This window comes from Tinamus guttatus, unplaced genomic scaffold (assembly GCF_059628265.1).
Source record: "Tinamus guttatus ecotype Peru unplaced genomic scaffold, ASM5962826v1 Tinamus_guttatus_pri_ptg000138l, whole genome shotgun sequence".
In the NCBI taxonomy this organism is placed as follows: domain Eukaryota; kingdom Metazoa; phylum Chordata; class Aves; order Tinamiformes; family Tinamidae; genus Tinamus; species Tinamus guttatus.
The window spans coordinates 2,107,340-2,179,428 of NW_028288672.1; positions in this window are offsets into that span (position 1 = coordinate 2,107,340).

Here is a 72,089-nt window from a genome sequence, read left to right on the forward strand (position 1 = left end):
ACTACCACCCATTAGGTACACACAGGGAAAGCCTGTCTCTCACAGAGCTACAACCCAAGCATGTACAGATTTCAATGAGCACGTTGAGCTGCATGTTGAAGTACTTGCAGAACTAACCTCTTTTAGTATCTACAAAAATAAAAATGCTACAGAAAGACATGGGTTTGACCTCAGATGACACTGGAAGAGCCAAGAACAATTAGCTACATGACACAGCTCTAAACTATGAGCTCCTTTGATAAGGTTGAGCATAGTGCTGGCTGCAGGAGCAAAAACAATTCCTGCCATTCCTTCTTACTGCCCCCTCTTCCCTCCGCCCTCTCCTTTCATAATCTCTCTTTTGTCTGCACTGAGTGCCAAATCGCAATCGCACCCAGACACTGTGAAGGCAGAGACATGGTGCCATCTGGGTTTGCTGGTTTGCTGAGAAAGAAACATTGATCTGTGTGCAGTGTCAGTGCCACACAGATTTTCATTCTAATTACCCAGGCATCCTCGTGTACCCATTACACAAGGCAGGTGACAGCAGAGATATCTGCATAACCTCACATAAGCTGGAGATCCCCACCCTGGGCCTTTGGGCTGCTGAGCAGTTGGCTGAGAGCAGCCAGTCTGACCTGTGCAGGATGAAAGAACAGGACTTCTTGAGCTTTGTGAGACATGGAATACACCAGAAAACATCCAGTAATGTCTGTGTAAAGATCTTACTTTGAGAGATAAGTGTTTAAAAATATGCAGTGAACATAACAATGTATTTTTGTAGCAGATTAAAAGCACAAGTAAATTGGATTGTGGCAAAAAAGCAAGCCACAAAAAAGCAAAACAAATGCACTAAGACATTTCTTTTTTTTTTCTTTTTAAATATATATATATTTCCGTAAGTGTTTTAATACTTCTGAGAGCAATGTAAAGTGAAATGTTCTATGTACCTCAGAAATAATTCATCAGAGGCAGCAGCTTTTAAAACTTCTCCGTCTTCCCTTATCCATATGTTTCATCTATCACATGAAAGACCATCTGTTAGCAAAAGACTTTTTAATTTTCAGGCTGGTCCCTCTCCGGGAGCATTCAGGTCTCAGTCTTTAAGCATGCTGTGGTTCTCTTCAACCCTGTGTAGTTGAGTTCCCCTCTGGGAAAAATAAAAACAAGATGAAAAGCCTGAAGACTGGGCAAGGAGCTTTCAGGCAGCCACTGAAATAGTATCAGAAGTCTTGTTAGATCCAGCCGTTTAGACCATAGTCTCTTAGAACTAAATAGAAGGATGCCAATAGGTGCCTATTCATGATACAAAACAAGTGCATGTCTCTGGAAAACTAAACTGAGATATGAGCATCTGGAGCTTTTTAAAAGGTAATAGTAGACAATATCTATAATGTCTGATGTAGGATGATAAAAATTGTTAGTCATTAGAAGATAGAATATTTAAATTGTGCTTATATCTAGGAACTTATTTTTAAACCTCCCACCATCCTTGTTTCCTTTTTATTCTTCTTGTTGTTACTATTGCTGATGCCCTTTTCAGCAATACATTGATTTAATTTTTTTAATCGGTTGTTGAGACAGTGAAATACAATTTGAAGAATGTAATTAGTATGGATTTGCAGATATGAAGTCAATGAGACCAGGTTTTAAAGTAATATACTTTCCCTTAAGTGATGAGGAGGAGACTTTGGAAGAAGCCTTAGAATCTGGGGATAAAACTAGGAAACAATCCATCTAAATTCTGTCTTTAAAAGAATGCCTGATTCACATTAGTTTTGGAGGCTTCTGAACAAATTTCAACTTCTTTATGATTTAAGGCTTAAGGAATGTGAAGGATTAGAAATAATTTTGAATTATAGGCTTTTTAATTTACAGGATACCCATTCTGTTATTAAATATATTCATATTTAAGTTGAAAAATATGTTTTATTGCATCTTTATTTTAAAATCAATAGACAGGAAGTGTTTGAAGCTCTTGCTCATCCTGTTTTGGTCCCTATTCCATCTGAAACATTACTCTTATGCCAGTCACTTAGACTGTGGCTTTCTGTGCTTTATTTCTCCAGCTACTACAGTAGCAGTAACACCTTTTAAGGACTGTTGTGAGGATAATTATATTAAATAATGTGAGGTTTGAGACCACATGCAAATAGCTGCATTTGAGAGAAAGAATTCAAACACTTTTCACTGGAAATAATTGACTATGCTATCAGCGTGCAAATCAGGTTTATGTATAAAAAATAGCTTATGCATGCACATATAAGTATATATTATGTTCATATGTATACACACATATGTATTATGGGAGGGAAAACAAATTTAAATTAGGCAGACAAAAAGTCTAGCATTTAAATGTGTTCTAGTCTTCCAAATGGCACTGGTATATATTACATCTCATTTTGTTTTCTTTTTTTTTCCAAAAACAAAGTATTTACTCCTATAGCAAAACTGATAAAAGAAATTTAGACAGATACACGAAAAAGACCGTCCAAAGTTATTAGCTTGTGAGAGCCCTGTCACCTGTATCTTCCCAGCTCTCCTTGATCTTTCATACTGTTTGATTTTCCACTCTCCTGAGCTGTTTTACATCCAGCTGTTAGAGTTTGACCAGGTCTCACAATTCAGGCCATGTCAAGGTTTGCATGGGAGCAGGAAAATGGAAAAAGTGTGCTGGCAAGGCAGTGTTTTGAAAAAAAAATTACAGGAGATAAAGCTTTAGTTCTATGGCACTACAAGCTGTGCTGGGATGAGGTACAAAAGGAAAAGTTGTACCCTGGTCTCTGGAAGGGATTTGAACTGCTATAGCTATGCTATTTATTAAATCCCTTTGCAGATAAGATCTTAGAAACCAGATTTTTGAAAGAGCTTCCAAAAGCATTTTGAGTTGTCTTTAAATATTTTAGAAGAAAAGTACAAAACAAAACAACAACAACAACAACAACAACAAAAACCTACCATACCATCCCCGTATATCACTAATACACAGGTTATTTGCATTTATCTGCCTAGGAGCTGAAGCTATTTTAAGCTCCAAGTGGAGAAGTCCATCAAAAGTATGTGTGAACTTGCTTATGTTAGAGAAATCAAGAATGCTGCTTCTCTTTTTTGGGGGTAGGTAGATGCATGGAAACTGACCCACACCTCTGTGTTCGATTCTGCATAGAGTGACCCTTTCTGTGGCTATACAGAGAGGCTAAGATTGCTGCTGAGTATCTCTACAGCTCTGCTTTCATTGACTGTGATTTTGTATGCAGGCCTTTTCTCCTTTATAACTTGAACTTAGGCACTGAGGGTTTTTTTTTTTTTTTTTTTTAATGGTTGTAAAAACTGGAAAGCCAAAGGCAGAAACAATTCCAAAACAGCTAAAACTACCTTCTAAGAAGACAGCACTCTAAATTAGTTGCAGTGTTAGAGATGGGAGTGGTAATAGCATCTTTTATTAGAGTCACACAGAGATTCTCCTTATAAGATACTGCATTCTGCCACCTATAAATTTGCCATATTTTAAATAATTGAGCTGACATTTCAAAAGCTGTTTGCCTTTCTTAGGTGAAATTATATTATTTTTATATACACTTTAATTTAAGTCAGAATGATTTCTAAGAATTAATCTTGAGAAAAAGACATTCCTTTGTTCATATTAAATAAGAGAATCCTTCCCTTTGAAAGAAGGAAAGTTATTTGAAGGGAAGAGGAAAAGCCTTTATGTCAGGGATGTGCCTCAGGAAAAACTACACAGATTTGTCTAGTTTTTAAGTCTGTCTAGAGTTAATAGATCAAACCTGAGAACTCAGAAAAAAGCATTAAGTGCAATAGTGATTTTTAATCGTGTATCTGAGCTTGGGCCTGTTGTTTGTTTAGCATTTGTTTGTTCAGCCGTTTTGTAGCTGTTGTAATCTTACAGACCTTGGAGCTGGCAAATCTGCTGTGCAGAGTCTCCAATACCATTTTCTCTCCAAGGATGACCATGAAAACAATCCAGCACTTACAGTATGGACCTAACACACTCTCGGTGTAATGGACAATCACTCATATGTATATGATTTTGCAATGCATTGGCACAATGTCATGAAGGATCTCCAAAGTCATTAAAACTTTGAAAGGTTTTTGACCCTTCATTTTTTATGGAGGTCAAAATAATTATATTTGCTATTATACCTGCTTCCCAATCTGGAGTTTTACATACTTTCCATATCATATAGCACAGGATCACCCAGAGTTCCATAAATATGTGTTCTTTAGCTCTCTTTTCCTGTGCCTCTGCTATTCAGGGGATAGCATTCATCGTGTACCAACCTCCTAACCTTATTGACATATTCTTGTGTGGATGTACGGTACCTCTGTCTGCTGTATCTTCTATGAGGTCTTCTTTGGCTAATTCTCTAGAAAACTTGTGTGTGATTATACATACAATGTCCTAGCAGAACCACAGGCAATGAACTTGCCTCTCTTCTAGTATGAATAAGCTGCCCCTGGCCTCTGTCAGGCAGCTCCCCAAACAGCATGAGGAAAAGTACAAGGCGAGGGAGGGAGAAGAGCATATTGAAGAAGAAACACAGGTGAAAAAAGGAGAAGAGGAGGTATGGGACTGACAGTTAGAAAATGGAAAATTAGGCTGATCAAACATGAGACTGGATGCCTGAGGGAAGCAAAGCTGCTTGAGGTTTGCTGTGGAGAACAAGACTAGAGTCTGGTGTGTGGGTGACTGGATCTGCAAGCTAATGGAGAGACAGAGCTCAGCCTGATCTGACAAGGAAAATAGAGCAGATCAAGGAAGCAGAGTAGGAAATGGCATCTGGTTTACTAGAAAAGAAGAGAATGAACGTAGAGATTAGATAAATTTCTGAGGAAATAAGACTGGAGCCTAATACATTCAGCAGACTTGAAGTATGACATTTGGAAAACTTTGTACAATGAAGCTGAGCAAGTGCGGGGGGAATAGGTCTGTGAAAAGGAGATGGTAGCAACACTAGAATAGAAGAGACTTTTTCTGATTTAACTTTTTGAAAACAATCAGTGATATAACAAACTAGCCAAATTGGAATTGAGTAATAAGGAAGAATACGTGTGGAAGAAGAGCCTGGGAGGGTGAAATGGCAGCTGGATGTTGAGAGGAACAATGCAAAATGAGTCCACGTTGGGGTGAACGGTAGCTCCTGTTATACTCTAGAATGGATCTCAAGATTTGAATTCCAAATGTGTTCTATTGGCAATTTTCTTGCTCTAGTTGCTGATAGAAATGTTTTATGTGGGAAAAATTTGCACTTAGTTCCTGTGCACAGAGGATAAAAGCCTGTAATTGTCATCATTTTCTCCTCTAGCTCATGACCCTCACCCTGCTCATGACCCATGGGGATGCACTGTGATGCCTTGTAATGGGATGTCTGTATTTTTAAATTGGGTCTAAAAGGAAATCAGAGACATTTACACAACATGTCCACAAATTCATACCTACATATAAGAAAAACAAAAACTAAGGTGGAAAAATAAAGTACTCAGAAGTTACAATATATCAGGCTAAAATTATCAGTGTAATATTAATTCAGCCTCCATATGTATATGCATCACCATATAGCCTTTAGATATGTGAACGTTTTCACAGGAATCCTGGTTCATTCAACACATAGGAGAGGCATATTTCAGTGATGAATCAGGTCTTATTATTAAAATAAGCTGTTTGTGATAAAAGGAGACTTGAAAAAGAAAAAGGAGGATTTCCGCCTAAGAGAAATGCTTTACTCTCTGGACTGCAACTGAGCTTAACCAGAACTCAACTTTAACAATTTGGTGAACGCTGTACCACTAACTTCTCTGAAAATTTAAGCAAATGTCCCAAATGGGCACTCAACCACAGTCCTCTGAACTTGCTAGTTCAGAAGGGTCAAGGGATGTCCTGACCTTAAAATATCTCACCTCTCCACTCTGTTCTCTCCCATTTGCAAAACAGAGGTTATAACTCTCTTGATGAAATGGAGAACATGGGGTTGTTGCAAAAACAAATTCATGAACATTTGTGAAGAAACCAACATAGCCTATACTATTGAACACCATAAGAAGAGGTAACCATAAAATTAATACTCTGCTTACATTTAGAATTCTTAGAAGCTGGCAAAGTCTGGGAGATCACACTGATGTATGAAAAATTTTAAACAGTTTCACAAAATGAGCAGTTATCTTCTATCCCTTTGCATCTTCTATCTATTAAGCAGCAAAAGGCCCTTAAAAACATCAGTACATGGTCATGTAATTAATGTCCTAATGTAAATATACAATAAGGCTGAACTAAATTTATATGGGTAATTTTAAAGGTGCTTTCTTAAAATATCTGAGCAATGGATGTTTCAATCTTAAAACTCTGACACAGCTTTGCATGTGAATTCAGAGACAGAAGAGGCACTTACAAGCTGCAGGAGTGTGTGCCCTGATAGCAATAATTCCTGTTTTTTTTTGTTGTTGTTGTTTGCTTTTTTTATTTGTTTTTATTGGTTCTTTCCCCACATTTCCTTATTGCCTCTTTCCATCATTTTGCCACTGAATTACGGGAATTCAGTAATGATTTAGCTGGATTTTGAAAAAGGAACCAAATTCCCTCTTGATCTAAACTGGAGTATCTTAACCAGCAAGTCTGAGTATGTGTGAAATGAGGTAAAGCAAGATTATGAATTTGCAACTGAAATGCAGTCTTCTAACACACATTCTGTGTGTGGGACCCAGTTCTGCACACTTACTGAATTGTTTCTTTTTTCAGCCTCTAGTCTCTAAAGAAGGCACATTATATGTGGCAGCAACCACAGACATATGTCTGCTGCTGAGAAAAGGTATTACTACAGTTGAGCAATTTAGCCTAATTGCTTTCCCTCTGGTCAGGTCACCCAGACACACTTGCTCTGCCACAGCTCTGTAGTAACAGTTATTTAGATGAAATGACCAGCCTTCAGGAGAAATGTAGACTTTTTCTGAGCTTCCCTTGCAGAAAAGGCTTCCTTCTTTGGGAAACTATGTATCTTCCCAGAGCTTGGTATTTTTACAAATAGAGATTTCTGTCTGGAACATTTCTCTCTCTTTTTTTTTTTTTTTTTTTTAACAGAGAAAAAAAAAAGGTTTTGCCTCATGGATAGGTACATATCATAATGTGTAGGATTACTGTGGGCCATGAAATGATTTGCAAGTTCTTAAGGCAATAACACGACAATGGAGAAAGAACAAAAATAACTATAGCATGTAGGACTAAAGCCTTACTGAGACATACAGGGGTGAGTGGATAGCAAAACTACCCTGAATTTTTGAACAACATAGTTAGTTTCTTTCCTTACCAGGAAACAACAAATACAAAAACAGCAAGAAGGGTCAATGATGACAGGAACTGCTCCATATTTCGATTTCACAGTTACACAGAGAAGATATTCTGTCTCCTCAAAAGGCTCTCAGTGCTGCAATTTCACTCAGCATAGGACTGTGTTTAAATGGTACAATTTAGGCATGTAGAAACTGTGAAGATGTTCTCAGCATACACAGAACTAAGTAAGTGAAACAAATTAGCCTATCAGTCTTTGGTGGAAAACTGCAGATTGTTTCCTCACTTATCTCTAAATAACCTACTATTAAGCTAAATTTGATAGGAAAATTCTGTCATCTGAGAAAAATTTTATAAAGCCTGTGAGTCAAGTACAATTTTGTATATTGAGTCTAATGAGCAGGAAATGACCATTCTTCAGTTAGTGTTGTAATTTAGAAGGTCTTGCTTTGCTGATTCTATATATGGAAACTGATATATCGATTAACTCAGCTAAACTAATTGAAAAAGCTAACAAAATAGACTCAAAGTTAAAGACCTCTGCAAGGTAAAGATAATAGAAATAAATTAAAATTTCTATATTGATTTAAAAGAAGTGCAATTAAAACTTTTGGTAGTTAATACTTTCTTCTCTCTACCAGGCCAAATAGTTTACACCTTGGTATAAATACATAGATACAAAGCAAAATTGTTTCACCATCTACTGGTGGCCTTTTCTAGGAGTTTAAACAGAGCCTAACTTTACATGAGTGTTTATGCTCCCAAGGAGGCTCTTTTGAGCAGGGGACCCATACACATTCAAAACCAGGTGGGAGGGAGAAGTTTGCATATAGGAGATGACTCTTCTGATAGCTGCCACTTATTCATTAGCAGGTTACATTGGGGAGGATTTTCCATCAACTTCCTTTTCACACCTTTCGTCAATTAAATATTTCACATCTACCCTTATTCTAAATTCAAAATGGACATTCTCTATATCCTGGGCATGATTCTCCCTTGTTTTGCACATTGTTATTAGGTATATAATTTCAAAGTATATATGAAAAGTAGAATACTTGTACGTTTATGCTTTTTTTTTTTTTACTTATATAAGAGAGTAAATTAGATGCATAAAGATTATGTATTTCTGTTGAGCACCCAACAATAGTAGCTATCCTTTTGTAATGCTAGAATTGTATCCACTATTGCAAATAATTCTTTTCTTTGACATTCTCTTATTTATTAAAACAAATAAGCCCAATATCATTGAAATTGGAAATGGAATTGCTTCTTGTTCTTTTAGTTCTTGTAGTAACTTATTTACTTACCATTTCTGCATGTAACGTAATCGTTCTATCTCCAGGATGCTGGCACACTTGACAACCATGCAGACCAGGTGTTGAGTTACAGTCAGCTCTATTGTTTTTTAAGTATTTAAATATATATACTATACATACATATATACTAAGGCTAGTAAGATACTTGTAAACAAATAAAGCATGTAAAGATTTAGAAAAGAAAATCAATGCCCATTCATCTCTAAAACCCAACAGTTACGAAAAAAATGCAACAAACCTCTGCAAAACATTTTGAGAAACTGAACCAACATTCCTTCCAGAGTTCAGGTATTAACTGAACAATGGAATAGTTTGGGTTTCACTGACTCTGCCTAGGAACTGAGGGCTAAGATCTTACACTTGCATTTTAAATACATCAGCTTAATACTTTTTTTTTGTATGAAGCAGCACAGGTCCATATTGACTTTTTTGAAGTTGTGTTCTGAAAGTTATAATTCCTCTAAATTATATAGTATTGTAAAGTGATAGAGTGTCCAGAGGTTCTGTGTTACATAAACATTTTGCCACATTTTTTAAACTTTGATTCACCTCTCCATGAAGTGGAACCCACTCTAGCACACTCTATAAACTCATTTGAGTAATAATGGCTCAGTTATTTTGATGTAGCTAAATATAATACTCTGATCTTTATTTAATAATTCTAACCATAACACAAGGTCAGTTTGACCATTAGATTCTCTTGGAGTTTTCCTCCTGAGTGTGATCCATTTGTTGTTGTTGTTGATGTTGATGTCCTATATAACACAACCTATTTCTATCTTTCCCTTTATTCATGCCACAAAGAGGTATTTTCTTGGTATTACACTGCAGACAATCAATCTACAAAACAGCAAAGAGCCAGGTATACTATCCCAAAAGAAATGACCTGAAGAGAAAATGCTAGTGTTCAAATCCTGAAAATGCAAATCAATGAAAAAGACCAGTGAAGAAGGCATGCCCTGTGACCGAAATGACAGTCGCGTTTAAGAAAGAGAGGCTGCTAATGGAAGATCTGTCATTTCAGGAAGGTTCACACCAAGGATTGTTAGCTGAGCACAGCAGAGTACTTTAGGCAGCACATGGAGGAGATGGGCAGCAGCTCTTGGTATTTCCACGTCATAGATTTGTACTTGCTCCTTCACTTTTCACTAAAGGAGATGTAGCTGCTTTCTGCTCTTATCAGACTCAGTAGGAGGAAGCAGTGGTTTCCACACAGGATGTCACAGCAGCTGCCCTTTAGGATTCCTCCTTCAGAGGCTGAGGCAGCACAAAAGCCTCTGTGAAGGGCACACACTGTTCCTTGGAAATGAGCTATTTGCCTATTCCTCTAGTCTGCAGGTATGTGTTACGACTTTGCTTAAAAAATTGCTTAAAAATCTTTCTGAAAAGTTTCTATCTCAGAAACAGTACAGAAAGGGGCTAATCTGAGCGCTTTTTTATTAATGATACATTCAAATGCATATCAATTGTTAGTAGCAAGTTCTTCAAGTTGCATAGGCTACAACTGTAAAAGACGGCCATAAACTTATTCTTGGATTATCTATTCTTCTTAACCTTAAGACAGAATCAATCAATTCTCCTTAATTCCTATAAATGCTTTTCTTTTTAAATTGTTGCTTCAGCTTTTCAAGTCTTCAGCTCACAAAGGAATTGGAATTAGTTCTGCAGACATAACAAATTAGTCATATTGATTCTGCCAAAGGCCCTAAATTATTAATAATCAGCCTCTCCCTCTATAGCCAGCTTTAAACTCATAAAAACCCTTTATGAAATCTCTTGTAAGACCATATGAGCAGTGTACAAAACCTTTATTTCTTTCCAATGTCTGTTACACAGTTTAATCTTCTTTACTGTTTTACATTGCTTGGGATATTATTGGAGGAAAATATAAAAATAGATTTTGCCAGTTTTGCTTTCACATCTTGGGAAGTGACTGGCATTCTTAAACGCACTAAAGTTCCATCAAAGGGATGAAGATTAAAAAAAAAAAAAAAAGGAGAGAGAAAGTCAATATTCTTTAATGGTGTTCCAGCTGTCTTAGTTCTCATAGCCTCGTTTGCAGACAGCCATGTCAGCACTCCAAGTGAAATAAACTTTATTGGCCTGAAGTGCCAATAGTGAATGAGTATATTACAATTGCTGATATGCATGCTTTGGTGCCAGGGACTGCTTAGACAGAATGAATATTGTTGTTATAAATTATTCCTCAGAGTAGAGAAAAAAAAAGTAAACACTTCTGCTTCATTCTCTGACAAGTGGCTATGTTGAGGCTTATGCCTCTTAGATTTGCATTTTGAATGAGTTGTGTTTTATTGTATAAATGTAAAAAATGTTGGAGCATTACTTAGAGAATGTCTTTCTTGATGCTGTGCTGTTTCTCCCACATGAGTGCAATCACTGTGTGTTCCATCCCCTGTCATCAACCCTATACCCTTGGGGAGAACCGAAGGATGAAAAGAGGCTATTCCTATAATCAGAGTCAGAGTCTACTCTCTTAATTCAGTAATACTTTTCCCCTGGAAATATCTCATCAGTTTAAAGAGGACACTCCAAGAGGACAAAACTTTGATATCTTTGTATTGGGCTACAATCTACAGAATCAATGAGCACACAACAAAAGTAGAGCTATTAAGCACGCTGATGATTTGATTGTGGTATAGTACAAAACCATTAAAGACTAGAATAGCCTCACTGACCTTAGCATTTATTCATTGAGTAAGCTGCTGTTAGGAGATAAAGATTAGTCTGGGTAAGTTGATACCTTCTTTATTAGAATCTAGTCTTTAACTTACAGTTCATATCCATATTACACATGCTATAAATAAAGCATATCAGGACACCCTCTAACTCATGAGTGTAAAGTAAAATTTTGCAACTTTCTATTTCATGCCTTTACAAACCACATTTCCTATTATATTTTCATAAAGATCTTTGCAGCAGCATTTTACTCATTCACTAAATTGCTTTTATGCAGGAAAGCATCTGTTCATGTGTTAACGGTTAGAGCTAGACAAGTGTACATAATGGATCACAGTTGTATTTCAGTTACCCTTATGTTCATCAGGACTTTAGAAGGGCATTTATGATTTTTTTTTTCATTCTTCCCATTCTGAAAGCTAATGGTAGTTGGTGATGTCATAATTATGCTAATAGGAAATATTTTAATATTAATTGGAAAAAAGTGAAAATGGAAGCACATTTTATAATAAGATCACATAAAAAAAGAAAAACAATATAAAAACAAACAATCTTTCTTTCAAAGAGAAAAATGTCTGGAAACTTATTAAATCCCCTGATTAAGCTTATCTAGCAACTTTAATTTGGGATCTTATAAATGCACATTCTTGTTTACGTTACATATTATTGTGACACACATATCACATTAAAACATTTCACAGACTCTCACTGTCTGCGAGATTAGTGAGATTTAGAAATTTCTGGTTCTATTCCAGAATCTGAATGGAAGCATCTGATTAGAAACACTCCTGATGAGTGTTTATCTCATTTTCCCTGTTTTTTACTGCCTATCCTTCACTACCTTACCTGCTTTAGTTTTTTGTCCCAAGCTTCATTCTTATCTCAGTGTCAAGGTCAGGCACAATATCATAACATCAAATCACTTTCTATTCTATTTGTCTAGACAGTCTCGTGTTTTCACAGAGATTGATTTTCAATTTTATTTTACTCTTTCTATTTTCATCTAGTTATCTAGTCAGTGGCTGTGTATTCACTGACATATCTAGCTACCCACATTTTCTTCCCTTTCCTTCTTCACTAATGCAAGATATAGAAGTTCCCTGAATCCTTGTCCAACTCACCACGATCTCCTCCATTCTTGCAGTGAGATTTTCGTAGGCAGGTCCATGGCCATATGTACAGAATCACTGAGTTATCTAAGACCGTAAAAATTCCGACTGAAAGTAAACATGGCCACCATGCAGATACACTTTGAGGTGATCTTAATCCAAACACAATTTATCTATTCATTTCATCATTTCATTATATCATACTGACACAAACAAACCCTTACAAACAAACTTCCATATGTGATTTGGTACATGCAAGTGCTTTACTGCATCATCTTGTCCAAGAAATGATGGCTTTCTACTGATTTTCACTCTCCTTTACTTTTCAGTCCCAAATGATACCCTCAAAAATATTGAGTCCATTTCTTGCTGTGTTTCTCTCCAGACAAAATATTTCCAATATCCTTATTCTCATTACACTCCTCTTTTTTCCCTCTGTGTAGGTCTTAATTTCATTGCATTCAAGTGAGGTAGCTTATCTATATAGAAGCTACTCAGGAAGAACACAGGAAAAGGCAAAAGCTAAACCTAAGGTTTATTTTTATCTTATTCAGAAATCTGTCTCTTTTCATTAGAAAGTAAATTTTTGTTCCTATCCTGTCCACAGTTGCTTCTTTCTTAGGTGCACCTCATTCTCAGGTGCACTTTTCTGTATTTCTCCTCTCATTAAAATGACCTTCTCTGTTAAAACGTGTGTATACACAGCCCTTGGCCAGCTGTACTGAGGTATAAAAGCCAATGTCATATGGCCTAGTTGCCTCCCTTCTGAAACTCAGCCTTAAAAAAAAAGAGGATTTATCCTGACCAGTTGCAAACTTTTTGTCCAGGAAATTTCTGTGCCATAGAGGATCATCCCCATTTACCAGTTTTCTCTTGTTAACTTTGTCACCAATCATATATCTTTTCAGTTCAAGATTAAGTTAAAGTGACAACAGAGGAAAAAGACCTCCCCAGTATTCAAAATGGAATTTACATCCTGAAACTAGTTCATACAAATCTAGTTTAAGACTCAAAAGAATAAAAAAAAATCCATCAGTTTTAAATAGACAGAGAATCATCAATAACACATATAAACCAGGACGATTCTACCATGCTGAGTGAAGCTTTGAAATAAGAGCTAGATCTCCAATGAACCTGAGAATCAGATCTCTGCTATTTATTAACAATGGTACAGCTATGTGACTGTACTTGACAACAACTTGAAGCGTGGGTGCTTCACTCTGGACTTCTATTTTGTTTATTCTTTTGTTTCTTATGCTATTTACAGACATAAACGTATGCAAAGACTTTAAAATGACATAAAATTGATAACTTCTGAACTCAGACATGGAAATGTCAACACAGTTTGGGTTTACTTCAAATGTAAAAGATCTTTGAAGTTTATATGTGCATAGATTTTTTTCCCAGCTTTTGACTCAGCCCTAAACTAAAATGATAAAAATAGCTTGGCAGCATCATGTAAACCCAAGCCATTTATGCACAACTTAAATTTTCTGCCTTTGCTGATTAGTATTTTTGGGCCGTTGCCGCTCTGTATGGTTAAAATGGCACAGTCTTGCCAATAAGATATTTTAAACAGTAGAACCAGCATCCGTATCCTTTAAAAAGTACATCTGCTCCTTGAGTCAAACAACCTATGCTTATTTTTTGTGGAAGCTGAAGTACAAAATTCAAAGCCTACATTTTCTTTCTAAAGTACTGTCTGGAAGCTTGAGGAAAGAGTCAGACTGTAAACGACAAATTGCATCCAAACTCCTGCATGTGAGATGCAAACACAACGTTCTCTCATTATTTGACTTCGGCATTAACAAATTAAGAGACAATTTCAAATTATGTCTTTTCAGTTAAAACTGTTCCATCAAAAAGCCTTAGGTCTGCAAGAGAGAAGCAAAGAATGTTGCAGATGATACAGGTGGTCTAACAATGGCCCTTTTTTAAATATATATACTTAAAGATTATAATTGTACTGTGATAATGTCCAAAGACCTTAGCCAGGATTATAAATTATTGTGCTAGGTGTAGACGCAAATATTATGATGCAGTTTCTTCTCCCCATAAATTTAAATTTCTTCTAAATCTGTAATTTATATCCACTGAGTTGCTTGCTTTTGTATATGAATGTGTACAAGAGGCCAAAAGTTATGTCTTAGGGTTGATTGTGGGGATTTTATGTTTAAGAAGTGAAAATTAGCCATTTGATTGCCTTGAAGGCTATGTAGGTCTTCCAAATTATAACAAAAAAAATGATATGAACTCTACCCAATTTATCTCTACATCACATTCCCATGAATGCTCCATTCTAAAGAAATTGAAGTGCTGGAAAATAATTAAAGTTGCAAATCTTCCTCCAGAAAAATGGACTGACTTTTCATTTGCAAGCTGACTTGTGGCAAAAAAAAATACAAGGTACACTTTTAAAATGGACATTTCAATTACAGCTACACAATAGTGCTAAATGGAGAGTATCAAGATAAGTCTACATCTTGACCTACTTTTCTTTTTATTCCTTTAGGCAGGATTCTTTTTATATGTTTTAAAATAAATGTACTGCTTGGGAAAAGAATTAGGATGGGGACAATGGAAACAGAGCCCCTAGATACATTACTGACTTAACCAGAGAATTCTAAGGGTTCTGTATGCTCCCAGCAGAAGAGTTCATCTGTGACACAGAGGGCACATTTCGGAGGGTGAGAGGTGGAGCTCCATGTTCAGGTACTTTCTGTCCTTGGCCTTTTCACTGAGACACCTGAAACAAGGTACAAAATTAATGATAGTTTTTGCCGTTTTGGCAGTTGCTAAACAGAAATCGAACCGAATACCTCCATTCCTGTTCTGCATCCCTCTAGAGGTTTCATACATTACTGTCTTCATTTGCCTATCTCTTTCAACCATCTATGTCATTTTAGTATTTACTTGTCTATGTTTCTTTTTTAAAAAACTTTTTAGGAGAACAGAGCCAGACGCCCACTTGCTTAAAATGAGTTCAATTTTCTAGGAGGATCCAATTTCAATTCCAGATCATGCAAATTTATAGATATGAAATGAGGATGCTAAATCCATTGAAAGAGAGCCAGGTCTTATCTCTCATGTACAGATCTTATTCACTTTCTGAAAAATAGATATATATGCAGAAGTTGTATAATCCTATCAGCAAAATACAGAGGTGCAGCATACAGGGAAGAGAGGCATCGTGGGTGGTGGGCTGGGCTTTCAGAAAGCATGCTGTATTGTTTCTCTGCCAATTGCTAAATTCAAAGCACTTGCTAATACTCATCCTTGCTTATTGACTCTGTCTGCACAGCCCTTCCAACTACAGCAATAGCTCACATGCAAACACTTAGGTATGCTGAAGTCAATCGAACTACACAAAAGGTAAATATTTCTTTGCATTTCTGCTTCAGGGCCTTTCATGGGAAAAAAAAGGTATCATATCTTTTCAGAGTAGAGAAGCAGTCATTTCCCAGTTTATTGAACATATCACTATGTGATGCAGACATTTTCTTCATCCACCTTCTACACTCTGTGCTGTATCTAACACGCTCTACTGTCTCAGGGATAAACAGATATTATGTTAATAGCATCACCTTTTTGTCCAGGAAAAAAAAAAAAAAAAAAAAAGAACACGTGTATCATCCACGTAGCAATGCACTTCTCTGGTAACACTGATTTGCTCTGCTTTATCATATGAGTAGTCAACAGCCTGCAACCCCTGTCACAGCTTGTATTCAAAAGGTAAAATCTCTGAGAGTCTGCTTTCTACCACATGACAAATACAGAATAAACTGATCCTTATACTCCTCTTCCTTGTGCTCCTGTAACCTACACTTAGCTGAAAGGTCAAGGTGGGAAGACATGACTATGTTCAGTGCATTAACAAATCATTTTTGATCATTCACTTCTCCCTTTGTGTTAGAGACTTATAACTTTTTTACCACTCTTTCTCAAGGTGTACCTGCTTCATTCTTAGTTCTGTAGCATCTGCTAGATCTTTTATTTTCCCAGTGTTTGGGCCCAAAAGAGGTGTAAGAATGGACATGGATATAATATAAAATTAGCAGAAATGTAGCAGGATGCATTTATCAGCTGAGTTTCAGGTCTTGATGTAACAACCATTTTCTACCCTTTAAGAATATAAAAAAGGCCATACAGGCCTTTATCCTACAGGCATCTATCCTTCCTGGTGTACTGTGTCCAAGAAAAGACAAAATTTGTTTTATCAGACAGTTGTAAGAAGGGGAGACATTTAAGACATCTTTTATTCTGACAGTCAGTAACTGGGGACTTTCTAAACCAGCCATGGTTCTCATGCATTTATTTACCCTTGGCATCCCATGAGGGACAAAAACTTCTGAACCAGTCCAAGTGGTTGATTTGGCTTGGTTTCGGTTATTGGTTGATTGAGTGATTTGATTGATGCCATTATGAGATAGAATTCAGAGGTCAGGAGAATGATATAAAGCTCAAGACATAATCACAGGGGAAAAAAAAAGACAAAAGGAAAGCCACATTTTTTCTTGTTGCTGTAGTAAGGATAGTTTACGGTACTTATCATTAACATGAATTAAAACAAAGACATTTTAAAACCTGTGAAAAATATCTCTATGGCATGCTGTAACAGGCATAGCAAAACTGTCCAATTTTGGCTTCATACTGTTGTGGGAGAGGTGTTAATGACCTATTGGAATTAAAGCTGATTACAGGCCTCATTAAACAAACAGGTGGAGTAAGCAGTCAAATACCTTGAGTAGTAAAAACAGCTGTAGAGGTAGGAGCCAAAACCCATTGCCACCTGACAAGACCATGGTGTCTAAAGAAAAGCATAAAACTGAGGAATGGGTGGAGAGTGTTCCTGTTATATAAATGATTGCGCAGGCAGCTGGCAGGGAGAGTGTGCTGCTGAGTCTAGTGGATCTCCTGAAGAGGAAAACACACAAGACAGCAGCTTCTTGAGCCAGATCTGAGCAGCCTGAGGCTTCATCAAAACAATTGTTCAAATGCAAATGAGTCCCACTGCTGCTCCTATATTTGACATATATATTCTCTCAAGAATAAATCAAGAAAAGAAAAAAAAAGAAACACAATATAATTTCTCATGCTAGAGGGTATCACTTTAGAAAGTCTCAGATTTCAGCTGTTAATCAATGGAATGATGAACAATACTTGTAGCGTGGATTCTTGATCAGCAATTTTTCTTCCTCTACTTACACTTAAGCTATATAGTATTCATTTATTCTTCTACATTTATTCTTCAGAAATATTTCATTTACCTCATCTGTAAAATGGGGACTACAGAAAATTTCTTTGGAAAGGGCTAAAGGAACTATTGATGGCAAGGGCTTTACACATACAAGGTGTTAGTTATCCCTCTTTTAATTGCCTATTTTCATAATGAGGGATGTCTGTCAGGAAAAAGAAATGTTTGAATACCATTCTCAATTAATAATAATTTAAAAAAATAACCAAACCATGGCATTAATTAAACTCATAAGACTTGTAGAAATAGATAAAGAAGGAAAATATGTAACAAGAACATAAGTATACACAGTTAGTCTGGGAGTGGAATTTTAATTATTCTTATTTCAGTGAGAGTGTAGTAACAGAATATGAAGGAGGTTCTACATTTTATATATTATTCCCAAATTGATTAGATAAAGTTGCTGAAGTTTTGGAACTCAGAAACATCTGTTATGGTCTGTACAGCTACGAGCTCTGTGAAGATTCTGGACACTATTTTACACCCTAGGGTAAGCTAGCAAGTTTACTAGTAGTGCACGCACGTACTCAATAATGTTACCAAGTGTGTATGTCTAATAATATACAACATATTTTAATACATACCAAATGCTTTTATAATATTACGTGTTCAGTGCACTTTGATATCAGGAATTCATTAGTTCTAATGACAGTTCTGTGAGGTTCTTTATCAGTGTTTCTATTTTACAGAGATAGGAAACTGAGATAGAGGTAAGGTGGCTTGCCTAAAGCGAGTGTGAATCAGCAGCAAAATCAGCACTGATGGTCTCTCTGCGTGTTTCCAGCTAACTAGGCTATGCAGCCCCTCTGGGAAGCTTGAATTCATAAGCAGCTTTGTGACACTTTCACATCAAAGGTTCCCTGAATGACACCTGGCCCACAGCTGGTGATTTGCTTTGTCTATGCACTTCACACCCTGTCAGGATAAAACAAAGATAAAGCTGCCCCACAGAGACAGGTAGGAAGGCTCTATCACCATACAGTAGGTTTAGTCACTGCTTTACAGATTCTGTAGCATGATTACAGGAGAAGCTGGGTTTTGCTTCTGACTCTATCCTAATGACTAAGTCTGCCTTTATAGAGACTGTGCTCAGAGCTTGCCCTTCAGCCAGAATCACAGAGTCAGAGAATCACAGAATGGTTGGAAGAGACCTCTAGAGATCATCTAGTCCAACCCCCTTGCTCCAACAGGGACACTTAGAGCATGTGGCACAGGGTGGCATCCAGGTGGGTTTTGAAGATCTCCAAATAAGGAGACTCCACAACCCCTCTGGGCAGCCTGTTCCAGTGCTCTGTCACCCTCACAGTAGACAGTAAGTTCTTCCTCATATGCAGATTAAACTTCCTACATTTCAACTTCTACCCGTTACCCCTTGTCCTGTCACCAGCCACCATGGAGAAGAGCCTGGCCCCATCCTCCTTACAATCACCCTTCAGGTACTTGAACGTGTTGATCAAATCTCCTCTCAGTCTTCTCTTCTTCAGGCTAAACAGGCCCAGCTCACTTAGTCTTTCCTCATATGATAGATGCTCCAGACCCTTAATTATCTTCATGGCCCTGTGCTGCACTGCCTCTGGAAGCTCAATGTCCTTCTTGACATTGTCCTCTGGGGAGCCCAGAACTGCACCCAATACTCCAGGCGCGGCCACACCAGAGCTGAGTAGCGGGGGAGGATCACGTCCCTCCACCTGCTGGCAATGCTCCTCCTGATGCAGGCCAGGATCCCATTGGCCTTCTTGGCCACGAGGCCGCATTGCTGCCTCATGGTTAACTTGTTGTCAAGCAGGACTCCCAAATCGCTCTCTGCGGAGCTGCTTTCCAGCAGGTCAACCCCTAATCTGTGCTGGTGCCTGGAGTTATTCCTCCCCAGGTGCAGGACCCTGCACTTGTCCTTGTTGAACCTCATGAGGTTCCTCTCTGTCCAACTCTCCATCCTGCCTAGGTCCCTCTGAATGGTAGTACAGGCCTCTGGAGTGTCCACCCAGTGTCCATTCCACCCAGTTTTGTATCATCTGCAAACTTGCTGAGGGTGCACTTTATGCCCTCGTTCAAGTCATCAATGAACCAGTTGAACAGCACTAGGCCCAGTACTGACCCCTGCGGGACACCAGTGGCCACAGGCGTCCAACCAGACTCGGACCCATTTATCAGGACCCTCTGAGCTCTGCCATCCAGCCAGTCCTCAATCCACTTCACTGTCCACTCATCCAGTCCACACTTCTGGAGTTTCCTATCAGGATGTTATGGGAGACTGCGTCGAAAGCCTTGCTGGAGTCAAGACAACAGCCACGACTCTCCCATCATCCATCCAGCTAGTCACCCCATCATAGAAGGCTATCAATCACATTCGTCATACATGACTTTCTCTTGGTGAATCCATGCTGACCACTCCTGATCACCTTGTTTTCCTTGACATACCTAGAGATGGTCTAGAACGAACCCTAGAAAGAGTTCAGACAGAATTATTCCCCAGTGTCTCCTGAGAAAGTTTGGAAGATGAACAGTTTATGTATCCTGGAAGTGTATATTTTATATCCTCACAATGTTTGTAGACACCAGGCTTTGCCCTCTAAAACTACTTTTCCAGTATTGGGTTGTCCAAATGAGTTTGTTTCAGTGTTTCATGTAGGTTGATGATCATGAGTCTTTCCTACAATCAAGTAACAGGACAGGACTTCTACAGTCATTGACAGATTGGTAGCTCTGTGAGTACCAGCAGTAATAAAACTTGGTTTTCTCTGAATCTGTAGTTTGTTGTTGACTACTAGCTTTGACAACCTCTAGTAGAACATTTCTGGAGACTTTACTGTACAAAGTACAAAGCACATTGCTTCTCACCTTATCCCTCAACTACAAATGATTTTTGGAAACACAGGTAAGTTTTTTCACCCCAATATCTATCTTCATAGCACTTGGAAGAAATTAATTGTTCTTCAGACCTTTACCTATCGACTCCACCACTAATTCTATCTTCCCTTTAGAAAGAAGAAACAGACACACACACACTGAACATGGTTACACAAACTTTATTTTCTTAGGCAGCAAGGCAAAAATTCCAAGAAAGACTTTATTGTCTAATCTGACTAGAGAACTTGCTGAGCTTCTCAAAGAGAACTTCTTTCTGTTATTTTGAGAGAGAGAAAGAAAGGTGGAAGGGTCAACTTAATGAAAAAGGCTGTGTACTTCCCTTTGGAGGAGTGCCACTGAATGGTCAATGAATACTTCTATGGAAGCAGAAAGTTCAGCTCATACATGACTAGATTTGATTATCCAGTTTCAAGTAAACATATGCAAAAGCAGTGAATCAAATCTAACAAGTCAAAATAAATTAGAGTACATGCTGTCCATTGATAACAAATAATTGCATACATGAATAAGTTTTTCCTGTGATAATCTCTTGTGGGAACTTCTTTCATTCATTGTATGCACGTCAGAGCTGTGAGAATTCTATTAAAATGCAATGACCTGCTATGCAAACACCATCCTTAATAATCCCTTGAAGAGAGCTTTGTTTGTCAGTTGCAGTTTCACGTGGCTCTTTGAGATGTATCAAGCTTTTGTATAGATTGGAAATATTTAAAACTTTTTTAAAAAACTTTTGCTGTTGTTTATTATAGAACTGAGTAATAGACCTGCAGAATACTTGGGAACAGGGGAGACACAGGCCATATGTGAGAGAGATATTTGTCAGGGCAGGATTCTGCTTAGGAACTTATTGGGATTTGTGAACAATCAGTAATGCTGTGGCTCTGCCTTTCTAATGATGTTGAAAAATATTTATCATTTTTGACCATTCTTTAGAAAGTCAAAATCACTTGGCCTTATTGCACATGATGGCTTTCTAAAATTTACATGGGACAAAAGTAAGGACACAACTGTGATAATATTGGTAGCATGCCAGTGCCTGTAAATATGATAAAAATTGTCCCTTATCCTGTGGAAGGCAAATATACTAATCATACGTGCATTAGTATGATGCAGCTTGACAAGAGATATGTCTGTAGCAGCTAATATCCAGCCACATTTGCAGTATCTCTGAACTAACAGCTATTCAGGGGTTTTGACTATATAAGAGATATCAGATAATTTGGCACATCTAGAGAAAAGCAGAAAAACAAGGTCAGAGAAGATTATTAACTCAATTTTCTCAGACAGAAAAAGAAGTGTCTCTGCACGATCTTTTGGTCGTATCATCATTTTTCTTAAGAGCATCTCATATTTTTCCACTTTTACCATTTGATTTTAAAAGGTCATTGCTAATGTATTTTTTTTTTGAGGTTGAGGATGAGAGTTTTGTTTTGCTCTTTTTCTGATTGTTAAAAGAGATTAAAAAGGTATCCTTAAATTCTTCATCAGATCTTCCTTTTCAGTTCTATTTTTAGAAAGGATCTGAAGTATCATCCCTGCTGTCCGTCATCCTGGACAGCTATATCTCTTGGCCGTATCAGAATCATTTGTATATAGAGTCATCTGCTCATTCCAGAATTAAACTCAGTGGTGGAAATTCTGACTTTTAGAAACATGTGTATTGCTTGAGATGCTCAGAGGTTCCTAGGACAGCAAAATGGGCAGATATCTCAGTGTAGGGGACCATGTGCCTTCCACAGTCTGAATGCTGCCTGTCATTTCTGGAGAAACCATGCAATACAGAAAGTCTGTGGGTTTATTGAACTGAATTCAAAGAATAAAAGAAAGTTACAATCAAAAACAAACAAACAAAAAAGCACACACACACAGAAATCATATTTTTTGGTGATATGTTCAGTCTGCAGTACACACTCTGTAGGCCATCCAAAAATGGCCAAATATAAGTCCTAGTATAATTAATGAAGTGGAAATCATTTACATCAAGATTGTTTGTCTTTTTCTATATTCATAGCTGGATAGAATAAGCCCTATAAAGGAAGACCTTGGAGCATCAGTGCAGCTGCAGGCATCTCTGTTAGCCATGCCATCATGACTTGATAAAAGCCTTGAAATTAACCATTAGAGAGGTTCCTGTAAAACATTTGAGATTGCAAGGGATTGTAGAATAATTTTTTTCAATGCTAAAAAAAATAATGAAATGATTACGAGTACAGACATTTAAACCATTATAGCTAAGTTCCAAAGTTAATTCTCAAACCAAAGTTCCCCAGAGCTTTCAATATAGTCTGTTTCCAAATTCAGGAAGACATCAGTGATCTAATTAAATTTGGATTGTCTATTTAGAATTCTCTTTTTAATTGCAAGGTCATAAACCTCATATTTTTATTCACTAAGATTACTTTTTTTAAATCAGGATTTTTGCTGGATTCCCAACAAAATGCCTGTAAAAGAGTAGGTGATGAAACATTTTTAGTAGGCTTGAAATCAAGGAACATATTTGTCTGTCAACAAGAATAGAAGAGATGATAGCCAAGGGTAAAAGTAGGTGAATGGAGCATTTTCATTTCTAATTTTGGGAATATAGTATTTACTTTTTATACACAGTCTGGCCAGGAATATTGAACAGATTGTCTTACAAATTTATAAGATTGGCTTGTAAAGTTTACCATATTCTTATTTACCAAATAAGTGATACACTTATCTGAGACACTCCGGCTAGGAGTTTTTTCCCATGGCACTGCTATAAGCTTCTGGAGATGCTGCACCTGTCATCTATTTCATTTCTGATGATGAATACAAGAATATAAGCATAAAATAAATGTTTGCTTTTTATTCATAACTATTTTCGGTTAAGTGTATTGCAAGTTTAACAGCAATCAGAAGCATAAATATGCAGGAAAGCAAACCCATAATTAGTCTTTAAAAAAATCATTGTTTTAATTTTTTACTCAACTGTTAAAATAATCCACTGTGAAATAAAAGGCTTATCTTCTTAGTATATTAAAATTCCAAATAAACAATTCTTTGTAGATGGCTCATTGCTCATTGCTCTTCAGAACAAGGTGAAAAGATATCTTTCTGAACATGTTATTTTAGTGAGTAGACCATACAGGCTATACGCAGCCTATAGTGGCTACCAGCAACACTTTTACAAAAAGGATTCATATTTGCTAGAAAAGAAAATGTTAAGTCAGTTTCAAGACGTTTCATAATACATATGACTATGCAGGCCAAAGCTCCTAAAAATTAATGAAGACAACAGCTCATCGTGTTCAAGGAGGACATCAAAAATGCAAGGCATCTGTCCATCTGTGATCACTCTGGAAGTTGAGACTTTGATCTCAAAACAGACAATTTTATTTTATCAGTGTTTTGTGAAGGTCTGAAACAGTACATTGTAGGTTAAATGTGTGCATGCATGCATGTAAGGTGAGACTGAAACAAAACTGTATGCATTTTTTTGGTTTTCCAGAAAACAGTAGAAAAATGCTGGCTCTACAAAATTGTGTTGTATTATACCTAAAAGAAATGATTTATTGCTTACTTCTTTTCTGCTATGTTTACATTCAAACTCCAGGGTTGATGTCTCAGTTTTATTCCTCTGAGGTGTCTGACGTTAAGTAAAAAGAATTGCATGTGGTGATGCCCTATTGGAACTCTCAGAACTCAATAATTTAGAAAAGAGCTTTCTTTATGTCTGAAGCATAATAATATGTTCTTAAAAAGACAGAGAAAGAAAATAAATCTTGGGCTTAGAACAGGAAATGTCCTGATCAAATTAAAACTGAAATAAATAAACCTGTATTTTTTCACTTGAGGCCAAAATCAGAATGTTCATGATGCAAACTTACCAGCTTTAAGAGTCCAACACCTTACTTACTTACAAAACCTGAAAATCCCTCTCTCCCTGACCTCTTGCTCCTCGCCTTTATATTTGACGAAATGTCTTAAAAGCAGAGGTTTCAACACATAAGAATGAAACCACCCTCTGAGGAGTCTGTCCTGAATTCAGGAACAGTAGGCAGGACCGAAGGCAGAACCGGCTATATTTTACGAAGCTTCTGAAGTGAAGAGCAGAGCTGCAACATTGTGAACGAACAAGGAAAATGCTGTAATTTATGGGGTGCTGAATTCTGTCAGTGGCTTCTTAAGTACCTTTAGGAGAGCCTTAGAATTAACTTTTTTTCTCTCTCCCTAATCGATATTTTGTTATTTGTTTCCTTTCTTTATAAAATAAAATCTTCTGTTTCTTATTGCTACTTCAAGGCACTAAGAGCAATACTAGATTCATCATATTAAATGTTTCTGTGGGCAGATAAATTCCTAAATTTCTTAGGTAAATGTCAGTGGAAATTTTTTTTTTTAAAAAAAAAAAAGAAGAAAATGGTTAAAAACCTAACTTAACCTTGAAACACATGCTCAGATGCAACAAGGATGACAGCAGTTATACTGTGAGCCTTAGCTTTTGAAGAGCAATACTTTGAAAAGGAGAATCTAAGAAAATTCAGGTAATAAATTTTCTACAAGAGGTAAAACAGAGGTCTAGCAGAGGCTTTATTTCAGAACACTTTTAGCTTTCCCTTTCACATATACTTTAGAACTTGCAGGCTAGTATGGGAGATCTTGAGATTGTCCCTTTTTATGCATCAAACACATGGCAGATACGGTGTCTCTGAGTATCATATTTTACCATGTTCATAGGGTGAGGCAAAGACATGTAGATATGCATATGTTTATGTAACCTGGTTTTAGTGTGGAAAACTAAGTAAAGCTATATATATATATATTACTAGTATTAAGTATATATTAACTATTACAAAGAAACTTTATAAATGAGTGTTTATCAGTATCAACAAAGCTGACAGGAAATGGTTCATAACTGAGTTTGCCAGATAAAGAAAATAACAAAATAAGTGAGTTAAAAATGAATGAGGAAATATATTAATTCATATTTTCTTTTTTAGAGTTGCTGGTCTCATCAAAACACTGCTATTTTGGATACTGGAAAAACTTCAGAAACTGAGTGGAACCACAGTGTCCAGCAGAGGCATGAATTGTGCAGTGAAAACTGGCAGGTATTTGACAACCTTTGCTTCTCTGCAAATGGTTAGAGGCAGTCAGTCTGATCTTTCTGAAAAACAGAGCCATATAAGCCACAAGCATCAACACAGATAGCGAAGTCTTTAAACTGGTCTTTGCATTCTCCAGGGATAGCTGCATTCTTTGGGGTTAGTGATAACAACTGTATAGTATTTACTTTGAGAACACATGCCAGCAAGATCAGAGGATTCTTCTAATTGACTTCAAATAGAATAATCTGAGCGAGTGCTTTCTGTAAACACCACAGCAGTATGTTTTAACTCTACCCTAATAGTATATCACTAACCTCACATGAGGTGTTTAGAGGGGCCGAGTTGATTCATAGTTTGCCAAAAATGACAGAGATCAGTGCAATCTGGTAGCGCTGCCAGTGTGGCACCACCCTGTTCTTTTGTTTTATCATTAGCTCAGAAAGAAATGTGTGGGTTTTGTTTGTTTTGTACTCGAATGTTATGTAGTGCAAAAGGCCATGCTTACAGTAAAAGAGTTATTGTTACTGGCTTCAAATACAGAGACAGATTTATTAAGGCAAAATTACTCAGAATGCCTGAATTTTCAGCCAAAACTTACTTCTATGAACAGTGCACTGTACTTGATTTTCCCTTCTGTGAAAAACTTCTATCAAGTTTCTGTACTTGATAGTTCAGCATGGCCAGGAATATGAAGAGTGAGCTATTCTCATTACACAAGTTCATTGTTGTGATTTTTTATCTTAATGTGCTTCCCTGCTCCCTACCTCCAAAACACAGACATGTAAATTTTATAATAACAAGTATCCCTAATACATTAGCCATAAAAGAGAGTGGAAGCATCCCAGAGACCAAGGTAAGACTGAACACGGGATAGGATTAGATGTTGCATCTTTTGTTAGTTTCTGTTGTACCCAGTTTTGGTCTCAACTTAGTCACAATCATGAATGACACAGGCAAAAAAAAAAAAAAAAGAGGAATCTTTCTGTTTCTACTCCTTAACATTTTGCATGGCAGTAAGAAAACATGCATCAATAGCAGGAATATAAACACTCTACCCAGCTCTTCTGTCACAGAGTAATTTACTTGTCTGTGCTTGTTAATGTGCTTCCCTGCTCCCTCCCCCCAAAACACAGACATGTAAACTCTTCTGTTACAGAGTAGTAGACATGTAAACTTAGAAACATGGATACCATGACATCTAGAATGAAAACAGAAAAATCTTGCTTTTCCAAAAAAAGTCCAGAGTGTAACTGTGTCCAGTTAACATGAGCTATAACATTGCTTATATTCTGCCTAACAATATTCAGCTTGATGAGGGTTCAGTAGAAATACAAAATTCTTTGTTAGAGTCCAGTCACTGTATATGAAGCATAAGTACTTGTACAAGATTTTGGACTTTAAAATATTTAGCTATTCCCTAAGATTTAGTTGTTACATCATTTTTAGTTGTGGAATGACTGAAACCTTAGAAGACTTATGGATTTATTTCATTTTACAATCAGTACAGAAAAATACATGCTTATTTGAACTCTGGGCGAAGAATACAAATCTTTTTGTGACAGCGGAGTTCACCACAATGCCAAAACATTTTTAATGGTGAGTTCCTGCCCTCTGAAGGTTTTCCAATTTTCAGCTATAAACTCCCTCCTCTATCACCCAAAAATACATCTTTGAAGTTGGCCATTGTGGCCAGTTTGGAAGAGACTAGCTGCCTTGTTAAGACAGGCATTCAGGGGCTGAGTTCATTGTACAGTCTATGCAAAGGTGAATTTTAGCCTATTGAAGCTGTAGGTTTTCCCTATAGTCTATGGAGAAAGATAAGTTCTTCTAGAAGCAATTCCAAAGCTCCTACTTTGATAAACTTTGTAGATAAGCTTTATATTCCCTATGGACTGTAAATAAAAGGAACCTAAAGAGATTAGTTTCACTAAGCTCATGTTTGCTTTTATAAGTGTCCCACTGAATCGTCCTCTCTTCCAGCTATTTATCTTTTTCAGTTATTTACTATCTTAGTGTCTTAGTGTTATAGAGTCATTCCAGAGAGGCAATTCTCCCTTGAGTGGTAAGTCAGCACAGAAATAAGTATCTGAAATAGAGTTGTTAAGGAAGTGCTGCTTGTGTTTTCCACTCTCTTCAGCAGCGGACCCTGGATGTCACTGGAGAAATTTTGAATATGCTCTTTGACAGTCAGTCTGAAAAGCACCTGTGTTCAAAATGGATTTTTTTTTTCCAGAATTAACAGAAGAAGAATTTTTCATTAAAAAGGTCATATATTTTATCAGAATTATTTTTATGGGAATTATCAGAATTATTCTTATTCTTATTTTTACTCTTAACAGAATATCAGAATTATTATCAGATAACTATTTTATCACAATTACCAGAATTATCCTTATCAGAATTATTACAAGGTGCATATGTTTACAGTATCCTCTACTTTGCTGCTTGCAATAGCAACATATTGGAAAAATACTGCATACATTTCTTTAACTTTTTTTTTTCTTTTTCTACGCAAAGTCTTACATATATTTTACACAACACAAATGTATCCAAATATCATCATCATGGCAACTTCCCATTTCAGATAACAGAAGTTACCTTCAAATATGAAACACAAACCATGACAAGAAATGTCTGTTGTCAGCTAATATTGATAGTGTTCTTAATTAATTCCCTGTGTTTAATTACTGCAGCACCTATAAGTCAGGATAATCCTATCCAGAGGGGAAAAATGCTGAAAAAAACAACAGCATTACAAATGGAGACTCCTGCAGAAGAGGAAGTTCTTATGGTTAAGTGAGAGGGAGTCCTGACCAACCTGTCCAATAACCTGCAAACATCTCGCAATTGATCTCTCAGATGAAGAAAAGGTGGGTAAATTCGAAAGTATAGCATGTACTCAGCTATTTCTGAGGCTTCTTTGATGATCTGTGAAGATATAACTGAAGTTTCAGAGAAGAAATTGTTCTGGAGTCAACAGCTATTAGAGAAAATTTTGCTTAATACAAATCTTGATGCCATTCTTCCCATAAATCCCAGACAATAGTGAAGCAAAAGAATAAAGCATGAAGCCTTAAAAGACACCTCAGAAGTCTTACATTTCTTAATTATCAATTCAGGAGAGAGAAAATCTATGTGCATAGATGCCTCTATTTGTGGCTATGGCTTGAATCCTCTGATTTTAAAGGATTTTAGAAGATTAAAAAAAGAAAACAATAGGTGCTACAATGACTAGTGATCTCACAATGAGCTAAGTATGATAAAAAATACTTAAGCCCTTGCTTAGTGCGCACATGATTCTTTAAATTCTTCCTCAGTGTGGCATATTTAAATGTAGCCAAATGAACTTTACAAAAGTTTCTCCCCGTATTTAACACACAGAATTATATACATATATAAAAATTACCATGAATTTGCTTCCTGAGAAAGACTATCATATTAGAAGCAACCTACAAAACAAGGAGAAATGGTATATTTTCTTCTGATTAATTATTGAGAAAAAAAAAAGTAAAAAAGAAAGTTAGCCTACATGTATATTTTTGAGATTGTACATTCTTTTGAAACAAAGCTTTTCTTCTAAATAGTTGTTTTCTTGTCCATCTAGTCAGGATGTCCAAAAGCCTTGAAATGCACATTCTATAACTAATTATCAGAGTTGTAAATCAATAATCAGATTAGGAGCTTCTTACCAAAAGCGGGGGATTTGCTCTCCCTGACTGGCAGCAATCATACACTTCATAATTAGGATTAGTCCCTTCAGAAAACTGAAGATTACAACGATATGTATACTACAACATTTTCTTCTCCTTAGATATCTCTCCCCACTCTTGATTCCAGCTTTGGCGGCAGTATATTACTTATATGTCTGCTCACCAGATCATTGGACAAAGTAAAGGGAGCATGACGTTTGCTTTTTAAATTGATAGAATTTGGCATTTTGAAAGAAGCTCCCAGCAGGATGGTCTCCCCTGCTGAAATATGTCAGTAGCCATCTCTCCTCATTACCCAAATGGCCTTTTTGATGAATGGCAGCAGCAGTCTTTCCTTGTTAGAGTTAGTTAGCTGAATGCTCACCACCATTGTTTTAGCATAATTATCTTCAGGGTTAGGTGCAGGCCAGACTGTTCCCCATTAATGCTACAATACTGGAGTTGATTTTTATTCACAACTGTTAGCACTAAGGCATGAAAACAGATTGTGAATGCTGAAGAAAACAATGCACCACTTAGTCATGCGGAATAGACAAGAACTTGCAGGTTGGGGGGTTTTTTTATTATTATTATTCCTTCTTTTTTTAGAAGGTATCACTTCTGAAATTCTTTGAGGTGTGTAAATCTATAGTCACGTCAAATCAAATACGATTTATCTGCTGAACAGGAAGGAATGAATATATTTTCAGGAATGCATGTATCTCCCTGACTTGATTAAACTAAACATAATCTCCTTAAGCCACTGAGTGTCTGAGAAGGGGCAGAGAAAAGGAGAGCACTGGTACAGTTCATTGATTAAGAAATGTGAAGTGATTGCACTGATTATAGGTATAACAATGGAAAGGTTTCGATAGTTGGAGGCTTTATGTCAAATAAGGGAGGAAGGAGGAATACTTGTAGTAATCTCTTGATAGGATGTTACATGTCCCCTCATTGTAGGACCTCAGTCCACCACCACCAACTTCATGGGTGTTATGTATTTGTATTACAAAACTGAGATCTGGTTGTAATTCTCTCACACAGCTAGTTCTTTACAGGGGTTATTCTAATTTTCTGAGAAAGCACCTGTTTGTAGTATTCCTCTTTCCTGTTACATTTTCCATTTAAGTCAATTACATCAGTTGAAGGAGAGGGAGGTCCCAAAGTGCTGCATCCCTCTGGGAAGAGGGAAGATGGGAGGAGGCAGCTGTGCCTGAGAGGTTGCCTCGTTCTGGTTCTGGTTCTGCTGTGTGTGATAAGAAGTAAGGTTTGCAAAAGGGGATTTTGTTTCTTTTTTTATTTCTTTCTGTAGTACTAAAACATGAGATTATGTTTTCTAAGCCATCGATCTGAAACTATATCATATGTTACCAGTCTCTGCTGTCACAACACATAGTTGCAATTTCCTGTAGGTGAGCATCCCCTGGTAGAAGTTCATTGTTTTTGTTTCCATTTGCCCTCTTGCTCCTGTCAGGGCCAAGAGATTTAAATTGAACAAGTGTAAAGCTCATCTCCTTTATCTCTTGCTGCTCCTACTCACTGCCTGTCTAGCCTAAGGTTTGGGGATGACTGAGACCATGAGAATTATGTTGTTATGTACAGTTATTTTTTTCTTTGTTTCAGTAAATGAGATGGGCACCTAAGGCATCATCAAGCTGTAAGTAGCCTTGTGAAAAACAAACAAAATCCTGTTCTCATGAGAGTGAGTTGGAGAAGGAATTGCACACAGAATTACACTCCCTGAGCAGAGCAATTTTTGCAAAGAGCGAGTGGCCCCACTGTAGAGGGGGCCAGCTTGAGCTGAGGTGCATATATAGTGCTGCCAACTGAAAGTACTGACCAGACTATTGCAAACACAATACAGGGATAGAAATTTGAGCAATTTGTAGGACAGCAAACCTCCACCCAGTTTAAACCTTTTTTTTTTTTTTTTTTTTTTTTGACTACACTATTTAAATTATTATTTTTAGCTTCAGTAGGAAGTTATGCATTATTCAAATGACAGTTCTGAGGCAATTTGTTCAGATGCAAAAAGCACTTTAAATTGATTTTGAAACTATTGGCAGCAGAGAGGAAAAAAGGTGGGTGGGAGCATATACTGGCTTATAAAATATTTACACAAATAATTCTGTATTTCATATCTTGATAGACTTTTTTTTTTTGATCACCAAACTACTAATGAACATTAGTTATTCTTGACACTGACTTTAATTAAGCATGTCTTCAGTTTGTAAACATGGTGAGCTACAAGTTGCTCATTGGGAAGATTTTCCTAATCATCATTTAAAAAAAAAAAAAAACGCACTACATTACACAGAAAAAGAAAGAAAAGAAATTAATATGCGGAGCCATCATTTTGAACTTACTCACGTGTTATAAAGGAAGAGTGATCAAAGGGGAATTGTAATCCAGCAAAGGTATTATGTACCTTGCATTACTGATAAGTTATGTTGTAGTATCATTGTCATTGAAGAATAGCTTTTGTGATTTGTTTTTGTCATTCTGCATGCATTTTTTTCCCCAATCATTTATATTAGGAACAGCTCTTGTGTGCCACATAACTCAACCTGGCTCTAATCTGCAACTGATTTACTGCTCTTGCCTTCAGGGCCATCATCTCTGTACTTAGCGGAACTGGTGGACATACCAGCTTTGACATACCGTACAGGAAGTTTTTCTATAAAATCAAGCTTGCCAAACCCTAAGGTCATCAGTCAAACAAAGTCTCATTGACTGAGTAAAAAAACATGTGAAGTTCTTGAGGTCTTACCCACTATTAAACAACCCATTATAAGATTCTTTTATTTAATAAAAACATAATGGACGGCCTCAAGCTTAGAAAGCTTTCAAACACATCTAAAGTCCTGTTTATTTGACTGCAACTACTTCCTGTGGCAGTGGGAAATCTGGGAAAAGGTCAGATTGGCTGTGTGCCTTTATGTGTAAGGTGTAAGGTCAAACATCCTCTTTCTTTGTATTTATCTCCTTCTTCTGTGATCCATATACAATACAGTATTCCTCTTGGATCTTGAGATCATACATATCCCCTGCTCCTACCACTGACTACAAGCTGATTCAGGGCTCTGTCGATTATTCCAATGTTGATTGTCCCAGTTCACTCCCTGGATACACAGAAGCTTTGCTGGGATGTCACCTGTCATGCATTGGTGTATGATGGTTGGATGAGGATTCTAAAACTCCCACCAACAAACTCTGGCTCCATCAGTAACAATCCTGACTGGTGCTAGAGATCCAGCCTTTTACCCAATGATGGATTTAGAGCTTTTGGGAAGCTTGAGTTGATATCATAAAACAGTGTGCCAGAGACTGAAAATTAAGTATTAAGGGAGACAGAATAATGTAAAGTATATGCTCTTGCAAATATATTTATTGAAAATAGATATAATATCTATTGAATAGGACATACAAAATATCCATTGACAAGGACATAGAGCAAAAATGATTACTAGTGTTCTTATATTTCTTATCTCCTACTGTTCATAAAATGAAATTCCCACAAGAATACAAATAGGAAATTGAGGGAGAAAGTAAACAATGTCCACTCATCTTGAGGTCTTGTGTTATTGTTGCCCTATGATGTCACAACGCTTTCCATGTAAAATAAATAGGTTTATTTGGTAATCACAGATTTCCTAGTGTGCAGCACTAGGAAAAAGGAATTTGCAAAGAGTTTGCGTCAAGTTAGTAATGTTAGAAAAAGTCTGGTTTGATTTATGAATAAAAGAGAGTGGCATTCATATTTGTAAAAGATCGAAACTTAATGATATGAGAAATGAGCATTTTTTCTCTGATATCTTTCCTTTGCGGGTATGTGGGTGCTGAAGTTGACTTTAGAGGTCCTCTTATAGTCATTCTTAGTTTGAGTGTATGATTGATACCTTTTATATCTGTAAAATAATTAAATGCCACAGAGTCATACATTTTAAGATTATTTTTCTGGTTTATATGTTATTTCTATGTTGTCTAGTATAATGATTTTCTGTAATATCTTCTACAACTTTTTTTTTTTTTAATGTATAAAATTACTGTTAACTTCAGTGTGAACATGTTTCACTCCCAAGGCTGCTGTTCTTTCTGACATCTTGCCAAAGCAGACAGTTGTATACTTTGCCTTCAAAAGAAAATAAAACTGAGGTGAAGTTTATGCTGCAAAACATTTGGTTGTATGCCTTTAAATAAAATGTCCTTGGACCATTTTTGATGCAGTATCTATCTCAGACACTACATGGTTTGTTCTTTTGTTCTAGAAAAGAATTTGATACCTGGCTTTCTTCCAAAAATAAGAGCATTATAATGTGGGAACTCAACCTGTTAAACTTGGGAGGGAGCGGAGAATTGTTGTTGTAGGTGTTCAAATACCAAATCATTTATATTTATTTGCGTTTGTTTCCAGCCACCCTTGCCTCAGCAAATTTGGCAATCCTTCTCACTTAGCCCTCATCTCTATCGTTTAGAGACTGGTGGAATTCAACAACTCTGTACTACCGTGCACAGACGGCGTTACAATTTGTTTTCCCAAGAATGCCTTATTCGAGTAGAATAGGGATTGCTGTTTTTTGCCTGCATTATGGTTCCCTGAAAAATCCCGGTTGGCTAATGTCCCTATATCCTTGTGAAGCAACTCTAAGACACAGAAGCCAGGTAGTGGCTGTTGTCAAAGACAGTGTGTGAGGAAGTAACAGCTGAGAAACTTATTCTGTCTTAAGACTCTAGTACTGAAAGAATATCAGAGTCACATGGCTTTGAAAAATAATTTGTTTTTGTAAAGTCCTGGTTTCACGGAGTCACCTTTAATTAGTGCACAAAAACCCAGTGATAGATTTAATAACCAAATAAAGCCCCTTTAAAGCATTTCAATATCTTTTGAAACTTTTCTTTATTTTCTTGTAATATTCTATCTGCTTGTAATCTTCCTCTAATGTTGGAAGATTTGAACATTTGGACAACCGAATTGCATACCAGTTTTACTCCTTGTATAGTCCCAGAGAGCTGGAGAGAAACCCACCCTCATGAACTTATTTGCATGACTGTTAATGAGATTTCAAAGTAATGGTTTATTCAAATTACATTAGCAGGAAATACAGACAAAAAATGCAAAGAATTAAGCCAGCTACAGCCCTATCTAAAATCATCTCTTGCATGTTGTCTGTTCTCTTTTTGAAAGTCTGTAAATCCTGGGAAACTGAGGAAGAGCTGAAGGAAGTGGTATTAATATAGGATATCACAGCTGGAAGGTGTAAATGTCTTAAGATGTTGTTAAGGCACATGCACTTTTCCTTTACATTTATATATATATTTTTAATAAAGACCAGAAGAAAACCCCTAGGTAAGATATACTCCCTTAAGCAGTTCATAGATTTAAGCAATTTTAACAGAGATTCCTTTTGTAGGATGATGTCACAAATATTTGCTTAAGAGCCTGTGTATGAGAACTGATTCCCAAATGTCTGCATTTTGAAAGAGCATTGCATAATTTAACAAAGAATTATCTAATACTCTTTAGTTTTGGTGGAGCAAGACTAGCACACTCGCATTTAAAAAAAAAATGCCTCCTACACAACTATTTCTACTCAAGGCTTGTCATCTTGTATATGCAATATCATTTCATTGCTTTTGAAGCCTATTACTAATTTAATAACGTTATGAGAGTATAAAAGTATTTTCAAAATACTCACTACTCAACAAATTTCAATAGCTGTGTGCAATCTCCAAGAAACTTTGTAAACATGTTAAGTTTACAAAAAGAGTTAATGGTATCTATATTATCCAATTTTATTTAGTCATTTCAGATTTCCTCTTTACAAGCAGCAAATAGTGAAAAAATGTGCACAGCACGGGAGTGGGAAGGGGAGGACACAAAGAACAAGTTATGCTATTTGCTTTAAATGAAAACAGCTTTTCCAAATATTTAAGCTAAGATGTCAGAGTCAAGCAATGACAAAACAGAAAACTATATAAGGAAAATCCTCTTGAAAACATAAAATACGATTTTTGAAGTTTAAGTTGTAGCAAATATGTTCATATAAATCAAATAAGATTTCTGGCAAACTTAATTCTGCTACTTTCCAACTATATATGCTGTCACACAGCACGAGATCTTAATGTGAACCCTCACTCTCTACTATGTTAGATAGGGGAACAGCTGTATGAATAAGATGTCAAGCTTCTGGTGTTTCTACAGTACCTAGAAGTTGTAGAATAGAGATCCCTCATGATAAGATCCTGGTCCCTTCCACACATGACCTTTCCCTTTTGTTTCCACTCTGTTCCCAGCTTCTATACTTGACTCATTTCCTTGTATATATCTTCACTTCAACCTCCTGACCTTTATTATTATTATTATCATTATTATTATTCCTATCATTCCATTTTCTACTATATGGATTTAACTCGCTCACCTCTACATCAATTCAGTCTCCAGCTCTCTGCCCGATATCTGAATATCTTTCCCTTTCCTTTGATAACATTTTATGTTCCTATAATTGAGTCAAATGTCTGTGTGGTTATTCTCTTAATGGGGAGGGAAAGAAGAAACTGAGTCTCAGAGATATCCGTAAAGGCTAGTTGCTAAGAATATTTCCCATATCCTTTTTAATTCTCCATTTCCATGTACACAGAGTGTTTTGAGACTTTTACTTAAAAGTATTTATTGAATTTCAATGAAATTGGACATTTTTTAAATGTTGGGTGATTTAAGTTGAGTACATTCAAGAATATTCTTGCATGGATCTAAAAAGTACAAAGTGACCGTCTCCCACATTTTATATCTTTGCTTCTCTCTCTGTAAATCAAAAAATTGTGGAGGGGTCAAAATTAGAGCAGATAGTCAGTGTGGATTTCTCCTTAGAAGGAAATATACAAGGTAGCAAGAAAAAAATTATCTTATATCAACCTACTTCTATCCAAATCCCATAGCTGCTTCTCCTCAGCTAAGCCTCAGATACTACCTAACTGTCTGGGAGAAACTGGCAGCCCTTTCTGTCTTGAATATTGCTGGGAAAATTTTTAGCAAAAAAAAATATTTTTAGTAAAATTTTTCAACACCAAAATGGCCAGCGTACAGTCATAGTTTGGCAATGTTATTAAGAACTGAAAATGGGACTTCATAATAGGAAGACTCAAGCTCACCACTTATTTAAGATGACAGTGGTATTGTTCTATTACATGAAACACAAACTAAATTTTAGCTATAGTTTGAACGAGAAAATGAAGGAGTGTGTGAAGGGTGTGCTCTCTACTATATGCCTGCCCAGACTGCAGGCTCAATCTCAGCTGCTTATTGAGGGGACTAAAGTGCAGCAAAGCCTGTGACACAGGTCAGAGGATGTTCTTTCCTGCTGTCTGGTGGTTCAGGGATCTCAGTGGGACAAGAAAACAAATTAAAAAGGGTGTTCTGTGTGTTTTCAGACCTTTGTCTTATGAGAGGACCATTAATAGTCCACCTGACTAATGCCATAGTACTGATACAAATGCAAACTATTTCTGTTCATAAAGCAGATTATGAAAACGAATGACCATCCAAAGAAATAAAGGAGATGAGATATACACTAGTGTCATTGCTTGTTCTTTAGGCCTGAATCTAAGGTATCTGTTTATAAAAAACAGTGTATATACCATATTCATGTCATCCTCTCTCTTTGAATGATTGGTTACAAATTCACATAGCTATACACATTCTTACCTAGCTTCCAGTGTTTAAAGTTGCTGCTTAAAAAAGACTTTTTAAGATTTTCTTTTCTTCTTGTGGACATTAGTGGCATGCACATAAATTACAATGTGAGAGCGTTCTCAGTAAATACAGGGCACTGAGGGCTTGAGAATGGTGCCTTAATGGTCTCAGCCAAAATCCATAGTGTCAAGTGAGGCAGAAGAGAAGTGTGATCAATAATCTGTCAGCATAAAACCAATTTGCCACTTTCTCAATCTCAGTCTAGCTCTGAGGATACACACAAAAGCCAGCTGTGCTTTATGTAATGTTTTCTGTTTAATGTATATAGAAGACTTACTGAGGTCTTCTAAAGGGGAAACTAATTTGTGCTTCATTGAAAGGCAAGGTAAACTGAAGTAGAATTTGTCAATGTTCTCATTTAGTTATCTTTACTACACACAGGCCTGTAGATAATTCTACAGTATCTAATCCTCACTTTTATGGCTGTGGGTTTACGCACAGATTACAGAGGAAAGTGCTCTTGACTTTTAGATGCTACATGGAGCTAAACAGGTTTTGTTTGTTTGTTTGTTTGTTTGTTTGTTACAGGAAATTTATTAATGGGGCCCAGCTTCCTTCTAATAATACAAAACTTCCAGCTGGCCACTGACACTTGAACAATTTTATCATTAGGGTTAATATCAGACATCATTTTTGATGTCTTCACTCAGCACAAAAGTAAAACGAAGAATTCTGTAATCTACTGCATCAAGCATGTCTATACACTTTAAAGGACAATTGACCAAGAATCTATACAATTTTGCCACTGATATGGTTATAAAATGAGAAATTCTATTAGGAAAGAAGAACCTTGGCAGCTAAGCTAACCTGAACCTTCAACATGGTAACAAAGTTCCTCATTATTCTTCATTTCAGTCAATGGCTCTTTTGATATAATTTAACAGTTTACAGATAAAAATTTAACATAGGAAATTCAGATATGCAATTTCTCTAAGACAAATATGCACGTTCTTGAGAGTGGCTCTTTTTTGTTTGTTTGTTTTTACTCATGGAATATTATTCTGGGGAGAACTGGGGAGTTGTAGAGAGTTTGTAGTACTTTAAGAGGACAAAAGGGACAGTTTGAAGGGAAAAGACATGTATAGGAAGAGTTAGGCATGGAGTGTAGACTAGAGACTAAAAATGCGAGATGTCTGCGAAAATACTTAAGAGGTATTTTGCCATGTGAGAAAATTTCACTGGTTTCAGGTGGGTTTGAGAAAGAAGACATATGACAAAGTACCTCATTTACCTTTGAGTTTGATAACTGCATCTGTCCCTTCTCTCATTTCTCCAGATATTGTTCCTACTGGTTTTGCCAGGTCTGCCATTAGACCTGAGAGCACCTAGGGGCCTGGAATGCCTTTGTCTGTGTGTATCCCAAAGGCCACACTGAGCACTACTCATAAATAATACATTTGGGGAGTCTGCACACTGTGGTCTGACCCAAGGTAAGTTCTTTTTTCTTCAAAAATAATCACTGAAGGCATGTGCGTATATGTGCTAAATTCTCTTGTCTAAGAAATATGAGAAGACTCCTTTCATGTTGGGTAGATTTGTAGCCACCTCAGCTGTCAGCAAATAGCTGGAATTCCGGCCAGAGCAGCGACCTGCCACGCCAGCATTCCAGCGCGCACACACAGGCTTTGCATGGGAGCTGCTGTACTGGGCCCTTGAAATGCTGGGCTGCAGCTGTTTTTTGGGAGTACGGGTAAAACTTAGTCAACAAGAAACAAGAACCTATACAAACAATTCCAAAAACGAGCTTGAAAACCAAGCGAGCAACTTACATGCTTTGCCCTAGCCAGAAGCAATGTAAAACCTCACAAAACTAGATGGTAGAAGAAGTAAACCCAATAGTAATAATAGTAATAATAAGTCCTGCTAAAATATATACAGATATTATTAAAAACTTTACTGGTAATTGCTAGCAATATATATAACTGTGTTCCAAATTTTTCTGTATATGTTTAAAAATCAAAAAGCAAACAGAAAAAAAATAGTCTTCTAAAATCCATTACAGATAAATTAGAGATTATGTATTCTGGTTCCATTTAAATGACAATCATTTGATCGTCTTCTTGAGTCAGTGAGAATGATTTAGTTTTGGGAAACTTCAGATTCAGCATGGCACCCTTCATTATTTTGAAAGTTGCACATTTTTATCTCAAATCTGCTAATTTGCCTTGCATACAAATGAGAGTTCAGAAAACTAAACACTGGCATCCATGTGCCAGGATGGTCTAACTTTTTCAGCGTGGTTCTTAGGTTGGATTACCGATTGGGAAGAAGCACATTGCATTAGCTTCATCATCTTAAATATTTTCTGATATAACATATTACTGACCATCAGATTTATGTTGGTTGAATGCTGCTCTTTCCCTTCTCTGCCATTACAGTATTGTAGATTATGGCATTTAGAGGAAGTGAAAATTCACAAATGCTAGAAACTGTCTGAGAAATTGTAAAGGAAGAAATAAAGCATACTGTGCAGAAGCTTTAGTTTTTGTCTCTCACTGTGATCAAACTTTCTGTCCCACAGAGCAGTCTCTTCTGAAAAGAAAAACCTTTCTGTGTTCTGTAAACTCTTTATGTAGATCATAAGACAGATAATGTGTGCTTTTCCATTTGCATAAAGAAAAATAAATCTCTCGACCTTTTCTCTCTATATATGCTCTGTATATATACGCTCTGTATGGACAATCAATGTGTATGTTTGACTTAGGTATCTCTTCATAAAGACAGAAGCAAACACCCAAAGCCTTGGTTGTGCTACATGGCTACTCAGGATGTCATAGCTTGTAGCTAAGAGATCTGACAATCCTCATGTACCAAACAACAGAGCTGAAGACTGATGCGATTAAAGCATCAACCTTCTAACAGCCTCCTACAAGAAATTAGTTGGATGGGGAAGCATGACATTAGGCTTACTCTTTCCAGGTTCCTTAAATCCCAGGAGGCAGCTAGGTCTGGAATGGTGTTAGAATAACCTACAAGGCACTTGCGCAAGTGGTGTTCCAGGCTGGGATTCCACTGTCTCAGAGAAATTGTGTATATGACTTAAATTATCTTAAAGGTTTTTTGAGACCTCTGCTCCAGTAGAAAGAGCAAGTGATCTAAACTGTGGTCCTGAATTCGATCTAAGTTTACAGCATACAATCTACTTTTTCCTTTTTTTTTTTTTTTTTTTTTTTGTAATATAGGACTGACAGTATATACTAAACAAAGGATAGCACCAACTAAGGTAAATAGCTTAATACTCTTCAAATGTACTGTACAGTTTAAATTGATTGAAATTCCATGCCCAAATAGGAAGTGTTTGGAGGATTATACAACTGGTAATCTGACTCATAGAGCAATTGTGACTACAAAGCCTCAAAGGGGATTAGCAAAGCTGTAAAGGAATGGCACTAGCAAATTTTATGTTTTAGATTGGCAAATTACCTTTGTAAATTGGATAAATTTCATTAAAAGCATACAACTGGTATTGTGTTTTTGAATAACAAATAAAATATATTTTTTCATGGAAAAATTACTCGAGAATTTACAAGAGCAGAAATAATCCTCAATTTGGGTCAATACAGTGCAGAGACCTCATTCAAAGCTAATTACTAAAGGATCACTCTGTAATACTTAGTGACTGTAAAATACAAAATTCATTCTCTCTTTTGGAAGAAGCCATAATAAAAATCTAAGATAATATTGTTTACCTTCAGAAATTTTTCAAAATACAAGTTAAAAGGAAACTTAAAGTAGCAGCTAAAAGAGTAAAACTGTTACTTCTTGTAGTAATTGAATTCGAGATTCAGTGCATTCAGATTCATGCATATCTCTGATTATAAAAAGCAGACAAAAAAGAAACTCTAAAGAATCAAATACAAAAATGGTGATGTTTAATTGCAAATTAAGAGATGCTATTCAAAGAAAAAGAACAGTATTTAAAAAATAGAAATGTCCAAATTAAAAAACAAAATAAGAAAGAAACAGTGACAAATTAAAAGTAAAATCTTAGCAAGTCAGGCTAAAAAAATTGAGGAACAACTTGCTGAGCTAAAAAATAACAAAATATTCTTTTTCAAGTGTATCAGAAACTTTGTTATGAAGGAAGCACAAAAACAACTAGGACTCTTCAGATGATAGAGGCTATAGGAGAAATGAATGGATAGGAAGCAACTATTCACCTTTTACCATAAGTATTAGGGGCATTCAATAGTATCAGTCTCCAAATTTTAATATGATAGATCATTAAATTGTGAAATGCCTTTCCCCAGGATGTTGGTAAAGAGAAAAATACAAAGGGATTCAGGAAACAATTAGACAAATTCATGGTAAAAGATGCACTGATGTCAGTTGAAGACAATGATCCTCATGAAATCACTAGCTCAGGAAGTTCTCGTACCATTGTTAACTGGAACTCACAGGAGCATAGAAAGAACAGAATCATTCCGTGTACTTGCGTTGTTTTGCTTATGTTTTTCCTGAATATCCATTACTGACTTCTTTTAGAGGTAAAAGATCCTGTATTCTTCTAGTTTGATCCAGTATTACTGTTCTTGAGTTATTACATTAGAAATATATAGCAAGGAGTAAAATAAGAAATGTTTCTGAATTGCTGTAATAAATTTAATTCTCTTTGTTAAAAAAAAAAAGAAACAATAACAACAACAGCAAAAAACCCAGACAATATTTATATAGCCAAAGAGACAAAAGAGCATTGTAAATTGTTACTTCCATGGAATACAACCATATTATCATGAGCTCTGATATTTAATCTAAATCATAAATGTTGTTTTCTAACTTTCTTAGCATTTTGCATGCGGTGAGACATTGGTCTGCTGGTTGATAATTAACTCTTCTGAAAACTGAGACTAGAGAATTTGTTTTGCAAATTTAATTCCTAGGAAGACTCTTAGAAGCTGAAATATATGCAGAGGGTTCTCATCAAAATGCTCCTCATTTGTTTTTATGGGGATTAATCCTACTGCTTACATTGGTGTAATGTGTTTTAGAACTTGTTTAGGACTGAGAATGTGTTTGGCATTTCATGAACCAGAAATGTCAGTTCTCTCAAAGGGAATTAAAGCTGACATCACTAGTATAGTGGGAAAAAAGGTATAAGAATGTAACACTTGAATATACTTTGCTTAAGTCTTAGAGCACTGTGTTTAAATTTTTTTCCCTCCCATTTTGCAGAGGTGTAAGTTGAAACACAGTTTTTTATTGCTTCAAATCATCCATCTAAAATTGTGAAGCGATAGGTATAACTTAGTGAATATTAAGCTTCCCAAGATCAGGTCTAAGTACTATATATACTTTTCTCCAAAAAGTCTAGTATGTAAAGTAAGCACAACAGTTCAAAGAATAAGACATCCCAGGAAATAATTAACTTAGTAGTGCTGAGGAATTTTGCATGCTTAATTTGTTAATTATTAGTTGTGAACCATATTATTATGGCCAGGAAATCCATTTTCTCTTGATCGTCTCATATAAAACAGGTCAATATCAAACAATAATAAATTATAATGGTAGGTGGTTCTATCTCTAGTCTATCATAGAGATCGAGACATCACAGAGAATAATAATAATAATAATACTGAGACACTACAGAGAATAAGAATAGTAATACTATAGAAAGAATTGTATTCAAATATTTCTTCATGAAATAAAGCTTGTGAGATAAATGTAGAGAAACACCTCTACCTGTATACTGTAATATATGTCAAAGGCTGCATGTTTTTCAATATTTCCTACAATGAAAAAATGCAGGGTTTCCTCTGAAAGGTAACATTGCTTATTGTCAAATGCACATATTTTGAGGGTAACTGTAAATAGAGATTTGTATCAACAGACTTCTTAAAGACTAAAACATCTAAGTTTCTCCTATAATCTTTTATTTTTGTAAGGATACTTTTCATTTATCCTCTGACATTTTACTGATCTTCTTACATATTTCCTCTGCAGCTAATAATTGAAATAATGAAGGGGAAGATCATGACAGAAGACAATTAATTTTCATATGCAGCTTCAGGAGAGCAGTATGGCCTGTTCAGGAATCTGCTTGAAAGAATCCCATGGGAGATGGTCCTGGAAAGAAAAAGGATCCAGGAGAGTAATTAATTTTCAAGAACCATTTCTGCCAAACTCCAATGGTTCATCACAAGTGGGAAATGAAGCAGAGGTGGCAGGAGACCTCCATGGATGAGCAAGGAGATCCTGTCTAAGTTCAAACATAATAAAAAGAAACACACAGAGATGAAAGCAGGGATAGATATGGAGTCTTCACACAGGCTTCAGAGATCTCCCTTCAAACCTCAAAAATTCTGTGACTTTGTATTCTTTCTCATTTGTTATCTTTAAATCAAGGCTGGGTTCTTTTTATTACAGATAAAGTGCAGTTTTGAAAAGCATGAGAAATTAATGGACTGATGAAAAATGAGTGGGTGAAATTCTATTGTTTGTGCATGTAAGCATTCAGAATAAATAATCATAACGCTCTCACAGGCTTAAAAATATGTTTATTTTAACTTACAAAATAAAACAAATGAAGAATAGTAGTGACATGCAACAGCAACACATAATTCAGTGTGAGTCTTTGTCTATTGCAAAACTATTCATTGAACAGGTTAGCTTACTCTTTAGACAATAATATAAAAGGGTTCTAGCAGGGCAAATGTTATTGAATTACCAAGTAAAAATATCATTTACAGAAACACAAGGTCATTCAAATTAGAAGGGTCTTCTGGAGACCTATTCTGACCCTGCTTATAGCGGGATAACTTAGAGCATGTTGCCCAGGGATGTACCCAGTTATACTCTGTTTTTTCCTCCTGTATTTCAATTTATGGCCATTGCTTCTTGTCTTTTTACTTGCACACTCCAGATACAGCTTCTCTACCCCATCAGGTACATATATATGCATTCATAAGATTTCCCTCTGAGCCTTCTCAAGTCTAAACAGTCCCAGCTCTCTCACCTCATATGACAATTTCTCTAGGCCCTTAATCATCTTTGTGGCCTTTTGCTTAACTCTCTCCAGTATGTCCATGTCTCTCTAGTACTGAGGAGCACAGCACAGGTCGCAGCACCCCAGATGTGACCTCGCTAGGACTGAGTAAAGAGGAAGGATCGTCTTTCTCGAACTGCTGGCAGCACCTTTCCTAAAGCAGCCCAGGATACTACTGGACACCTTTGCTGCAAAAGGCCTCTGGGTCTTTTTCTGCAAAGCTGCTCTCCTGCAGGTCAGCCTTCCACCTATGCTTGTACATGAGGCTATTTCTCCCCACGTGCTCCATGAGGTTCCCATCAGACCATTTCTCCAGCCTGTTGAGACCCCCCTTAATGGGAGCATAACCTCCTTGTCTAACAACCACTTCTAACTGTGTCTGTAAACTGGCCTGAAGGCATCACATCTTTAGGGAAGCTGGTGATCAGGTGCTCGAGTATCAGGAACTGCTTTCAGTTGTTGGGAATCGTAGCGAAAACCTGCTACCCTCCCCCCTTCATGCCAGTGACTCCTGTGGCATGGAAGGGGCAAGATAACAACTGGAGAGCAATAGTCCAGAAGTTTGGTCAGAACACACAGTAAGGACTCAAGATTTGAGTGTGCTTACATTCACAGCAGCTAAGTGCTTCTGTCACTGGTTAAATCAAATTAGCAATGTCTCAATGTCCCTGTGCAGTCCAGGCTATGCACGGGAGGACCCAGGATCCAGCACAATTGCTTTAAGGATTGATCCAGGGCTTCCTAAAGTTACGTGAATTGTTTCACTGATTCATTCCTTAGGGCTTTTGATCAGTATTGTATAGACTTATATTGACAAAAGATGAGTATGTTTGAAAGGTTAACCAATCCATCCCTGTGCTACATACTGTCGGGTTTGTATGTCATGCTTGCCATAGTTAACTCTTATACTTGATACTGATGTCCATATGCTTTTAATCACTTAAATGAAAAATACTGCAAGCCCTTTAATAATAATACAAAACAAATAATTAAATTGACGTATTGAAGTATATTTTGGAAATTTTCAATAAATAAAATAATTCTTGATATAATGAGTGTGGAGCTCTTACTCTAGCATGTGTTAAAATATATGTCACAATTTAATATGATATGAACTAGGAGATCAAATTATAGAAAATTATATAGTCTCTATCTATTTTTTTTTTGTGACATCTACTTTTCATACCACAACTATACAGAACTTACCTGAGATTCAGGAAACAGAAGATATTAGAAACAGGAGTCATTAGGAAGGAAGATGGACAATTTAATTTATTTGTTCTTCAGTGGGTATTAAGTCCTTCATAAAAATTCACCTTTATCAGCAAAAGTGCTAATTTACAGCAACTCATATTTCCTGTAGCTTTAAAATATGTAAACTGTCATATATGAAAAATTATATCTTCCAGCCTAGGACTTTTAAGCTCACTTTGGGTCTTTAATAATTAAGATGTAGGCTCACTAAATGGAATTGTTTGCTGAGCTGTTTAGGATTTATAAAAGCAAGACCACATCTTTCAGCGTTCATTTTTATGTTGATGCTTCAAAATGCATGAGAGGAAAGAGAGAGGAAACAGCTCGATAGAATGATATGTATATACATATGTATATATATATTTCCATAAAAATTACCTGGTTATTGCATTCACTATTTTAGCTCCAGTACAATTTGCTGTAGTGGAAAATATATAAAACTAAAATTACTGATTGACAAACAGGTAATCAAAGCAGATTTCTCTTTCTCCGCATGTTATAGATCTTAAATAATGAACAGTGCACGTGCAGAGCAATCCAAATAAATAATTCTTCAGGGCATTTAGTCATGTAAAAAGTTGTAGTTAAAGGGAAGGCAAACAAGCATTTACAGAAACGTGTGCTTTAAACATGAGACTGAATGTACCACACCTCTTTCTCTATCCTGGTTCCCAAGGATTCTTAAGAAGTTGGATTCAACCACTATTCTGTGCTCTGCTCCGCCAGAGAAACTTCCTTCAGTATGACATTTAGAAGGCAAACATTGTGTTATATGATTTGTAACTTCAGGCAGGATTTGCTAAACTATATTTTTTCTCTAAATATTAGTAAATCCAAGCTGTAAATAGGCTTAAAGCTTTTGATACTTAAAGGTGAACTGGAATTTACTTTAGATGATTGGTTTTGATGCATGGATGACTTACACTTTTCTTTTTCCTTTTAAAATAAATTAGAACAGCTTCAGAGATAACTTGAAAGGTCACCTATTAATTATCTATGCTGAAAATCTTTAAACGATGCATGATATATTTCAGAATGGGGAATGGGATCCAAGAATGGTTGTTGGATTCAGCGAACTCTATAATCGAAATCTGGGAAAATCATAGAGGCTTACCTAGAAAAAAATAAATAAGATTGACTACTCAAAGCAATAATTATCTTATTTTCTATATAGTAGATTGCTCTGTATTTGCACCATATTATTCCATGACCTTTTTCTTTCTTTACCACCACCTTTCTATTTTTAGGATAACTATGCGTAATGTAGCAACTCAGGCCAGTCTTACTGGTCTGAGTCAATTTAGCTCTTGTAGGAAGAGCAACTCATCAATGGTAGGCTACCCAGCTCCAGGTTTGGCATGAACTATACACCTAAATACTATTTTTCTATCTTTGAAGCCATCTGAGGTTAAATCTTTTTTTTTTTTTTTTCTTGTGTGTGTGATGTTTATCTGAGATGGATTACTAGATTTTTTTGACAAGATTTGAATGAAGCTTTTTGCAGAAATGGATACAGAAATTTAGAAACCATAATGACATGCATTCATCTTGCAACTTGCAATCAGGATACATGAGTAGTGCAGGTATGTTTTAGTTGTCTGTAATAATATCCAGAAGTGAACAGGGCACATTTTGAGCATTACATAGGCTTAACAAATATTAACAATACTCTTCTGCATAGTTTTCTAAATATTAATGGCTTTCCAGTGCCCACTTTAGGAATGGTAGAGCAGTACCCAAAAGGAAGGCATGCAAAACTACTAAACATTTCAGAAAATAAGGGCTTTAGCTAGCCTAGCATACCCAGTACTCCATATCATATAGTTCATTACAAGGCCCTTGGTGATAAATTCTCAGGGCCTTTCCCTCAATATCACTTTGCAATTTCCTGTCAAATGTCTGTAGCATTATTCCCTTTACAGCATAGCCCTTTACCTGCTCCCTGTTTTAGTCTTTTCTCTAAAACTTACATATACACCAAATGTGCAGGTGAGGGATAAACAGAAGTGGTATTCCACTATTGAAGTGGTATCCCATTTTTTCTATGCAGATAATCTGAAAAAAAAATGTGCATTTTAGAGAGCTATGTCATACTATGAATGAACTTCAAGCCATTTATGAACTATTACTCGTTATACAAGAAAAAAAAAACACCTGTTATACAGAAGAAGAAATTGTAAGTAAGGTGTGATACTTTAAAGAGTCTCGAAGGCCTGAGATGACTATGGTATGCCACTTAAGCTTGTAGAATGGCATTCCTTCTACAAATTAACACAGTAAATAGAGAGTAAATAGAGAGGTAGTTATATGTCCAGTCTTCTGCTTGATTCAATGGGGTATAAATCAGTTGCCTAAATTTATTTTTTTACCACCATTTCAGACACCTTATGGTATCTGAGATTCACGCATGGGTCAAAATAAGTCACAAGACCTCTAGGAGGTATAGACTCTTCTGAGGCGGAATTTGGAGGCCTGCCAAGATACCCTTAACTATATAAAAAGACAATAAAAAACTATTTTTATGTGGTTAAATTACATGCCAGATCACTGAGACTTTAGAGCACAGCTTAGCTGACAAATAGGCCTTTCCTTGAAAGTAGACTCCCTGTCTAGGCTCCTTTAATTATATCGTCCAGTTAGGTTACATTGACTGAACTGGTAAGATCTTCTTTGACTGTAACAGGAGTTTAGGCACCAGTTGAAAAACTTAGGTAAACACTAAATGTATGTATCTTAGTCTAGAGGTCAAACCCCAATGCTAAAGTCAGGTCCTATTCATTGTCACAACATACATTTTGTTTTATGCTTAAAATCTACAGGCTGAGTATTATTTTCCTGGAATCACTAATACAAATGTCACTTAGTTTACTTGAATGCTAGCAAAAGGGAGGGATAGAAATTCATCTGAAGATTTTTTTTGACTTAAACATTGGAGGTGTATTCAGAAGAGGTGATTCTTTGTCTTCGTAATGACTGTAGGCTTCTTTCTTTTCTGTTTATATTTGAAATATATTTCATATATATATTTATATTTCAAATTCTACTTTTGCATCAGTCAATGCAACAGTTCCATTCATTTTGTCTGGCAGATTCTAAGAGAAATTCTAAGAGCCTTGAAATTATCAGATGCATTTCTTAGCTTTTCTCAGGCAAGTCTGACTCTAGCATAATTTTCTTTGATTTTCTTTAGTCACTGATCATTGCAGTATCCTATCTACATCTACAGATGACATTTTCATATAAGCCAGATATATGTCACTTAGTTGCAGGAAAACATTAGGATCTATTACTACCATGCATCTGTCATCTTTCTGAACAAATGCTGTTTGCTGAGTAGTGTTTATACTGCGTTTGCACAGGCCGATGTTAGAAGCTCCATAAACCCCTGGATTATGTGCATGATATCAAAACTATCAGCCTAAATCTATCTGCGTATTCTGATTGAAGAACCTAATTCTGAAATCCAGTGACTAATCCAATGACTAATAACATCTTATAAGCTAATAAGCACTAAACTCTTTATACACACTCCCTTGTTTCCCAATTCTCTGAAACAGCAGTAAGAATACAATTAAAAAAAACAGGTGCTTTACTGGTATTATTGTAGATTTATGTTCCTGGCATGTTCATTTAAAAATCTTTCTATATGTATTCCAAACATTTTTATTTGTTTATTTGTTTGTTTTGTTTTGCTTAATATATGTAGAGGCAAAGATTACACTGAAATATCAAATGTTACAAAGATATCAGACTTGACCAAATCAAATCTTATAATTTCCTCAAACCGGAAACCAATCAAAGTAACCGAACCTCCTTCAATTTCCTGGTAGGATTGGTACTCCTGCGTGTACAAGGTGCATTTCACAGCAGTTTCCTTGTTTTGGTTTTGCAGTTGTATGACTACAAATTAGGACTCCATCCTAAATTTGCTTCTGTGGCTCCCATCCTGTCCCTGTTAGCAGTATAGCCTCATTCTCTATTAAAAGCATGCATGGAGGTGGCTAAAAGTACTTCCCTGTTTCTTTTCCCTTAAACTTGTATAAAGGAGCTTCAATACAGGAAAGTATTACCTCCATGTAATCTGCGGTATATGTGAAGAGTATTATCTATTCTGTTGCATGGCTTCGTGAGCAGAGGTAGAGGCTGTTTCTCAGCACAAATGTAAGTATTTCAGGTGTGCCTCAGGAATTAATTGCTTCTTTCAGAGCATGTGGACAGTTTTCTCCCACACGACCTCAGGACTACCACTAATTTAAACTTGCATTTGCGCTGTGTAGCCATATACATATACGAAACTCTGTGTGCCAGACGGAAAACAGTGGGTTTGAAACTGTGAAGCTCTCAGAGCCTCCCCTCCAAAGGCCACAAGGTAGTTTTCTTTCTGGCTCTCAGTCAGCAAAGGAATAATCTTAAAAGAGCCATATGTTGAAGATGCAATCTTCCTTGCGAAGTTCTGGGGCAGCAATCAGCTCCTTGCTTATCAAACTGATGGTTTCTTTCCAATAAGTTATTTGAGGAAAAGAAAAGCAAAGAGCTATTTATCATTAGGTCAATAGAAGAGATATCTCCCTTTAATGGCTGATGGTGTAAGCCTCAGTAATTATATTAACCCAGCAATCTGTCAGAGATACTAAACCATTATTTGCCTCTCCCCTCCCTAAGCAAGAAATATATTTATATTAAAAAAAAAACACTCATAGAAAACAAAGCAAAGACCTCCACTTTACCCAGACTCCCTCCATCTCCAGTAGGGACATTTTTTGACAGGCTTCTACAGACTTGAATGTAAATAGCAGATCATATTTAGAAAGCCCAAGGGACACTTGCAACACTCTCCTGTCTGGGCAGATTGCTCAGGAGGGACAGTCACTGGTGAAATGAAGGCTGCTAGGGCCTATACTAGTGGGAGATGAATCTGCTGCTCATGAATAGTACTTGTATCCCCCCACTTTTACAGAAATGGTATGTCCTAAAATTTTATAAAACCTGCTAAGTGCTTTGTGAGGCTTTGGGATATTTTAAGTTTCATGTGATGCAGCATGTCCTGAAATAACCTAGTGCAACATCAAATGAGATAATACATCTGTAGCCCGTAGGGAGAAATGACTTTAATAATCTTGAAAATCACAGAATTTATTCAATCAATTATGTGCTGCTTAGTGGCTTAATTTGGTGGCAAATCAGGATGACTGGTAGGTATTTTGTAACCTAATGAGAAGCTTTTTCAAGGTCAAAGAGCATGTTGTTTCTAGTGAAAAGATCATTTTGGGAGGAGGGAGAAGATCTCAGAGGTAATTCCGTTCTCCTTTCTCATGTAAATATAAGTAGTGTTATCGTCTGTGTGGAGACAGGAGAGGAAATGGGATTCAGTTTCCCTCGGATCTAAAGCCTGCAGTTTTTTTTTCACTCTTGCCTTGAATTGAAGGAGTTGTTTAAAACTATAATGAGGGAAAACCTCTCTTGCAATAGCCAAACATCCTGTCTTCATATTGCTCTGAGTCTGTGCCAGCTGGTTTGGAGTTTAAACTCTGATCTCCTGCCCGATGGCACAATGAACTGCCACAGGACACTCTGCCTGGCTCCAATTAAAACCTTTCAGAGCTTTTGCACTTTTTGCAGACCCAAAATCTTCATGAGCCCTTTGAGAGTGTTTCATACACACACACACGCGCACGCGTACACTCTCCAGGCATTTTGCTTGTCAAGCAGCCCCATACCAAATGAGCCATTTTCATTTGACCTATATTACAATGTAAAGCTACTTGGTTCTTTAATTCGCTGCCAAATAAAGCTGTTGTTATCTCAGGATGGATAAAGGGAACTAGGCCAAACGGTGATAAAGTCTCAGGGATGAAATGCGATTAAACCAGTTCTCCCTCACCTTGCTATTTGCTAATTATGCATGCACTGGTCAGCAGAGCTCACTGTCTGTCTAATCAGATGTCTAAAGGTCAATTTAAAGGAGCTAATGTCTGCAAATTAATATTCAGTGAAAAGTATTAGTATTCAGTGAAAAGTATTAATCAGTATAGGGTTTTTGCCTGTCCTTTTCTCTCTCTTTTTTTTTTTTCCTTTTCAAGTCACTTTCAGGACATGATAGGCATAATGTATAAAATTATAGCGTGCTTTAACCCAGGAGGATTTCTCCCTCTCATTCTTTTTTTTTTTTTTTTTAATTCAGAATGACTTGACAAAAAAAATTATAATGCAGATCTACAACCAGGTCAGAGAACTACCTCTCATTTCTTTTTTAATTAACACTTGGCAATATTGTGAAGGAAAGCATTACTCAGAGAGCTGGAGTCACGTTAACATCAGAAACCTCTCCAGGGCATTAAGCAAAGAGAAGAAGCTTCCACGGAAGTCTTTCTGCAACAATTGCTCACTTTGCATCTTTGCTGTCACTGCATAAACACAGACCCCTCTGCAAAACAGTTGACTTTATAACAACTTTGATTCATTCGATGGTGGGGAGGGTGGAATGAGGAGCTGCACTGTAGTAACTTCTGCTATTTTAAACTGCCCCTGTGCCCAAGTGGCTCCGCGGGAGACAGCGTCTGGGGCTCAGAGGTGGGAGCAGGATGTACAGCCTCCTCACAGCCCTCGCTGCACAGGGACCACTTCAGAGTGCAGGGCAAAGCAAAAAGTGTGCAGAGGATCTGGGTGTGCAGAGACCACAGCAAACAGAAGGAGCTGGTGGAGCTGGGTTGGAAGCTGGAACGTGGGAGAGGAAGAAAGGTGGTGCAGAGAACAGGGGGCTCATAAAAACACCTCTAGCTCCAGCCTGTTCTACCTGCTACAGGTGTGAGAGGAGGAGGAAAAACTAAAATGGGTGGTGCACAGCTACTAGTTTGAACGTGGTCAGGAGCAGGAGGAAGTGGTGGTATGTAGGTTCAAAAAAGAATGAACACAACCTGAAAGATAGAAAACTGAACAAATGCCAGGGTTTCAGGCAGCGTAATTTCTTTGAAACAAGACACATATGGAATAAGTTGTCATCAAAGGAAAGAGCATTAGCAGATGTCTAGACATCTTTATGAAAAGAGAGGCACTGGCGGGTATAGTATGACACAGCAAGGAGGTGGGGTTGCATTTAAAAGTGGACTCTTTTTTTCCACAGAAACTTCCTACATCTATGCAGAAGTAGACTGACATTCTGTTGGAAATATAATTGATGCAACATTTACAAATGACTGTTTCAAATTACTCACAGATCTTTTGGTCAGCACTGCTAACATAGACTACAGTGCTGAGGTCCAGCAAATTATCTGGCTTATATTCATGTCAGATGGAGCCACCAGATCATCTTCCTTCAACCCTAGCATACTGCCTGACTTTAGTTTCATTTTACTTTTGGGTACCAGTTTTCTAGATGTAGACCCGCTCCTGCTATGTAGCAGGATTTGGACTATTCACCTTTGCCCTTACTGCTCTACTACAGTAACTGATTCCCGTCATTGTTTACACTCGCACTTTAATTTCAAATCAAATTTGTCTGGCTTCAGCTTCCAGCCTTTCACTCCTAGATTAAGGAGGTGGTTTTGCTTTTACCCAGCATTTTCAGCTCCTGAGGATAACTTTGCACTGTAATCAAGTTGCCAGCTGCAGCCAATTGGTGGGGAGAGGGGAACTGTAACCAGCTTTTCAGAGTGACTGTGCCTCCTGCCATGAGAAATATCCACAGTGCAGACTGCTCTGCAACTGCAGCATGAGTGCGTGGAGCCATGTCATGAGCTCAGGACTGGTAATGGTGTGCTTGCAGGGCGGGAAGGCATAACATATTTAAGGCTGGTGGCACAAACTGCCCCTTGATGAAGTGGCTATAGCAGAGGAACAGAGAAAAGTTCATCTGCATGATGACTTTGCAAGCCTTTGGACTTAAAGGAATGTAGAAAGAGACCTTGCAGAATAAGTAAGCCTTTGTGTACTGGAGCTGTCATATAGACTGTAAAACAACAATAAAAAAGAAGTTTCTGCTTCAACTCTACAATTCTGTGTTTCTCATATTTCTTTTCACTGTATAGAACTGTTTTAAAAAATCGTTCACTTTGATTTGCACCTTTTATGTTTACCTGACACACAATTTATTTTAGAAACTTTACCAGTTATGTGCATATATATATATATATATGTATGTACGTTCTTGTCCACAAACCAAAATATAAATAATAAACCCTCTGTATTTTCCTTTAAATGTCAGAAAAACTAAGGCTGACCGGAAACTGACAATTTTTTTGAATAAGTAACAAAATCCTATAAAACAGTCTGGTACTAAATGATTAGTCTTTAAATAATAGAAATGTTGTTTGGTGTGACTTCCTCAAAGGCTTCATGTATATTAGTTATAATGTTCTGCCAGAGTCAGGACAATTAGCCCAGCTATCGGGGCTGCATAAATCAGCCAATATCACTATATTATCTTAAAGATTATCTGAACTATGAAGAGTGCTAGATAATAGTGAAACACTCTTAATATTATCCATATTTTTGTTAACATCTAGTAAGTCTATATTTGTGTTCAAAATAGTCTGTGACTTAATTGTATTTTTTTGGTGTTTAAGTTAGTGTTTTAGTATTATATTTGAATAGGCTCTTGTTTCAGAACAGTTCTATCGCTGGAATATTGAGATAACCTATCTGATCTGGGGTAACATTTTCCTTGTTTGCTCCTTATTGGGCATATAGAGTAAATATTAACTAACACATTACAGAACAGTGCAAAGCCTAGATTTAGAAACAAGACATGGATCACCATCTACTGAAGATTTATTCTGATGATTAGTTTTGATATTATTAGGAAAATATTAGAAAGCTTTAAAATAATAGATGTCAGCAAAAAAGCAACATAGACTTGTATCTAAAATATCGTGAATAAATACTTTATTTTTTAGTTATAAAAAGTTACTGTTTCTGCTGTAGCCATCTTTTATACAACTGGGGGAACAAATCTTTCTACCTAGAGCAAATGCAGTAAGTTAAATAGGCTTTGATTTTAGTCATATATTTGGTATTGAATATGATATCACATAAGTCGGAAGCAAACAAAACAGCTTTCCCCCAAACTTAATTCTAAATATCCATGTAAAATGTGGATTAAAAAAAGGTGGCTGAAGGTCTATTAATGAATCTTAGCAGTAAAAGGCATTGTATCGATTCCTCCCCATACTACTATTTTCTTCCTCCCAATTCAATGTTAAGTCCTAGAGTAGTTAACAACTTTGTTAATGATCTGGAAAAGCAATTAATGGCATGTTAATGGAATTCACAGATGCTTTTCAGTTGAGCTGTTTCAGAGATATAAATAAAGGGATAGGATAACAGAGATATAAGGTAGAAAAGGAAAAATCAGTTTGAGAAATTATATCTTATCAAAGAGAACAAATAATAGGTATTTTTATTTATTCAAATGATATGTATTATGCATAAAATTAAAATGAGAGAGAAATGAGAATGAGTAATATTGAAAACATCTGAGGGAAAGCAAATTACTTCAGGCTGGAGTGAAAGGAGTACGGTAGGCTATGGAGTTTTAGACTTAACCGTTTCCCGAGGAAAACACCCTTATTCCATAATATGTGACCATTTCAAAACCTACAAAACATTCAAATATGATTAATATGTCTGCATGGAAATTATTTTTAAGATGATTATTTGAAAATACAATTATTTTCATCTTACAATTGGGAAACCAAGGTACAAGAAGACAAAAGTTAGAGTGATTAAAGAACTTACTGTGTTGTACTGTATTAAAATTGATAATCACTTGACCTGAAATGAATATAATGAATTAATGCAAGGCATCAGCTTTACTTCCTGTCTCTCTTTAAGGCTTTACTACTTTATTAGTCAAGAAGTCAAGGTTTGTCAACTCTGTGTAGAAAGCACTTCCAAGATGAGCATTTTGACTAGTACTAAAAGCTAATCTTTGCCAGCAATGCAGGAGGGAGTTCACATTTAGTATCCAAGAAGAGTCAGAGGACTAAGAAAACAAATAAAGAGGATGGGCATGAATAAAAAGAATCCAATACATTGAATATATTTGGTTTCAGAAACAAGCATCTCTATTACCATGCAAATTAACATTAAATATAATTATAAATAATCTTTTTTTTAATTCTTAAGACAGACACATGTAACTTAACCTCTTTAATCATGGATTTTTAAGAAAAGATCCATCTTTTGTGACTTAGATGAGCAGTGATAATCAAGAAGTATTACCTTTAGCATTGGTTTTAAAGTTCTTGAGATCTTAATGACCTTCTTCACTCCCAGAGCTCCCTTTTTCAATTTAACCACATAGTCAATCTTGCTTTAAGGCTCAAAGACTTCAAAGTCTTTTGATATGTGATACAAAACCACTGCTTCAGTGTAGAATCATTTTGCTGTTCAGAAAACCATGTACCATTTTTGTACCAACAAATTTTGGGACAGATCGAGGAAATGGGTGTATGTGACACTGCAACCTTAGTAAGGTATTATCTGTTCTCATTGATCTGGCATAAAAGCATGAACTACATAGAACATGCTCTTGTTTGTTTGCACTTTTGTTCCTAGACATGGATCCAGATTCATACTGTTGTGTGACCTAAACGTTCAACCATTCAATGCCTTATATACATTTGAGTTTTTAATTTTGTTTTTATTTAATATGCATACCCAAATGCACTCCATGGATCCAGATTGCTTGGAAAGTTAATAATCCTTTCCTCCTGCCTTCTTCTTCCTTCTCAGTTCGCACTTGTGATGGATCTTCCTGGACAATTACTATTACGTATACTAAAATGCTGTTTCCTTTTTGTTCCTATTAATTATTATTACTGCTTCACATTCTTTTAACATTTCCTTATTATTTCTTAATTAACTGTTTTACTATGCATACATTATGTTAAACTGAAGATTTTCTCCTGACATATTTCCACACATCAAAGAAAACTGTGGTCTGATATAGCTCCAAGGAGATACAGCCTTTGCTCCAACACTTAAATCTAGAGGAATTCATTCGATCCAGCACCTAAATCTAGAGGAAAAGTACTGATTCTATTTTAATTATTGACCAAAATCTACGGGAAAAAAGGGAGAACTGACCTAATTGCTTGTAGATGTTTCCAGTACAGTGCTACTCCTGTGAAAGAGGAAACGCACCAATCTTTACAGCATTGTCCTGCATTTTCACAAGGGGAAAAAAAAAAAAAAAAAAAAAAAAAAAACTGCAGCACCATAACCCTTCTGCTTTGGCCATCTAAACACTCATTTTTGTGGATGAAATTGATCCTCAAAGGTACTCCTTTGTAATCATTGTTGTCAAGCAAAAGCAAGAAGTGTAAAATACAGCCCCGAAATATTCTCTCTGTCTCTATTGATTTAGCTAAGCGATTTGAATCTGCCAGTCAATTAGGTCTCTGGAAAATTCTCAACAAATTGAACTGTCCTGGTTCAATCTGTAATGACACTTTTCCAAGACAGATCAAGGCATAGAAATGTTTCAGGTGACTTCTTGTCACAGTTGAAGTCCAACTTGGATGTATAGTTACAGCTGCTTTGTGTCTCCTTTATATTCTCAGCAAAGCTGGCCTTACTCTTCTGTAACTGTGCCAAAAGTGCACACTCACTTCTGAACGAATGTTTTCTATTTTTTTCTTTTAAGCTTAACGGATTCATATTCAATGTCACTGAAGCCATCATTTTGAGTCTCTTGCTTGCTGAAGACTTGAAAGATAATCTCAACAATTTGTTAAAATCATTCAAGCTGTTTGTCAACATCCAGAAGATAAAGGTCAAGTTCCAGCTATCCAACGTAGCTTAATGGTCTTGTCTTCACAGCTGATGGAACAACCTTCAGAGTCATTAATACATTTGCTCGTCTTTGATAACAGGAGATGATTACTCAAATCATTTGCTGCTGTTTATAAGATCTGTTTTCAAAGACAGCTCAGAACTTTGTTATATGAAAAATGAGTTCTACTCTCAGCTGAAGTTGTTATATAATACATTGTCATAATTTCTGCTCTTCAATATGAATCCAAAACTTGGACTCCAACCTGCTCTCATGTCATATAGTTTTACTAATCCCATCTATGGTTTTACTATCCCATCTCCATCTATGACTGAACTTAATAGTGCTTACTTAAGTGAGTGGGAACTTAATAGTGTTTATTTAAGGGAGTGGAGGAGATTTTGGGCCTACATAAAATGTTTGAAGAATGTTGGCTTCAAACTGAGGAAGACATTGCATCCGCTATTCAAGGTTACCCAGGGTTGTTCAATCTTCCTAACTTTAGGCATATAATTTACTTGTCTCTCAAAGTAAAATTCCTGTTCTGAATAATCCCCTGGAGGAGCTTGCCTTTTTACACTAATTATATAGCAAGCTTAAGGTGACTGGCCTCCTATCTTAGTCATGCTTAAATGTTTAAAGTTGTAAGTTTTTAAAGTCCCTTTCTGTGTTTCTCTGTTCCTGAGTGCTCTGGCTGTTATTATAAAAGGACATTTCTTTAAAGAAATTGTACATGCTGACAGAATTATCAGGATTGTGGATTCTAGATAGACTAGGATAGTGCTTCTTGAAGTCAGTGTCCATACTATAGGGGAACAAGATTTCATAGTGCTTTATGTTGAGTGTTTTCTCTTGAAAGGCAGCCTGTCTCCACACACACCTCCAACAGTGACCTGATGGTGGTGAGATACTTATTCTTTAAATGCCCAGAGAAGAGGGGACCAACGACCAAGAGTGGAATTCATTAGGTACCTAATTCCTGTAGCAGCTACCTTTTATGCGAGTCATATTTTTACTATTGGCAGTAGTGCCTTTTAGAAATGCCAGAGTTGGTGCCTTAACCGGATCAATGCACTTACAGATTAGATTCCCATCTTAATTACTGAAACCGTGTGAATACTGAGCCATTAGACTTACACACGAGTGTGGGACTGTAGTAGCTCTAAAGCACAGGCATAAATTGCCCCAGACCTTCTGGAGTAGAACCAACCAAGCAAATGGCCAACTTAGCACAGTGCTGTAGCTGTGCTAATTAGTCTTTACATGAAACATAGTTAATTAGCGTGAATACAACATTACTGTGCTTTTCTCAAGCTAGGGCCCAAATTTATAATTCTGCACTCTGCTCTGGGGACCCGTAACACCATGAGTGATGCAGAGCAATGCACAGCCTAGGTCTGTCATAAGGTCTTTATTGGTGCTATCTTTGAAGCATTTGCTTAAGATCACAGGGGATACCTCTGCTATTTCAAATAGAAGACCCCAAATCTTTTGAGCCCTGGGATAACATCTGAACCACTGTGCCATCCTCTCCTCAGAAAGATCAGTGCAACCAGACCAAAGAGTTAACGGAACATTGATAAATGACTTTTTTGGACACGTACCTAAACCAATACATTTGGTCCTGAATCTGCACTGGGTGAGAGACATTCAAAGACTGGAAGGAGTCTGAATAGTTAAAAGGCTAAAACGTAATTAAAAGGCTAGAGGGAATTACATATGATATGAGGAAAGTTTAAAAGGGCTAAATAATACTTTTAACATACTTAGGTGATAATCAGCAAGGAACATGATAAGAGATTATATATTTACAGGCTACAAACATCATAGCAGAATATAAATTATTTAACATAAAGAAGGCTTTATAGCAATTAGGAATGGGCCTGACCTAAAGCAAAAATGACAAGCAAAATTCTGGAAAGCCAGACTGTTGGATGGACAACATATCAGAACATCTTTTCTCTAAAATGTGGGTTTCCAGTTCCTGTTACCTATCAGACTGTGAAATCAGATTTTTTTCTCCTGAGAGAAACATTAGGAAGTTCTATCTTTCCCTTAAAGTTTCACTGAGCAAATTGCTGCAGCAATTAATACACTGTACTGATAGGTCTTTATCAATGTCTTTTATATATGCAGCTGGGCAAACGAAGTTTACCCAGATTCTTGAGGTCACTGACTGAATATCTTGTCACTCTGGAATAGAATATGAAGAATATCAGTTCCTATGATGTGGATGAAGTTCTGATCATTGAGCTTTTCCTGTGCCATTAAAGTCTTGCTCATCGTGTAGGATGGAGCTAATATTTGTAGGTACCTATAATCCTATAAATAAATCCTGCCATGTGAAATCTGTATCACCTGTAGTAAACTAAATTTAATACTTTCTTCCTTTCTATTTCCCAGTTTTGATGCCTTCACATGACAATGAGGTTTCTCTTTTTTCCCTTTATAAGCTTGATAGAATGAAAATGCACTCCCTTTCCTGATCATGATCTTAATCATAATCCTTCATTTCTTCCTCTGTTTCAGTCTTATATAGAATAGACTGTCTTATATAGTCTTATATAGGATTAGAATAACATATTTACAAGAGACTTTTTTTTCAGAAGAATGGGAAAAAAACGTCTGGAGTCTTTCCCACAGAAACACCAAGCTTCTGAAATCTATGGAGGCACCCAAAATCCCATCACTACTGTCTTTTAACTGCTTATTCTGGGGCTAGGCACCTAAATATCTTTGCAGTTTTTGCTTTGAATTCTAATATTTTTACTAGTGATCCTCAAACCTGTCTGTGTTGAAAAGTGATTTCATTCAAAATTAAATAGATTTATTGCTCTTTAAAATCATTCATGATGTTAAGCTTTATGATATATGTTAAAGATTTTCAAACAATAAAAAAAAATCTCAGAGGTTCAGCCTTTTACTATCTCATCAGACTGGAATATTCCGAGCTATACAATAGAGCCTTGCTTTTTACTTCAAGATTATGCATTAGAGTCAAATATGCCAGCCTATGCAACCAAAGATCAGATTGATTAAATAGGCAAGTTCCTTACTGCGTTTTTTTTGTTGTTGTTGTTATTAAAATCTTAGGTTATGACAATGACGAAATTAAAGTTCTGCTTCATCACCACATAAAAGGGGTAATTCACCTGGGAAAATAAGCTTTAGCTTATTACTCATCATTAGTAATAATAAAAATGCCGAAACGCTGCCTTAGTTCCATTTAGGGTGTATAGTGGGAAAGTAAGAATGTTCGTGACAAGTTTAACTGTAGAGTGAAGCAAAAGTATCATGATGTAACTAGTCACATAAACTAATCATACGTATAAATGCTAAATTGCCTTCTGTGTGTATGGGATTCACTAATTGTTTTCAGGAATACCAGATAGGTGACTTGATAATGATGGTAGTTATTTCTTTTGCAACTGTTTCCAGAAACCTTACTCACAGAAGGCTGGCACAGTCCTGGGCTCTGTACTAATCATAATGGTCCATTTTTCTCTTTTATTGCAGTTCTCTTGGTATAAATTTAGTCATTTAGTTTCTGGTTCTAATATCTTTAGGGAGATTCTGTAACAAATATCCATTTTGTTAACAATACAATTTAAATAATTTATTTTATTTAGTGATTATCAGCATGCCCAAGGCTACTTGAGGCAACATCAAGATAATGATGCAGAGCTTTGGCGGCTGCCTTTACCATTCTGCCTTGGAAGCTCTTCTATGCTAGAATATTCTCAATTATTTGTCTTTTATGCACTTATACATTGCAGCTGTGCTTTGCGGAAAGCACATTTCTATATAAAAAAATAATTTGTGATTTTTTTTATAGCTTCCTCTCCTGTTTGCCTCTCTCTCATGCCATCTACTCATACCTTGGGGAGTGTGGCTAAGAGGAGGGGAAAAAAAACTTGAAATAATTGGCAGCAGATTACAGTACACACTGAAGTGACTGGCAGAAAGGACTTTTGGTAAGGACTGCATGGTAAATAGTTCTATACACATTCCTCATGTCTCTGAGGCTCATAGGTGGAATGAAGTGTGGGATCTCTGAAAAGCTTTCCAGTCCTGCATGTCAGGAAGGTACAGGAAATCTTCTCCCATTTTCTTTGACAACAGACTTGTAGAGTTCTCCATCAACCTCATCTTTCTGATCTGTAGTTTAGTGTAAGACTGCTGAACAATTGCTTCAAGAAAGCAAGGCCCTTTGTTTCTATACTGACTACTAATTTAGCTTCCTTTTTCTTTTTTTTTTTAAATTAAGGAATTCATTTTGAAGGATTAAAATTTGTTTTGGCCAAGCATAATTTTTTGTTTTAGAATTAAGATAAATAAACTTTATAAAAAGGATAAATAAATGAGATTTCATTATCAGGTTCTGGTCAGATAAATTATTTTAAGCAGGTAACGTTACTTTTGTGCTTTGCCAGAAGATGCAAAACTTTCCCACCTCCAGTGATGTAGATTAAAGACTTAAAAGAATTACAGTAAGACATACAAAGTTATTTAGGTGCTGTGAGTCACAACTCAGCAATGCCAAACAACTCAGGATGCATAAAACTGTGGAGATCTTTTGAACTCATGCGTAAGTCTAGGATATTTAGCGACTCTGGATCCCCTGAGAGTAAAATAAATCCTATTGGAATTGCTCGGTAGAACTTTGGTTTCTTATAAAGTCTCAGGTATCTTTAAAGATACCCCCAGAAGAGGCTGAGTCAAGATTCTTGACTGAAGAATTTCTCAAATCCCTGCTTTGGTTTCATCTCAAGGAATAGGAAGAGGGGAAAAAAAAGGAGATGAGGCTGAATTATCTGGCTCAATAGGATGACTGTATCACATATTTATTATCGTTTAGAAGTTTCATTCAACTATTTAAAACATCTAAGGATTATTGGAATGGACCTTTTTCTTCTCTTTCAGAAGTGTTATACATGGATAAGGTCTTCTAAACTGAGACAAATTAGGAGTCATGCTACCAGCTATGGCAACACAGAGATATGGCTTTACTGCTTTTGGGCCAACCTATTCAAGACCCTCCTCTGTGCCACAGAGCTACATGTGCCAGGTCATCTGGAACTAGATCAAATATCTTTCTTAATGCCACATTGTGTGGTCATTCAGGGACTTGGCTATATCACTTACCTCATACCGGTATGTCTTCCCTGGAAATTTTAGGATTAGGATTAGGATACTCGTAGGCTGAAGATAGTTTTTCAGCATGGGTCTTTATGGGTCTTTACTGAGTTGGAGTGGATGGGGTGAACTGAATTAACTGCCACAGATCTCATTCTAGAGCCACTAGAAACAGACAAACTCCTTTTTTTTTTCTTTTCTCTCTCTCTCTCTCTTTTTCTTTTTCTTTTCCTTTTTTTTTTTTTTTCCCTCTCTTGGTCCACTGGTAAGTAGTTTGGAGTGCAATTAAAAATCTAAAATACATTTCTGTCATGCTGGAAGTTTAAATTAGCAAATTGAACATAGTTCATTAGTGATATTTGTAGCCCATGTTTTGCTAATTAAAATCAACTTATTTTTCCATTATTATTTGCATACTGTTGTTCTGCAGCTCTGCACTTGGAAGGATAATACTGCCTTGAGATGCCAGCTTTTTCCCAACATTCTGTGCTAATGAATGGAACAAGACAGGATATTCCTGAGCTGTACTGGAGCATCTTGTTCTTCTTTTTCAAATATTTCACAACTAATCAACTATGAACTAGTAACTTGCTTCATAGACTCTGTTAAAGAATTGCTTTTTTTCTACAGTGACAAACAAAATCTACTTTGTAAATTCATTCTCATATTAAAAAAAAAAAATATATATATATATATATAGCCTCTGTAGTCTTTTTACATCACAAATTAGTTGGGACTTTGAGAAAATATCCTGAGGTACTCTTAGAGGAGAAAACAAAAGAGCAATAGAAGACCTTGGGTATAGTGGCCAAGAAAGCACCTACAGGTCCCCGAGAGCAGTGTGATTTTCTATTCTATATTAAAGACAAAATAAAGACAAGTCAGAAACACCAGAAAGAATTGCAATGCTCAGTACGGTTCTGGGTACCTCAAGATTTAAGACACTAATAGTGAAAAAGAGTTCAGAAATGAAAAAAAGTTCTTCAGATGAATAAATTATCAACAGAACTGATTTGTAAATAGAGATCTGAGGTCTTTCTCTCTCAGTTTTCCAAGTCACAACAACAATGAAAAATAACCTTTGATCCATCTTAACCTAAAAGACTTTAGACCAAGCCAGACTTCAAGCTTCTTCATGGTCTCATTAGAAACAAGGAAGCTGAAGTATCTTGTTGTCTAAAGATATGGGAGAGAAAAGTAAGTATATTTGCCATAAGGAACAAATTTATAAAATTAGCAACATATTACATAGGGCAAGACAAATACTAGATCTGTAAATCTAATGACATCTTAATCAATAAAGAGCTCTCAAGAGAGCTCCTCTGAGTTTGCTTGCTTGGTTGCAGTGAAGGTGGCATTGAGTCATCAGCTTCCATGACTGCTGGTTAATTGGGAAATCTATTCAAAATCTACTTTCTCTGTCATTACCCTGATTCACTGTGGCATTAGGATTTATGCCTTTTTCCTGCATAAGTAAGCTACTGTCTAAGCAGGAGAATTTAACCACTGGTAAATTCCTTTATTCATCCTCTTTTTTTTTTTTTTTTCTTTTTTTCTTTCTACAGCTCCTTTATTCAGAAGAGAATGAAGAGATAAAGGAAAAAAACGGGAAAACTTGCAAGCTGTTCTTTAATTGGGCCAGTCACTGACATCCATAGTGGCTTATTGAATCTATTGGCATCCATAATTAATTAAAGCTGCCAGAAGCAAGACCATACTATGGTGTTATTTAGTGTAATCTTAAGGTTAATTTTGATTTAAATTGCCCATTAAGGAACTTCCATATTGATACAGTAGATGGACATTGGTATATTGGGAGGTCTGATTTTTTTTTTTTTTTAATATGTTCTGGCTATGTGAAAGCCAGAAGCATAGAAATATGCAAGGTAGTTTTTCCTAGGCTGGGAATTCCTGGGAATGGCTGGGAATATTTGTCAGCAACCTGCTGCAGCGGCTGGCACTCATCACCTGGCAAATATGTTAGAGTGCACCACAGAGTCCAGGGTTAATGCTGATAAAGAAAGGCATAGGTCTAAACAGGTGTCTCAGCTTGCTGATAATGTATGTTTTGAATTATACTGAATTAGATATGCACAGTTGATGAGAAAACATAGCAAAGTTTTTAAGAATCCTAAATATTGCTCATGAAATTGTTATTAAGAGAAATCACAAAACAGAGTTTTCAAAACAGTGCAGAGAAGCTGAAGTAGGCAATGAATTGATGGAGTTACATTACTGAGACAAACTAGCACTTTCCTGAGAGGAGGGAGCACATTATTTGTTTGGATTGGACAACAACATTGAAACTTCCTGACATTATAAAACTCCATCTTTCCCCCGCAGGGTGATTTTCACAATCAGCCCTTGCATCAGCACTGGAATTGTGCGGCTCCTCAGTGAGTCAGAGGGGCGCACAAACAGGCTGCAGATAAGTAAATCCCTTGTTTTTCACCTGAGTCAGAGAGATTATCTGACTTGGGAGCTGTACAAATGCTGAAGAAGGGAGGGGGAGCATCATTTGCGACAGCAGCCCAGTTTTATAACTAGTTAATCCTGTGATGAAACCACGTCCTTGGAATATATTTTCTCTTTCCTTTCCCTCATCCTCTTGAAAGTGCTTTAGGAGTCTGTAGGTCCTGGCCAGTTGTAACCTTTCACCCACTTGAAGCATAAGATTCTTTCCCGTTCCTATTTCCCATCAGCTGTGACTAAAGGTTCATACTCAGAGCTCTACAAATCCTGGCTCTGCTAAAAGCATGTGTATGTGCTAAAGTTAAGACAAAAAGATATCATCAGTCTTAGTGGTCAGTTAAAATTAATCACAGTTTTGGAAATCAGATTGGATTCCCAAGCCTAGAGGTGGTTCTGTCAATCTGGAAAAAGAAAACAACATAATCTGTTTTATATAAATGAATTTCAAAAGCACGATTATTGTGTTTGCAGAGAAAATGTGTGAAGCCTCTTTGAACATAAATGCCAGAACTCTTCATTCTGCTCCACCTTACGATTATATCAATTGAGAATTACACTTGTCTGACACATTAGTAATTTCCAACCAAAGCACCATCCTCTTCCCTTCTCTAGCATGACTAATTACTTAAGCAGTGTATCCTTGAGGAGGAGTCAGAAAGATGCCTGTGATTAACACAGGCTGAGATCACATAATGATGGATATATTTTCATCTCTAATCAAAGCAAATGGTATGAGGGAATCAGTCTCTTTTTTTCCTTTTTTTTTCTTTTTTTTTTCTTTTTTTTTTTTCCTTGCTAAAAGAAGGAATACAGAAGACCGACATTTTCTTGCATGCTAATTCTTTAAGGGAAATATGGTGTGCTGGGGCATGGCATATATTTATAACTGGATGTTCAGAGAAGCAGGTGTAAATCATCTATAAGGCTTGATGTGCATATAGCACTGCCAACAGATGCCTGTGGTAGTGGCAGAGATATGCAGAGATACGTAGAGTGCAGTTATATGAAATGCAGGTGTCTTCACCTCTGCTCTCTGCAGTCTATTGTTCCTCTTTCCTTGTGGGCTCTTGAGATCACTAATGAGTGGAATTATCTTATGAAAAGGGAAAAAAAAAAAAAAAAAAAAAGGGTCTTCTGCTTCTTATTCCCCTGCAAAAAGCATGTGATGGCCCAAGGAGTGAGTTGAGTTGTCTAAATAAAAAAAAAAAAATGCACTGGATAAAGAAATGCGGAGCAGGACCTCTCTTTTTGGTAGTGACTGATGTAGCCATCTTGTGTAACTTCAACTTTAGGAAGTATTTATAGAACATGTTTCTGTCTGTGGCAAAGCTATTTTAAGAACCCACTCTACCCTACTAGAGAAAACTCTGCAGAACTATATTTTGCCCTGCATGACTGAAAATAAATACTAGGATGACTTGCTTCCTTGTTTTTTTTTCCTTTTTTTTTTCCTTCTCTCTCTTTTTTTTTTAATATTTATTTATTGGGACAGAGAGAGAGAAAGAGATAGAGAGCTCTGTTGTAATGCCAAGATTAAGTTCAATGATTTTAACCTATAAACAAATGTATCGGCACAATTTATCAGGAGTCAAACTGTGGTGTAAGACTCTCCTGGTGTCAGGGAGGGCAGGGCAAATCTTTGCTAGTGAAGAAATCTTTTTTTAAGTGTACTGTTAAATACTCCTGTGCATCTGAAACATTATCAAAATGTCCTGAAAGGACCTACCTTTGCATTAGTTACACCAATATCTCTTGGTGTGCAAAATTTTTGCTGAAGACTCCTTTCTTTTTGCAATACTTCTTTGCATAATTCATTCCTTTTTCACTATTACTTCCTTTTACTCCTTTGGCAAAGAAAGAGTACTTTGGAAATTATCTTTGTGGATGCCATTCCCATAAGCAGAGACTGTAGTAGCAAATTGTTCAAGTGCTTTTGTAGCACCCAATACACAAACAATTCAGGAAGGACTCCTGATATTACTTGGCCTATAAACAAAGAGAAGTTTCTCTGAAGAGAGAAGAATGCTTTTCTTTCTTTGTAAATGTATAAAAAACAGAAAACTGGTCCTTAATTAATTATTCAAAATATAACATGTAGTTTTACTTATCGCTATGATGATAAGAGTGATTCTATAGCTCTCAGTCATTATAGGAACTGATCCTATCATCCTTCCTTCTTTCTCTCACCAAAATAACCACTTTCCTTAATCAAAGCCCTACTGATTTTGAACCATTTGGATATAATTACCTGTAGGACTTCTTTGTCATGCTTATAAGTGTTTCCTTGCTATGTTTGATATCCTGGAAAAGCATTTTCCATAGTGCAAAGAACTGAAAGATGGATCTGCCTGTTTGACTGTACCTAGCTTATCTGTTCTGATGTGCTGATTGCAAGATTTATAAGCACTGCGAAAAATGGCGATGGCTTGCATTTGTGTTTTCACCTGGTATAAAACAAAAATGAAAGTCTGAAAGGAAGTCTGTCATGTATATTTCTATGACTGTTTTCTGAGCCTCTCAGTAGGTAAAAGAACAATAAACATTTGTTATGCATTCTGAACAAAAACGGTTATAGCAGTTTATATTACAGAATAGAAGTTGTTGGATAGACTCTCTGTGGTACATTAACAGTTTTTCCAAAAGGTTTATCACCTGACAACTGCTATTTAAGCACCTGAATAGTAGCTAGATTTACCAAAGTGCTCAGCTTCCATTCAGGGGCCTAAATTAAGTGTGAAGGTTTCAAAAGTGCTCTCTTTGCCAATTATGGGACACTAAGCTCTCAGAATTTCAAGTACTTTATTAAGGTCCTTGCACAGAAACTGAGTTGTTTTGAAAACTGTGAACAAAGTGTGAGAATTGATAACATTGCAGTGCAATTTTCAAAAGATAGTGTCCAGTTATACTCTTGCCTCTGGATATATTTCCTTAATATATTTCTAACAGTGCCTCTCAGTCTGTCCAGCCAAAGTAACAATGCAGAATTGGCAATAAATTATCAGTTTTCTAGAAACTTCTTCAGTCCTCAGACCTAACAATGTCTCCAGTTGAAATTTATTATAATGTTTTATGATATGTTTTAGTGTCTAATACAGAAAATATCACTGTGTGTATCACTGTAAAATATTTAAAATGAAATGCTAGAAAGAAGCATCTGGTGTGGTAAATGTGTAATAAAGATGAATTTCAAACTTATGTATGTAGGAGTGGGACAGAAGTGCAAACATACGTGATATGTGTGATCAAGTCTACAGCATACCTGTAAACACATCATTTTCTATTTCAGTTCCTTAGTTTCCACAGAAATGACCTCCAGCACAGATAGTGCAAACCATCAGATAAGTTTTGCTGCAGACAACAAGATTCAGAATTGCATGCACATGTATAACATTATCTGGAGCCTAAAAGATCATCACCTTCTCCTATGGAGCTATGGACCAAGGTATTGAAGTCATTAGTAGAGATATGACTTCTTGAATTTTCATCTTTGGTAGGATCTATTAATGTCCTTAGTAGACACAGGTAATTTGTTTTATCAGGCTACCTGACTTGCCAAAGAGGTGCCAATATTGTAAGTATAAATGTCATCTAAAATGAGTGACGATTATTTGTGCAATTAAGGTTAGTAGTACTAGTCTGAGCATGTGAGATCTCTTTCAAGTACGGTTTTTTGAGTAAGTCAGGACTAAATCTAAATAGAAAAATATCATAAGAAAATAGATCACATTGCATCAGCTTTCAGAGAGCATTTCACTGAATTTAAAAGCAACACATACTAACATTTATGTATCTGCTGAAGCTGAGAGGTGGTAATCATTAGGTATAAAGAGAAGTTTAGAGGCCTGTCAACTGAGAAGGTTAATTACAAGCTGGCCACTGATGTGCTTCAATTTCTGAGATGGAAACCTTCACCATGAGCTCTCCTGGTAGCAGAAGAGGACTGAGGGGGCTTCAGGGAGTGCAAGATCTTATTCCGTGTCTTGAACCACAGTTTGTATTGATGGTTGAGGAATGAGGAAAGATGCATGGCATCAGAAAAGAGATATGCCCTATGGAAAGAAACTGTGTATGACACGTGTGTGCACTCAAGTGAAACTTCAGTTAAACCATTTCCAGGACAGTATAGAGGCTATATATATCAGATAAGGAGTATCATAAGCAAAATATTACTTTTTAAATTATATTAAATATTTTTAATTTTGAAATTAAAAGTGGTAGACAAGTTTCTAGTATGTTAGAAGAGCTGGCCTCATGACGAAGTCAGTCAAAGGGCATGTCTGCATGGAAGACTGAAGACAGACAGAATCTAATTTTACACAGGCTCTGAGCCAGGAGGGCCTGGGCAGTGTGACACCCATCCAAAAATCATGTAGCCATTTTACTGTACACACAAGCAAATATCTCTGGATCTTTTCAGTGTATATTATTTCAGGGTCAGCACTACACTGCTATGGTGATGGCCTGAGCCACATTAACACTTTTTCAATTACCTGCAATCTAATATGTGGAGTAAAAACTAGATGGATATGTATTTTGAAGGTCAGAGTGAGAGCAGAATAAACCTGAGATCCCAACTCTGAGCCTCAGTTTTGTTTCATTTGACTAATGGTCACACATTGCAAGTAGTTAAAGCAGGAAGACCATTTGTGATATGTGCAGTCTAACCAGCATGATTATGTACTGCATGTATTTGAGATGCAGTTATCAGCTCTTCAAGAGTCTTGTTTCTGAATTAAAATAACTACATAAATGAATAACAATTAAGCATATGATTTTTTTTCCACTGGACAAAGGAGGAAATACTAATTTTATCAGCACCCAAAATAACAAGAACACCTATTCTCAACTGAGGCATCAGGGCAGAAAGCTCTGGTTGAGTAAAGAGGGAGTGAACTGAGGATATTTTTTTCTGGTGTTTCTGAAGAAAACATACATATATATTTTTTTCCTACCACTAGACTATAGGGTCTCTTTAAGTGCTTATGTATGGTTGCACTTTTTATAGCTTTATATGGGAGCTTTCCTTCTATATTTTAATATTTCATGCCTGGTACTAGAGGCTTGTGGCATAATGAAAAAAAATGCAAATAATTTATTTGAACAAATTCATTGGATTAATTATTCAAAATGAATAATTGACAATCTCTTCCAATAGTATTCATGCTTTTCCCTTTCTCCTGCCCTTGGTCCATGTTACATTAGGTAGTCAAGTAAGTGAGTGGTTAATAGGTACATAGCAGGCACCAGAGCTTGAAGAATTCTGTTTTGGAAGCATATATTTTATAAGCATTCACACAAGCTTAAGGAAGAGGGGAAATAGGACTGAAAAATTCAGCATGTTTGTAGAAAGGTAGGGACATGAATTTGGTAAGAAGAAGGAAAGAGAATTGCTAAATTCCTCCCTAAAAGTCAATATACCTTTATCAAATCACTATGTAAACCTGGGCTGTATGCAAATCTCCATTAGTGCTTTTCATATGAATCATCCATCTAGATAATAAAAGAAAGCTATTAATCATTTAATCCTAATTTTCAGCCTCTAGTGATTGTAAATGTAACTATCGTCAGCTGGAAGCCTCAACTAAACACAGATGTTGAGAAGACAAATATTGCTTAGGAGGTTACTTTCAGCAAACGATCTGTCATTGTCTGATATATTTCTTTATAAGAAAATCTGCTACCAGATGTGCCTGTAAGCATGGCAGGCTCTCCCTCCTGATGACTGTACAGATGTCTGAGATAGGTAGCCTGAATTCTTCTTCTTTCCTTTCTTACACTGCATACAGTACCAGAATCCTGCACTCACCATAATCCACTGTGCCATTTATCCCTTTAAGTAATCTGAAAGATTTCATCTTAATCCCACACATTGTAACATCAGAGGACATAAAATGTGTTCAGGTATAGTGATTTTGACTGTGCAGATTATGAACTTTACCCCTGTGGAGTTAAGATGCCTGTATCTCAATTGACTGCATGAGGGAAGAAATTGAACAACTCCCTGCATGCTGCTTGAGAAAAAGGTCTGTATTCCTCTTGAAATAACACTGATGTATTCAACAGGCAGGTATATCATAGACTCGCCTTCATTTCCTGATCTTAGTTTCATAACTATGCACCATAGCTACATAAAAGCTTTTTCTCTTCTAAGAAGGAGTCAGCAAATAGAAGAGACTCTCCTATGTAGCACCAAACATAACCCCTGGCTATATTTTATTCCATCAAATGGTCTCCCAAAAAAACAGCATGATTCACAAAAGGAAACTCCAAAATTCTTCTTTCCTTGTAGTAGTCAAAGCACCCCTCATGGCCAGACAAGGAGACAACCATCTTTCTTATCTGGAAAGATGAACTGTAAAAACAGGATCATCCTTTTTTTTTTTTTTTTTTTTTTTTTTTTTTTTTTTGTCTTTTGGGCTGCAGAAAGTTCATAGCTTTTAAAGTTCTCTCAGGAGGCATATATGAGATACCCAGTCCAGTGCTAACAAACATGGTGCTAACCACATGCTTTTTAAGCTCTATCTTTCAACTTTTAAAATGAGTTGTCAACAGAAAGTATGTAATTTCACCACAGGTGAAAAAGCTAGACTGGTTTGACCTGTTCTAACAAAGAAACAGCTTTAGCCAGTCATAGATATACTTGGGAGGGAGTAAAGCAGTGCTGAAGGAAAGAGGGAGAGAGAAACAGAGAAGCAGCAAAAGTGGCTGCTGCATGGATTTCTACATCAAGGTCATGTCACTCTGCTCTCTGCCACATCACAGCAGCATCTGACCCTCTCAGCATTTATACTGTGGCCTTTCTCCCTGTTCAGAACTAGGAAAACTAAGCCTTAGGAAAAATTTTAATGAATCCCTTTTCTGACAAGGGAGAAATATGTGCCTTAAATTCCCCACAAAGAAGGACTGAACTTCTACTGTTTCTAACTGTGAAAATATTTTATTAAAAGGATCGCCTTTCCTTCCCAAGAGTTTGAGTAGAAGTGGACGCTATCAAGGTATTTGGACTCTGTCCCTATAGGAATTCATGAAGTATGTTCCCAGAAGAAACTCCTGAGCATAAATAAGCATGGAAAACATCGCCGGAACCCAGCGATGCTTATATGTGAAATCCATACAGAGTTGTTCAGTTCTGATAAAGGTGAATTAGTTCTGGACATATGTAGAGGAAGAAGGAGGTTAGTTGCTTAGAGAATTCACTGATGAAAGCTAGGATATTTATGGACTTTTGGTATCTAGAGATTTTGAGAGAAAATTTGAATATAGCACTGTTAAATGCCTAAATTATGTGAAACTGTCCCTTGACTTCTTCAAGGAAATTTCTTTCAATCCTTTTGAATCTGACCCAGGCAGCAGATTTTTATATATGTTGGCATATGACTCTTTTATTTTTATTTTATTTTATTTTTTCAATTCAGTGGTGCAAGCACTATTTGATGAACAA